The following is a 72,089-nucleotide window of genomic DNA, read 5'->3' on the forward strand; positions in this document are numbered from 1 at the left end:
GAGCATGATCGGGGTCGGTTTTACCGACCCCTGTTTTGCGATCGCCGGTAATTAACTGTTTACCGGCGACCGCAAAAAAAAAAAAAAAAAGTAAAGTGTAATTCTCTGTCCTCTGATGTGATCGCACATCAGAGGACAGAGAAATAGGGGGATTCGGGGACCCTACAATACTCACCTGTGTCCCTGGATCCTCTTGCTGCTCCTCCTGGCCGCCGGCAGAAGAAAATGGCGGGCGCATGCGCAGTGCACCCGCCATCTGTCTCCATCTGCCGGCCGGCAGGAGAACAGCAGTTGGGGCTAAAATTAGGGTTAGGGGTAGGGTTAGGGTTAGGGGTAGGGTTAGGGGTAGGGTTAGGGTTAGGGGTAGGGTTAGGGGTAGGGTTAGGGGTAGGGTTAGGGGTAGGGTTAGGGGTAGGGTTAGGTTAGGGGTAGGGTTAGGGGTAGGGTTAGGGTTAGGGGTAGGGTTAGGGTTAGGGCTAGGGTTAGGGCTAGGGTTAGGGCTAGGGTTGGGGCTAAATTTAGGGTTAGGGTTGGGGCTAAATTTAGGGTTAGGGTTGGGGCTAAATTTAGGGTTAGGCTTCTTTCACACTTACGTCGGTACGGGGCCGTCGCAATGCATCGGCCCGACATACCGACGCACGTTGTGAAAATTGTGCACAACGTGGGCAGCAGCTGTAGTTTTTCAACGCATCCGCTGCCCAATCTATGTCCTGGGGAGGAGGGGGCGGAGTTACGGCCACGCATGCGCGGTCAGAAATGGCGGATGCGACGTACAAAAAAACGTTTCATTGAATGTTTTTTTGTGCTGACGATCCGCCAAAACACAACTGATCCAGTGCACGACGGACGCGACGTGTGGCCATCCGTCACGATCCGTCGGCAATACAAGTCTATGGGCAAAAAACGCATCCTGCGGGCACATTTGCAGGATCCGTTTCTTGTCCAAAACGATGGATTGCGACGGAATGCCAAACGACGCAAGTGTGAAAGTAGCCTTAGGGATAGGGTTAGGGTTGGGGCTAAAGTTAGGGCTAGGGTTGGGGCTAAAGTTAGGGTTAGAGCTGGGATTAGGGTTAGGGTTTGGATTAGGGTTGGTATTAGGGTTAGGGTTGGCATTAGGGTTACGCTTGGGATTAGGGTTAGGTTTGGGATTAGGGTTAAGGTTAGGGTTGTGATTAGGGGTGTATTGGGATTAGGGTTAGGTTTGAGGTTAGGGTTGAGATTAGGATTAGGGGTGTGTTGGATTTAGGGTTTTGATTAGGGTTATGGTTAGGGTTGACATTAGGGTTGTTTTGGGGTAAGGGTTGTGATTATGGTTAGGGTTAGTGATTAGGATTATGGATCAGGTTGGGATTAGGGTTAGGGGTGTGTTGGGGTTAGGGTTGGAGCTAGAATTGGGGGGTTTCCACTGTTTAGGTACATCAGGGGGTCGCCAAACACGACAGCCAATTTTGCGCTCAAAAAGTCAAATGGTGCTCCCTCCCTTCTGAGCTCTGCCGTGCGCCCAAACAGTGGGTTACCCCCACATATGGGGCATCAGCGTACTCGGGATAAATTGGACAACAACTTCTGGGGTCCAATTTCTCTTGTTACTCTTGTGAAAATAAAAACTTGGGGGCTACAAAATCTTTTTTGTGAAAAAAAAAATATTTTTTATTTTCACGACTCTGCATTCTAAACTTCTGTGAAGCACTTGGGCATTCAAAGTTCTCACCACACATCTAGATAAGTTCCTTGGGGGGTGTAGTTTCCAAAATGGGGTCACTTGTGGGGGGTTACTACAGTTTAGGTACATCAGGGGCTCTGCAATCGCAACATAATGCCCACAGACCATTCTATCAAAGTCTGCATTCCAAAAAGGCGCTCCTTCCCTTCCGAGCTCTGCCGTGCGCCCAAACAGTGGTTTACCCCCACATATTGTGCATCAGCATACTCGGAATACATTGAACAACAACTATTGCAGTCCAATTTCTCCTGTTACCCTTGTGAAAATAAAAACTTGGGGGCTAAAATATCTTTTTTGTGGAAAAAAAAATATTTATTATTTTCACGACTCTGCATTCTAAACTTCTGTGAAGCACTTGGGCATTCAAAGTTCTCACCACAGATCTAGATAAGTTCCTTGGGGGGTCTAGTTTCCAAAATGGGGTCACTTGTGGAGGGTTTCTACTGGTTAGGTACATCAGGGGCTCTGCAAACGCAACATAATACCCGCAGACCATTCTATCAAAGTCTGCATTCCAAAACGGCGCTCCTTCCTTCCGAGCTCTGCCGTGCGCCCAAACAGTGGTTTACCCCCACATATGGGGTACCAGCATACTCAGGACAAATTGGACAACAACTTTTGGGGTCCAATTTCTCTTGTTACCCTTGTGAAAATAAAAACTTGGGGGCTAAAAAATCTTTTTTGTGGAAAAAAAATATTTTTTATTTTCACGGCTCTGCATTATAAACTTCTGTGAAGCACTTGGGCATTCAAGGTTCTCACCACACATCTAGATACGTTCCATGGGGGGTCTAGTTTCCAAAATGGGGTCACTTGTGGGGGATTTCTACTGTTTAGGCACATCAGGGGCTCTCCAAACGCGACATGGCGTCCGATGTCAATTCCAGCCAATTCTACATTGAAAAAGTAAAACGGCACTCTTTCTCTTCCAAGCTCTGCGGTGCGCCCAAACAGTGGTTTACACCCACATATTGGGTATCGACGTACTCAGGAGAAATTGCACAACAACTTTAGTGGTCTAATTTCTCCTGTTACCCTTGTGAAAATAAAAATTTCTGGGCAAAAATATCATTTTTGTAGAAAAAATGCAATTTTTTTTTTCACGGCTCTACGTTATAAACTTCTGTGAAGCACTTGGGGGTTCAAAGTGCTCGCCACACATCTAGATAAGTTCCTTAAGGGGTCTAGTTTCCAAAATGGTGTCACTTGTGGGGGGTTTCCACTGTTTAGGCACATCAGGGGCTCTCCAAACGCGACATGGCATCCAATCTCAATTCCAGCCAATTCTACATTGAAAAAGTAAAACGGCACTCCTTCTCTTCCAAGCTCTGCGGTGCGCCCTAACAGTGGTTTACCCCAACATATTGGGTATCAGCATACTCAGGAGAAATTGCACAACAACTTTTGTGGTCTAATTTCTCCTGTTACCCTTGTGAAAATAAAAATTTGTGGGCAAAAAGATCATTTTTGTAGAAAAAATGCGATTTTTTTTTTTCACGGCTCTACGTTATAAACTTCTGTGAAGCACATGGGGGTTCAAAGTGCTCGCCACACATCTAGATAAGTTCCTTAAGGGGTCTAGTTTCCAAAATGGGGTCACTTGTGGGGGGTTTCCACTGTTTAGGCACATCAGAGGCTCTCCAAACGCGACATGGCGTCCAATCTCAATTCCAGCCAATTCTACATTGAAAAAGTAAAACGGCGCTCCTTCACTTCCAAGCTCTGCGGTGCGCCCAAACAGTGGTTTACCCTCACATATGGGGTATCGACGTATTCAGGAGAAATCGCACAACAACTTTTGTGGTCTAATTTCTCCTGTTACCCTTGTGAAAGTAAGAATTTGTGGGCGAAAAGATCATTTTTGTGTAAACAAAAGCGATTTTTTATTTTCACGGCTCTACGTTATAAACTTCTGTGAAGCACTTGGGGGTTCAAAGTGCTCACCACACATCTAGATAAGTTCCTTAAGGGGTCTAGTTTCCAAAATGGTGTCACTTGTGGGGAGTTTCCACTGTTTAGGCACATCAGGGGCTCTCTAAACGTGACATGGCTTCCGATCTCAATTCCAGCTAATTCTGCATTGAAAAAGTCAAACGGCGCTCCTTCACTTCTAAGTTCTGCGGTGCGCCCAAAAAGTGGTTTACCCCCACATATGGGATATTGGCATATTCAGGAGAAATTGCATAACAAAATTTATGGTTACATTTCTGTTTTTACACTTGTGAAAATAAAAAAAATGGTTCTGAATTAAGATGTTTGCAAAAAAAAGTTAAATGTTCATTTTTTCCTTCCACATTGTTTCAGTTCCTGTGAAGCACGTAAAGGGTTAATAAACTTCTTGAATGTGGTTTCGAGAACCTTGAGGGGTGTAGTTTTTAGAATGGTGTTACACTTCATTATTTTCTATCATATAGACCCCTCAAAATGACTTCAAATGTGATGTGGTCCCTAAAAAAAAATGGTGTTGTAAAAATGAGAAATTGCTGGTCAACTTTTAACCCTTATAACTCCCTAACAAAAAAAAATTTTGTTTCCAAAATTGTGCTGATGTAAAGTAGACATGTGGGAAATGTTATTTATTAACTATTTTTCGTGACATATCTCTCTGATTTAAGGGCATAAAAATACAAAGTTTGAAAATTGCAAAATTTTAACATTTTTCGCCGTATGTCCGTTTTTTTCATAAATAATCGCAAGTAATATCGAAGAAATGTTACCACTAACATGAAGTACAATATGTCACGAAAAAACAATCTCAGAATCAGCGGGATCCGTTGAAGCGTTCCAGAGTTATAACCTCATAAAGTGACAGTGGTCAGAATTGCAAAGATTGGCCTGGTCATTAAGTACCAAATTGGCTCTGTCACTAAGGGGTTAAAGACCTTTACCTTTTATTTGGGCGCACAGGGCCAGCGACTGGGTCGCAGCCAACGTGATATCCCCTTTAAGTACCGGACCCAGTACCGAGTACCCCACGGCCCTGGTGGGCGATCCAGTAGCATAGTATAAAACACCTTCTAGCATAGTATGCAGCCTCCTTTTATTTCATGACTGGCTTGTACTCTGCATCTCAGGATCAGATTGTTTAGTGAATCTTCCCCTCTTTCCATTATCTTCTCTCCAACAGATCAAAAAATAAATAAAGTTTAAAGCGAAACCACCTCCCTGTGTGGTCCGCTCACAAACACATAAACAGTACGTTTCCATTGCGCAAACTCTGCTCCTTGTTTAGTTTCTCAGGACGTGATTACAAAATACTGTGTCACGCGCGTGGGCAGCCATGCAAATGCATATATACTTATACGCTTTAACCTGTTCATTGACAGAAAGTCTAGAAATACACAAGTGATTGAAAAATCTATTAAAAAAATGGTTAACAGTGATTAAGAAAAACTAAAAGTATATGTGAATTAGAAAATGTTTATTTTTTTATTTGGGCATATTTTTATTTTGGAGGGGGGGGTGAAGGTAGGATTATCTAGAAAAACTTAAAATAATTTCCATAATATTAGTACTGTAGTTATAGCGGCCCGGGCAGACCGGTTGTACTTGGCCTTGGTTAGATCCACACACTTTCCCATGATTCTTTTGGATCATTTAAAAATATACCTTAAAACCGGTTTTAACATTTATATATTACAATGATTAGATATAAGAATTAGTTTTCATTTTAATAACCAACTTCTATATTATTCGTATTGTAGCTATGGAGGTCCGGGCTGGCCAGTGGTGTTCATCCTTGATCAGATCCATACACTCTCCTATGATTCCTATATGCCAATTCCAAAATGTAGCTAAAAAAATGGATTTTTCCAAGTAGATATCACTATGATTAATTATTAGAATTTTTAGAAATTTTAGAAATCAACTTCTGTATTATGTGTATTATAGTTATGGCGGTCCGGGCAGGTAAGTGGTGTATGGCCTAGACTGGATCCACACACTCCTCCATGGTTCATTTTGGTCAGTTCCAAAGTTAGCTTAAAAATTGTATTTTTCCAATCATAACTCACAAAAATTAGAAAGAAGAATTTTTAGAGATTTTCAACGTTCGATTTTATTTTATTTTTTTGTATTTTTGCTTTTTTTAAGCAGCGCTGCCTGCACATGGTAAGCATCCATCACATTTGATACACAGATAATAACATCCCTGCACCCAAGATATTTAATATGCACTAATAGACCCACAATCTTTTGTTCCAGCCCCTCACTGAATACCTAATAGCTGTAGGGGAAAAATAAAATAGTCCGTTCTCAGTCACCGAGTGTGAAACAGTTTTTCTGTTCCATAAGGTGGATTAGTGTCACTTTTTCTATAGAGAAGTGTCACATTAAACCACTGAGAGCTGACGTTCCTTTCATGAAAATCACTGGCTATCATCACACGGGAACAAAGGACGGAGGATCATTTTAGCCAGGAGGCGTAGGAGGAGGGGCAGGAAAATGACCGTGTAGCCTCTCGACATCTCACATCATGACATCAGTTTGCTCCAAGGTGAAAACAGAAACCTTGGAATTTATTCTAATGGATACAATTCCCAGTGCCTGGCCTACTAAGAGACGATCGGGATTTTAACAAAGAAATTTAAAAAAAAATTGCAAAAAAAAATTAATTTAATTGTACAACGCAATTTTAAAAGTTTCCAAAACTTACATCCAAGAAATGGTTTCGCTTCCCAATGAAATGAGATAAAAGCTGCACCGTGGACGTGTAAATGGGAATTAATTCAACTGGAGTGAATAATAAAAAAAAATTATTAAAAAAAAAATCAAAAATTGCATTATTCTTCTTTTGGATTCCACACCTAGTATAACCTAGTATGTCCAAGGAGGCAATTTTCACATGCCATGTGTATGCCCGCAGGTGTAAAATACCCCAAATAAATGCCAATCTTGAGTTCCTCCAGCTCACATAGAAACCATCTTCCTTATAGGGTTAAGAATCCTGGTACGATTTTCCATTCAATCTCATCACAGATAGTTGTCAACCTGAAAAGATGAGAAGATCGGCTCCCAGTTAGATCACGATCTTATCAGTCACAGTGCACCCTAGTGGCAGAGCATATATTAACATGCAATACAATTCATCCGAATTTAACAACTGTTCACCAACACCCTGATGTGACAATAACTTCTCCAATATTAATAGTAATACCAAGAAAAAAGGAGTTGACTTACTGAAAAATATCATTTAAGGGTCTGGTATTGGTAAGAAAATAGCTACTAAAGGGTGAGTGGTACTCAGTTTAGCACTTTGGACAGATATTAAGGAGATACAGGTTTGCCCATTCTAATAACTAACCTAAATGTAATCTATTCCAGTGAAATGTTATTGTTAAGGGCCCTTTTTATGTGGTTAAATGGGTTATCCAGGAGTATATTAATTTTTTTTTACTGAGGGCCTAAGAACTAACAGCAAGGTACTTGCTAACTACCTGTCGGCTCTGCCCAGCGTGGATCTCCACCAGTACAGACCGGTCACTGACCGCTCCTGCCGGTGATTCTTAGGCTTCCGCTGATATTACATCAACAGAGCAGTGTCTTCTTTTCCACTCTACTTTGCTGATAAGGTGTGACTGCCGATGACATGCGGGGAGGCAGCTGTCACTCGGCATGATGTCGGCAGTCACACCCAATCGACAGAGCAGCAGGGAAGAATAACAACTGCTCTGTTGATGTGGAGCAGCTGACTCGCTGGCAGGAGAAGTCAGTGACCACTCTGAGCCCATAATGTCCAAACTCTTGCCACCTCCTGTCGCCTCCAACTCAAAAATATTGCCAGAATCCGCCCCTTCCTCAGCCCTCTATCTACTAAAACTCTTGTGCATGTCCTCATCATCTCCCGCCTCAACTACTGCAACACCCTCCTCTGTGGCCTCCCCGCTAACTCTCTTGCACCTCTCCAGTCTGTCCTCAACTCTGCTACCCGACTAATTAATCTCTCTCCTCGCTACACTACTGCTTCCCCTCTTTGCAAATCTCTTCACTGGCTCCCATTCCCTCAGCGTACCCAGTTTAAAATACTTACACTGACCTACAAAGCCATCCACAACCTTTCTCCTCCGTATATTTCCGAACTAATCTCTCAATATCTTCCCTCACGTAATCTCCGGTCCTCCCAAGGCCTCCTTCTCTCCTCCACACTTATTCGCTCCTCACCCAATCCAAGATTTCTCCCCAATATCCCCCATCCTCTGGAATTCCACGCCTCAACACGTCCGATTATCCACCACCCTCAGATCCATCATACGGAACCTGAAAACCCATCTCTTCAGGAAAGCCTACAGCCTGCAATAACCATTCTGCTGCCTCACCACCACCCAAGCTGCCACCTTACAACCATCAGAGCTGCTGCACCCCCCAACCTTCTGTCTCTTCCCCACTATCCCATAGAATGTAAGCCCGCAAGGACAGGGTCCTCTCCCCTCTGTACCAGTCTGTCATTGTAAATTTGCTTACTGTAAATTATATCTATAACCCTGTATGTAACTACTTTCTCATGGACAGCACCATGGAATTAATGGTGCTATATAAATAAATAATAATAAAATAATAATAATGGGTAGAACAGGCAAATAGCTGCTATCTAGTTTTTTGGCTCAGAGTAAAAAAAAAAAGTACTGGATAACCACTTTAAAGTTGAACCAACTCTCACATAATCTTGCAGTGTATTAATATAGAAAAAATGGGATCTTCAATGTTATGCCCAGTGGCATAACAGCTAACCCTATGGCACCACAGCATAATTTGGATTGCCTTACACAAAGAGTTCTGAACATGAAAAGTTTACAAAATTGTGGTTTTTACAATATGATGTCACAGGACACAGATAATGCACACAGTGATGTCCCGGTATTTGCATAACACACAGAGTGATGTCAAAATAAAAGGATACAGCTAACCATGATGTCACAGTACAAGCAAATTATGGACAGTGACGTCACTGTTCATATATAATACACAAAGTGATATCACTGTACAATTTTAATGCACACAGTGATGTTAGAATTCATATATAAAACACAAAGGGATGTCACAGTACTTGACTAACGCTCACTGTGATGTCACAGTACATACATAATGCTCACAGTAATAGTCCAAGTACATGTGCAGACAGTGATGTCACAGTACATATAATGCTCACAGTGATGTCACAGTACATATAATGCTCACAGTGATGTCACAGTAAATATACAATGCTCACAGTGATGTCACAGTACATATATAATGCTCATAGTGATGTCACAGTAAATATACAATGCTCACAGTGATGTCACAGTACACATATAATACTCAGAGATGTCACAGTACAAGGACTTTGCACAACGTTGGAGATCAACAATTAACTAAAAAGCTTTATTATCATAGCACAGTGCTATGGCTTTTTGTTGTTATAATTTCCAACATAGGTAGCTTTAGTCATTAGTCTACAACATAGAGCTATTAAATGTATTTTTCCATCCGACACTGCACCTGCCTCTGTGGTTTATCATAACTTATGAAGTTACTCTAAGTTGATTGAAATTTGGGTTCAGATGTTGAATTCTAGCTGGAAGGTGAAAATCTAACATTCATCTTTCTGAATTCTTACTGTATGCGTGAGATTTGAAGATGAAGGTCTGTGTGGTTAATAGTACATTACAAACCGAGGACAAATAGTGACATCATATCTGTCCCGTCACAAGGAATACATCTGTGAATATATTGTATGCTGTACATGAACCAGTCTGCTCGTTGCACCCTGAGGAAAAATAGTATAATTGAGCCAGGTGGACTGCAATCATGCTCTAATATTACTCTAGTAATGCCTACAAAGACAACAAAATAATATAAAACGTATTAATATATAAGAATACAATTACTATAATACTGCATTTTATGCACAAGTACATTTCTACTATAATACTGCCCTTATGTACAAGAATATAACTACTATAATACTGCCTCCTATGTACAAGAATATAACTACTATAATACTACTCCTATGTACAAGAATATAACTATTATAATACTGCCCCCTGTGTACAAGAATATAACTACAATACTGCTCCCTATGTACAAGAATATAACTACTATAATAATGCCCTCTATGTACAAGAATATCACTACTCTAATACTGCTCATATTACCTGAATATAACTATACTATATTACTGCCCCTATGTAAAAGAATATAACTACTATAATACTGTCCCCTATGTACAAGAATATAACTACTATAATACTGCCCATATGTACAAGAATATAACTACTATAATACTGTCCTTATGGACAAGAATATAATAACAATAATAATGCTCCTATCTAGAAGAATATAACTACTATAATACTGTCCCCTATGTACAAGAATATAACTAATACTGCCCCTATGTACAAGAATATAACTACTATAATACTGCCCATATGTACAAGAATATAACTACTATAATACTGCCCCTATGTACAATAATACAACTACTATAATACTGTTCCTATCTACAAGAATATAACTACTCTAATGCTGTCCCTATGTACAAGAATATAACTACTATAATACTGCTCCTATGTACAAGAATATAACTACTATAATACTGCTCCTATGTACAAGAATATAGCTACTATAATACTGCTCCTATCTGCAAGAATATAACTACTATAATACTGTTCCTATGCACAAGAATATAACTACTATAATACTACCCCTATGTACAAGAATATAACTACTATAATAATGCCCCTATGTACAAGAATATAACTATACTATAATACTACCCCTATGTACAAGAATATAACTACTATAATACTGCCCCTATGTACAAGAATATAACTACTATAATACTGCCCCTATGTACAAGAATATAACTACTATAATACTGCTCCTATCTACAAGAATATAACTACTATAATACTGTTCCTATGAACAAGAATATAACTACTATAATACTACCCCTATGTACAAGAATATAACTACTATAATACTGCCCCTATGTACAAGAATACAACTACTATAATACTACCCCTATGTACAAGAATATAACTACTATAATACTGCTCCTATCTAGAAGAATATAACTACTATAATACTGTCCCCTATGTACAAGAATATAACTAATACTGCCCCTATGTACAAGAATATAACTACTATAAAACTGCCCATATGTACAAGAATATAACTACTATAATACTGCCCCTATGTACAATAATACAACTACTATAATACTGTTCCTATCTACAAGAATATAACTACTCTAATACTGTCCCTATGTACAAGAATATAACTACTATAATACTGCTCCTATGTACAAGAATATAGCTACTATAATACTGCTCCTATCTACAAGAATATAACTACTATAATACTGTTCCTATGCACAAGAATATAACTACTATAATACTACCCCTATGTGCAAGAATATAACTACTATAATACTGCCCCTATGTACAAGAATATAACTACTATAATACTACCCCTATGTACAAGAATATAACTACTATAATACTGCCCCTATGTACAAGAATATAACTACTATAATACTGCCCCTATGTACAAGAATATAACTACTATAATACTGCTCCTATCTACAAGAATATAACTACTATAATACTGTTCCTATGAACAAGAATATAACTACTATAATACTACCCCTATGTACAAGAATATAACTACTATAATACTGCCCCTATGTACAAGAATACAACTACTATAATACTACCCCTGTGTACAAGAATATAACTACTATAATACTGCCCCTATGTACAAGAATATAACTACTATAATACTGTCCCTATGTACAAGAATATAACTACTATAATACTGCTCCTATTTAGAAGAATATAACTACTATAATACTGTCCCCTATGTACAAGAATATAACTAATACTGCCCCTATGTACAATAATACAACTACTATAATACTGTTCCGATCTACAAGAATATAACTACTCTAATACTGTCCCCTATGTACAAGAATATAACTACTATAATACTGCTCCTATGTACAAGAATATAACTACTATAATACTGCTCCTATGTACAAGAATATAGCTACTATAATACTGCTCCTATCTACAAGAATATAACTACTATAATACTGTTCCTATGAACAAGAATATAACTACTATAATACTACCCCTATGTACAAGAATATAACTACTATAATACTGCCCCTATGTACAAGAATACAACTACTATAATACTACCCCTGTGTACAAGAATATAACTACTATAATACTGCCCCTATGTACAAGAATATAACTACTATAATACTGCCCCTATGTACAAGAATACAACGACTATAATACTACCCCTGTGTACAAGAATATAACTACTATAATACTGTCCCTATGTACAAGAATATAACTACTATAATACTGCTCCTATGTACAAGAATATAACTACTATAATACTGCTCCTATGTACAAGAATATAGCTACTATAATACTGCTCCTATCTACAAGAATATAACTACTATAATACTGTTCCTATGAACAAGAATATAACTACTATAATACTACCCCTATGTACAAGAATATAACTACTATAATACTGCCCCTATGTACAAGAATACAACTACTATAATACTACCCCTGTGTACAAGAATATAACTACTATAATACTGCCCCTATGTACAAGAATATAACTACTATAATACTGTCCCTATGTACAAGAATATAACTACTATAATACTGCTCCTATCTACAAGAATATAACTACTATAATACTGCTGCTATGTACAAGAATATAACTACTATAATACTGCTCCTGTGTGCAAGAATATAACCACTATAATACTGCTCCCTAGATACAAGAATATAACTATTATAATACTGCCCCCTATGTACATGAATATAACTAATATAATACTGCCCCCTATGCACAAGAATATAACTACTATAATACTGCCCCTATGTACAAGAATATAACTACTATAATACTGCTCCTATGTACAAGAATATAACTACTATAATACTTTCCCCTATGTACAAGAATATAACTTATATAATACTGCCCCCATTACAAGAATATAACTGCTATAATACTGCCCATATGTACAAGAATATACCTACTATAATAATGCCCTCTATGTACAAGAATATCACTACTCTAATACTGCTCATATTACCTGAATATAACTATACTATATTACTGCTCATATTACCTGAATATAACTATACTATATTACTGCCCCTATGTAAAAGAATATAACTACTATAATACTGTCCCCTATGTACAAGAATATAACTACTATAATACTGCCCATATGTACAAGAATATAACTACTATAATACTGTCCTTATGCACAAGAATATAATAACAATAATAATGCTCCTATCTAGAAGAATATAACTACTATAATACTGTCCCCTATGTACAAGAATATAACTAATACTGCCCCTATGTACAAGAATATAACTACTATAATACTGCCCATATGTACAAGAATATAACTACTATAATACTGCCCCTATGTACAATAATACAACTACTATAATACTGTTCCTATCTACAAGAATATAACTACTCTAATACTGTCCCTATGTACAAGAATATAACTACTATAATTCTGTTCCTATGCACAAGAATATAACTACTATAATACTACCCCTATGTACAAGAATATAACTACTATAATACTGCCCCCATGTACAAGAATATAACTACTATAATACTACCCCTATGTACAAGAATATAACTACTATAATACTGCCCCTATGTACAAGAATATAACTACTATAATACTGCCCCTATGTACAAGAATATAACTACTATAATACTGCTCCTATCTACAAGAATATAACTACTATAATACTGTTCCTATGAACAAGAATATAACTACTATAATACTACCCCTATGTACAAGAATATAACTACTACAATACTGCCCCTATGTACAAGAATACAACTACTATAATACTTCCCCTGTGTACAAAAATATAACTACTATAATACTGCCCCTATGTACAAGAATATAACTACTATAATACTACCCCTATGTACAAGAATATAACTACTATAATACTGCCCCTATGTACAAGAATATAACTACTATAATACTGCCCCTATGTACAAGAATATAACTACTATAATACTGCTCCTATCTACAAGAATATAACTACTATAATACTGCTCCTATGAACAAGAATATAACTACTATAATACTACCCCTATGTACAAGAATATAACTACTGTAATACTGCCCCTATGTACAAGAATACAACTACTATAATACTACCCCTGTGTACAAGAATATAACTACTATAATACTGCCCCTATGTACAAGAATATAACTACTATAATACTGTCCCTATGTACAAGAATATAACTACTATAATACTGCTCCTATCTAGAAGAATATAACTACTATAATACTGTCCCCTATGTACAAGAATATAACTAATACTGCCCCTATATACAAGAATATAACTACTATAATACTGCCCATATGAACAAGAATATAACTACTATAATACTGCCCCTATGTACAATATTACAACTACTATAATACTGTTCCTATCTACAAGAATATAACTACTCTAATACTGTCCCTATGTACAAGAATATAACTACTATAATACTGCTCCTATGTACAAGAATATAACTACTATAATACTGCTCCTATGTACAAGAATATAGCTACTATAATACTGCTCCTATCTACAAGAATATAACTACTATAATACTGTTCCTATGCACAAGAATATAACTACTATAAAACTACCCCTATGTACAAGAATATAACTACTATAATACTGCCCCTATGTACAAGAATATAACTACTATAATACTACCCCTATGTACAAGAATATAACTACTATAATACTACCCATATGTACAAGAATATAACTACTATAATACTGTTCCTATGAACAAGAATATAACTACTATAATACTACCCCTATGTACAAGAATATAACTACTATAATACTGCCCCTATGTACAAGAATACAACTACTATAATACTACCCCTGTGTACAAGAATATAACTACTATAATACTGCCCCTATGTACAAGAATATAACTACTATAATACTGTCCCTGTGTACAAGAATATAACTACTATAATACTGCTCCTATCTAGAAGAATATAACTACTATAATACTGTCCCCTATGTACAAGAATATAACTAATACTGCCCCTATGTACAATAATACAACTACTATAATACTGTTCCGATCTACAAGAATATAACTACTCTAATACTGTCCCCTATGTACAAGAATATAACTACTATAATACTGCTGATATGTACAAGAATATAACTACTATAATACGGTCCCTATGTACAAGAATATAACTACTATAATACTGCTCCTATCTACAAGAATATAACTACTATAATACTGCTCCTATGTACAAGAATATAACTACTATAATACTGCTCCTGTGTGCAAGAATATAACCACTATAATACTGCTCCCTAGCTACAAGAATATAACTATTATAATACTGCCCCCTATGTACATGAATATAACTAATATAATACTGCCCCCTATGCACAAGAATATAACTACTATAATACTGCCCCTATGTACAAGAATATAACTACTATAATACTGCTCCTATGTACAAGAATATAACTACTATAATACTTTCCCCTATGTACAAGAATATAACTTATATAATACTGCCCCCATTACAAGAATATAACTGCTATAATACTGCCCATATGTACAAGAATATACCTACTATAATAATGCCCTCTATGTACAAGAATATCACTACTCTAATACTGCTCATATTACCTGAATATAACTATACTATATTACTGCTCATATTACCTGAATATAACTATACTATATTACTGCCCCTATGTAAAAGAATATAACTACTATAATACTGTCCCCTATGTACAAGAATATAACTACTATAATACTGCCCATATGTACAAGAATATAACTACTATAATACTGTCCTTATGTACAAGAATATAATAACAATAATAATGCTCCTATCTAGAAGAATATAACTACTATAATACTGTCCCCTATGTACAAGAATATAACTAATACTGCCCCTATGTACAAGAATATAACTACTATAATACTGCCCATATGTACAAGAATATAACTACTATAATACTGCCCCTATGTACAATAATACAACTACTATAATACTGTTCCTATCTACAAGAATATAACTACTCTAATACTGTCCCTATGTACAAGAATATAACTACTATAATATTGCTCCTATGTACAAGAATATAACTACTATAATACTGCTCCTATGTACAAGAATATAGCTACTATAATACTGCTCCTATCTACAAGAATATAACTACTATAATACTGTTCCTATGCACAAGAATATAACTACTATAATACTACCCCTATGTACAAGAATATAACTACTATAATACTGCCCCTATGTACAAGAATATAACTACTATAATACTACCCCTATGTACAAGAATATAACTACTATAATACTGCCCCTATGTACAAGAATATAACTACTATAATACTGCCCCTATGTACAAGAATATAACTACTATAATACTGCTCCCATCTACAAGAATATAGCTACTATAATACTGTTCCTATGAACAAGAATATAACTACTATAATACTACCCCTATGTACAAGAATATAACTACTACAATACTGCCCCTATGTACAAGAATACAACTACTATAATACTACCCCTGTGTACAAGAATATAACTACTATAATACTGCCCCTATGTACAAGAATATAACTACTATAATACTGTCCCTATGTACAAGAATATAACTACTATAATACTGCTCCTATCTAGAAGAAAATAACTACTATAATACTGTCCCCTATGTACAAGAATATAACTAATACTGCCCCTATGTACAAGAATATAACTACTATAATACTGCCCATATGTACAAGAATATAACTACTATAATACTGCCCCTATGTACAATAATACAACTACTATAATACTGTTCCTATCTACAAGAATATAACTACTCTAATACTGTCCCTATGTACAAGAATATAACTACTATAATACTGCTCCTATGTACAAGAATATAACTACTATAATACTGCTCCTATGTACAAGAATATAGCTACTATAATACTGCTCCTATCTACAAGGATATAACTACTATAATACTGTTCCTATGCACAAGAATATAACTACTATAATACTACCCCTATGTACAAGAATATAACTACTATAATACTGCCCCTATGTACAAGAATATAACTACTATAATACTACCCCTATGTACAAGAATATAACTACTATAATACTGCCCCTATGTACAAGAATATAACTACTATAATACTGCCCCTATGTACAAGAATATAACTACTATAATACTGCTCCTATCTACAAGAATATAACTACTATAATACTGTTCCTATGAACAAGAATATAACTACTATAATACTACCCCTATGTACAAGAATATAACTACTATAATACTGCCCCTATGTACAAGAATACAACTACTATAATACTACCCCTGTGTACAAGAATATAACTACTATAATACTGCCCCTATGTACAAGAATATAACTACTATAATACTGTCCCTATGTACAAGAATATAACTACTATAATACTGCTCCTATCTAGAAGAATATAACTACTATAATACTGTCCCCTATGTACAAGAATATAACTAATACTGCCCCTATGTACAATAATACAACTACTATAATACTGTTCCGATCTACAAGAATATAACTACTCTAATACTGTCCCCTATGTACAAGAATATAACTACTATAATACTGCTGATATGTACAAGAATATAACTACTATAATACTGTCCCTATGTACAAGAATATAACTACTATAATACTGCTCCTATGTACAAGAATATAACTACTATAATACTGCTCCTATGTACAAGAATATAGCTACTATAATAATGCTCCTATCTACAAGAATATAACTACTATAATACTGTTCCTATGAACAAGAATATAACTACTATAATACTACCCCTATGTACAAGAATATAACTACTATAATACTGCCCCTATGTACAAGAATACAACTACTATAATACTACCCCTGTGTACAAGAATATAACTACTATAATACTGCCCCTATGTACAAGAATATAACTACTATAATACTGCCCCTATGTAAAAGAATACAACTACTATAATACTACCCCTGTGTACAAGAATATAACTACTATAATACTGCCCCTATGTACAAGAATATAACTACTATAATACTGTCCCTATGTACAAGAATATAACTACTATAATACTGCTCCTATCTAGAATTATATAACTACTATAATACTGTCCGCTATGTACAAGAATATAACTAATACTGCCCCTATGTACAATAATACAACTACTATAATACTGTTCCTATCTACAAGAATATAACTACTCTAATACTGTCCCCTATGTACAAGAATATAACTACTATAATACTGCTGATATGTACAAGAATATAACTACTATAATACTGTCCCTATGTACAAGAATATAACTACTATATTACTGCTCCTATGTACAAGAATATAACTACTATAATACTGCTCCCATCTACAAGAATATAGCTACTATAATACTGCTCCTATCTACAAGAATATAACTACTATAATACTGTTCCTATGAACAAGAATATAACTACTATAATACCACCCCAATGTACAAGAATATAACTACTATAATACTGCCCCTATGTACAAAAATACAACTACTATAATACTACCCCTGTGTACAAGAATATAACTACTATAATACTGCCCCTATGTACAAGAATATAACTACTATAATACTGTCCCTATGTACAAGAATATAACTACTATAATACTACCCCTGTGTACAAGAATATAACTACTATAATACTGCTCCTATGTACAAGAATATAACTACTATAATACTGCTCCTGTGTGCAAGAATATAACCACTATAATACTGCTCCCTAGCTACAAGAATATAACTATTATAATACTGCCCCCTATGTACATGAATATAACTAATATAATACTGCCCCCTATGCACAAGAATATAACTACTATAATACTGCCCCTATGTACAAGAATATAACTACTATAATACTGCTCCTATGTACAAGAATATAACTACTATAATACTTTCCCCTATGTACAAGAATATAACTTATATAATACTGCCCCCATTACAAGAATATAACTGCTATAATACTGCCCATATGTACAAGAATATACCTACTATAATAATGCCCTCTATGTACAAGAATATCACTACTCTAATACTGCTCATATTACCTGAATATAACTATACTATATTACTGCTCATATTACCTGAATATAACTATACTATATTACTGCCCCTATGTAAAAGAATATAACTACTATAATACTGTCCCCTATGTACAAGAATATAACTACTATAATACTGCCCATATGTACAAGAATATAACTACTATAATACTGTCCTTATGTACAAGAATATAATAACAATAATAATGCTCCTATCTAGAAGAATATAACTACTATAATACTGTCCCCTATGTACAAGAATATAACTAATACTGCCCCTATGTACAAGAATATAACTACTATAATACTGCCCATATGTACAAGAATATAACTACTATAATACTGCCCCTATGTACAATAATACAACTACTATAATACTGTTCCTATCTACAAGAATATAACTACTCTAATACTGTCCCTATGTACAAGAATATAACTACTATAATACTGCTCCTATGTACAAGAATATAACTACTATAATACTGCTCCTATGTACAAGAATATAGCTACTATAATACTGCTCCTATCTACAAGAATATAACTACTATAATACTGCTCCTATGCACAAGAATATAACTACTCTAATACTACCCCTATGTACAATTATATAACTACTATAATACTGCCCCTATGTACAAGAATATAACTACTATAATACTACCCCTATGTACAAGAATATAACTACTATAATACTGCCCCTATGTACAAGAATATAACTACTATAATACTGCCCCTATGTACAAGAATATAACTACTATAATACTGCTCCTATCTACAAGAATATAACTACTATAATACTGTTCCTATGAACAAGAATATAACTACTATAATACTACCCCTATGTACAAGAATATAACTACTACAATACTGCCCCTATGTACAAGAATACAACTACTATAATACTACCCCTGTGTACAAGAATATAACTACTATAATACTGCCCCTATGTACAAGAATATAACTACTATAATACTGTCCCTATGTACAAGAATATAACTACTATAATACTGCTCCTATCTAGAAGAATATAACTACTATAATACTGTCCCCTATGTACAAGAATATAACTAATACTGCCCCTATGTACAAGAATATAACTACTATAATACTGCCCATATGTACAAGAATATAACTACTATAATACTGCCCCTATGTACAATAATACAACTACTATAATACTGTTCCTATCTACAAGAATATAACTACTCGAATACTGTCCCTATGTACAAGAATATAACTACTATAATACTGCTCCTATGTACAAGAATATAACTACTATAATACTGCTCCTATGTACAAGAATATAGCTACTGTAATACTGCTCCTATCTACAAGGATATAACTACTATAATACTGTTCCTATGCACAAGAATATAACTACTATAATACTACCCCTATGTACAAGAATATAACTACTATAATACTGCCCCTATGTACAAGAATATAACTACTATAATACTACCCCTATGTACAAGAATATAACTACTATAATACTGCCCCTATGTACAAGAATATAACTACTATAATACTGCCCCTATGTACAAGAATATAACTACTATAATACTGCTCCTATCTACAAGAATATAACTACTATAATACTGTTCCTATGAACAAGAATATAACTACTATAATACTACCCCTATGTACAAGAATATAACTACTATAATACTGCCCCTATGTACAAGAATACAACTACTATAATACTACCCCTGTGTACAAGAATATAACTACTATAATACTGCCCCTATGTACAAGAATATAACTACTATAATACTGTCCCTATGTACAAGAATATAACTACTATAATACTGCTCCTATCTAGAAGAATATAACTACTATAATACTGTCCCCTATGTACAAGAATATAACTAATACTGCCCCTATGTACAATAATACAACTACTATAATACTGTTCCGATCTACAAGAATATAACTACTCTAATACTGTCCCCTATGTACAAGAATATAACTACTATAATACTGCTGATATGTACAAGAATATAACTACTATAATACTGTCCCTATGTACAAGAATATAACTACTATAATACTGCTCCTATGTACAAGAATATAACTACTATAATACTGCTCCTATGTACAAGAATATAGCTACTATAATACTGCTCCTATCTACAAGAATATAACTACTATAATACTGTTCCTATGAACAAGAATATAACTACTATAATACTACCCCTATGTACAAGAATATAACTACTATGATACTGCCCCTATGTACAAGAATACAACTACTATAATACTACCCCTGTGTACAAGAATATAATCACTATAATACTGCCCCTATGTACAAGAATATAACTACTATAATACTGCCCCTATGTACAAGAATACAACTACTATAATACTACCCCTGTGTACAAGAATATAACTACTATAATACTGCCCCTATGTACAAGAATATAACTACTATAATACTGTCCCTATGTACAAGAATATAACTACTATAATACTGCTCCTATCTAGAATTATATAACTACTATAATACTGTCCCCTATGTACAAGAATATAACTAATACTGCCCCTATGTACAATAATACAACTACTATAATACTGTTCCTATCTACAAGAATATAACTACTCTAATACTGTCCCCTATGTACAAGAATATAACTACTATAATACTGCTGATATGTACAAGAATATAACTACTATAATACTGTCCCTATGTACAAGAATATAACTACTATAATACTGCTCCTATGTACAAGAATATAACTACTATAATACTGCTCCTATGTACAAGAATATAGCTACTATAATACTGCTCCTATCTACAAGAATATAACTACTATAATACTGTTCCTATGAACAAGAATATAACTACTATAATACCACCCCTATGTACAAGAATATAACTAATATAATACTGCCCCTATGTACAAGAATACAACTACTATAATACTACCCCTGTGTACAAGAATATAACTACTATAATACTGCCCCTATGTACAAGAATATAACTACTATAATACTGTCCCTATGTACAAGAATATAACTACTATAATACTACCCCTGTGTACAAGAATATAACTACTATAATACTGCTCCTATGTACAAGAATATAACTACTATAATACTGCTCCTGTGTGCAAGAATATAACCACTATAATACTGCTCCCTAGCTACAAGAATATAACTATTATAATACTGCCCCCTATGTACATGAATATAACTAATATAATACTGCCCCCTATGCACAAGAATATAACTACTGTAATACTGCCCCTATGTACAAGAATATAACTACTATAATACTGCTCCTATGTACAAGAATATAACTACTATAATACTGCTGATATGTACAAGAATATAACTACTATAATACTGTCCCTATGTACAAGAATATAACTACTATAATACTGCTCCTATGTACAAGAATATAACTACTATAATACTGCTCCTATGTACAAGAATATAGCTACTATAATACTGCTCCTATCTACAAGAATATAACTACTATAATACTGTTCCTATGAACAAGAATATAACTACTATAATACTACCCCTATGTACAAGAATATAACTACTATAATACTGCCCCTATGTACAAGAATACAACTACTATAATACTACCCCTGTGTACAAGAATATAACTACTATAATACTGCCCCTATGTACAAGAATATAACTACTATAATACTGCCCCTATGTACAAGAATACAACTACTATAATACTACCCCTGTGTACAAGAATATAACTACTATAATACTGCCCCTATGTACAAGAATATAACTACTATAATACTGCTGATATGTACAAGAATATAACTACTATAATACTGTCCCTATGTACAAGAATATAACTACTATAATACTGCTCCTATGTACAAGAATATAACTACTATAATACTGCTCCTATGTACAAGAATATAGCTACTATAATACTGCTCCTATCTACAAGAATATAACTACTATAATACTGTTCCTATGAACAAGAATATAACTACTATAATACTACCCCTATGTACAAGAATATAACTACTATAATACTGCCCCTATGTACAAGAATACAACTACTATAATACTACCCCTGTGTACAAGAATATAACTACTATAATACTGCCCCTATGTACAAGAATATAACTACTATAATACTGCCCCTATGTACAAGAATACAACTACTATAATACTACCCCTGTGTACAAGAATATAACTACTATAATACTGCCCCTATGTACAAGAATATAACTACTATAATACTGTCCCTATGTACAAGAATATAACTACTATAATACTGCTCCTATCTAGAATTATATAACTACTATAATACTGTCCCCTATGTACAAGAATATAACTAATTCTGCCCCTATGTACAATAATACAACTACTATAATACTGTTCCTATCTACAAGAATATAACTACTCTAATACTGTCCCCTATGTACAAGAATATAACTACTATAATACTGCTGATATGTACAAGAATATAACTACTATAATACTGTCCCTATGTACAAGAATATAACTACTATAATACTGCTCCTATGTACAAGAATATAACTACTATAATACTGCTCCTATGTACAAGAATATAGCTACTATAATACTGCTCCTATCTACAAGAATATAACTACTATAATACTGTTCCTATGAACAAGAATATAACTACTATAATACCACCCCTATGTACAAGAATATAACTACTATAATACTGCCCCTATGTACAAGAATACAACTACTATAATACTACCCCTGTGTACAAGAATATAACTACTATAATACTGCCCCTATGTACAAGAATATAACTACTATAATACTGTCCCTATGTACAAGAATATAACTACTATAATACTACCCCTGTGTACAAGAATATAACTACTATAATACTGCCCCTATGTACAAGAATATAACTACTATAATACTGTCCCTATGTACAAGAGTATAACTACTATAATACTACCCCTATGTACAAGAATATAACTACTATAATACTGCCCCTATGTACAAGAATACAACTACTATAATACTACCCCTGTGTACAAGAATATAACTACTATAATACTGCCCCTATGTACAAGAATATAACTACTATAATACTGTCCCTATGCACAAGAATATAACTACTATAATACTACCCCTGTGTACAAGAATATAACTACTATAATACTGCCCCTATGTACAAGAATATAACTACTATAATACTGTCCCTATGTACAAGAATATAACTACTATAATACTGTCCCTATGCACAAGAATATAACTACTATAATACTGTCCCTATGTACAAGAATATAACTACTATAATACTGCTCCTATCTAGAAGAATATAACTACTATAATACTGTCCCCTATGTACAAGAATATAACTACTATAATACTGCTGATATGTACAAGAATATAACTACTATAATACTGTCCCTATGTACAAGAATATAACTACTATAATACTGCTCCTATGTACAAGAATATAACTACTATAATACTGCTCCTATGTACAAGAATATAGCTACTATAATACTGCTCCTATCTACAAGAATATAACTACTATAATACTGTTCCTATGAACAAGAATATAACTACTATAATACTACCCCTATGTACAAGAATATAACTACTATAATACTGCCCCTATGTACAAGAATACAACTACTATAATACTACCCCTGTGTACAAGAATATAACTACTATAATACTGCCCCTATGTACAAGAATATAACTACTATAATACTGTCGCTATGTACAAGAATATAACTACTATAATACTGCTCCTATCTACAAGAATATAACTACTATAATACTGCTCCTATGTACAAGAATATAACTACTATAATACTGCTCCTGTGTGCAAGAATATAACCACTATAATACTGCTCCCTAGCTACAAGAATATAACTATTATAATACTGCCCCCTATGTACATGAATATAACTAATATAGTACTGCCCCCTATGCACAAGAATATAACTACTATAATACTGCCCCTATGTACAAGAATATAACTACTATAATACTGCTCCTATGTACAAGAATATAACTACTATAATACTTTCCCCTATGTACAAGAATATAACTTATATAATACTGCCACCATTACAAGAATATAACTGCTATAATACTGCCCATATGTACAAGAATATACCTACTATAATAATGCCCTCTATGTACAAGAATATCACTACTCTAATACTGCTCATATTACCTGAATATAACTATACTATATTACTGCCCCTATGTAAAAGAATATAACTACTATAATACTGTCCCCTATGTACAAGAATATAACTACTATAATACTGCCCATATGTACAAGAATATAACTACTATAATACTGTCCTTATGTACAAGAATATAATAACAATAATAATGCTCCTATCTAGAAGAATATAACTACTCTAATACTGTCCCCTATGTACAAGAATATAACTACTATAATACTGCTGATATGTACAAGAATATAACTACTATAATACTGCCCCTATGTACAAGAATATAACTACTATAATACTGCTCCTATGTACAAGAATATAGCTACTATAATACTGCTCCTATCTACAAGAATATAACTACTATAATACTGTTCCTATGAACAAGAATATAACTACTATAATACCACCCCTATGTACAAGAATATAACTACTATAATACTGCCCCTATGTACAAGAATACAACTACTATAATACTACCCCTGTGTACAAGAATATAACTACTATAATACTGCCCCTATGTACAAGAATATAACTACTATAATACTGTCCCTATGTACAAGAATATAACTACTATAATACTACCCCTGTGTACAAGAATATAACTACTATAATACTGCCCCTATGTACAAGAATATAACTACTATAATACTGTCCCTATGTACAAGAATATAACTACTATAATACTACCCCTATGTACAAGAATATAACTACTATAATACTGCCCCTATGTACAAGAATACAACTACTATAATACTACCCCTGTGTACAAGAATATAACTACTATAATACTGCCCCTATGTACAAGAATATAACTACTATAATACTGTCCCTATGCACAAGAATATAACTACTATAATACTACCCCTGTGTACAAGAATATAACTACTATAATACTGCCCCTATGTACAAGAATATAACTACTATAATACTGTCCCTATGTACAAGAATATAACTACTATAATACTACCCCTATGTACAAGAATATAACTACTATAATACTGCCCCTATGTACAAGAATACAACTACTATAATACTACCCCTGTGTACAAGAATATAACTACTATAATACTGCCCCTATGTACAAGAATATAACTACTATAATACTGTCCCTATGCACAAGAATATAACTACTATAATACTGTCCCTATGTACAAGAATATAACTACTATAATACTGCTCCTATCTAGAAGAATATAACTACTATAATACTGTCCCCTATGTACAAGAATATAACTACTATAATACTGCTGATATGTACAAGAATATAACTACTATAATACTGTCCCTATGTACAAGAATATAACTACTATAATACTGCTCCTATGTACAAGAATATAACTACTATAATACTGCTCCTATGTACAAGAATATAGCTACTATAATACTGCTCCTATCTACAAGAATATAACTACTATAATACTGTTCCTATGAACAAGAATATAACTACTATAATACTACCCCTATGTACAAGAATATAACTACTATAATACTGCCCCTATGTACAAGAATACAACTACTATAATACTACCCCTGTGTACAAGAATATAACTACTATAATACTGCCCCTATGTACAAGAATATAACTACTATAATACTGTCCCTATGTACAAGAATATAACTACTATAATACTGCTCCTATCTACAAGAATATAACTACTATAATACTGCTCCTATGTACAAGAATATAACTACTATAATACTGCTCCTGTGTGCAAGAATATAACCACTATAATACTGCTCCCTAGCTACAAGAATATAACTATTATAATACTGCCCCCTATGTACATGAATATAACTAATATAGTACTGCCCCCTATGCACAAGAATATAACTACTATAATACTGCCCCTATGTACAAGAATATAACTACTATAATACTGCTCCTATGTACAAGAATATAACTACTATAATACTTTCCCCTATGTACAAGAATATAACTTATATAATACTGCCACCATTACAAGAATATAACTGCTATAATACTGCCCATATGTACAAGAATATACCTACTATAATAATGCCCTCTATGTACAAGAATATCACTACTCTAATACTGCTCATATTACCTGAATATAACTATACTATATTACTGCCCCTATGTAAAAGAATATAACTACTATAATACTGTCCCCTATGTACAAGAATATAACTACTATAATACTGCCCATATGTACAAGAATATAACTACTATAATACTGTCCTTATGTACAAGAATATAATAACAATAATAATGCTCCTATCTAGAAGAATATAACTACTATAATACTGTCCCCTATGTACAAGAATATAACTAATACTGCCCCTATGTACAAGAATATAACTACTATAATACTGCCCATATGTACAAGAATATAACTACTATAATACTGCCCCTATGTACAATAATACAACTACTATAATACTGTTCCTATCTACAAGAATATAACTACTCTAATACTGTCCCTATGTACAAGAATATAACTACTATAATACTGCTCCTATGTACAAGAATATAACTACTATAATACTGCTCCTATGTACAAGAATATAGCTACTATAATACTGCTCCTATCTACAAGAATATAACTACTATAATACTGTTCCTATGCACAAGAATATAACTACTATAATACTACCCCTATGTACAAGAATATAACTACTATAATACTGCCCCTATGTACAAGAATATAACTACTATAATACTGCTCCTATCTACAAGAATATAACTACTATAATACTGCTCCTATGTACAAGAATATAACTACTATAATACTGCTCCTGTATGCAAGAATATAACCACTATAATACTGCCCCCTAGCTACAAGAATATAACTATTATAATACTGCCCCCTATGTACATGAATATAACTAATATAATACTGCGCCCTATGTACAAGAATATAACTACTATAATACTGCCTCTATGTACAAGAATATAACTACTATAATACTGTCGCTATGTATAAGAGTATAACTACTATAATACAGCCCCTATGTACAAGAATATAACTACTATAATATTGCTCCCATGTTCAAGAATATAACTACTATAATACTGCTCCTGTATGCAAGAATATAACCACTATAATACTGCCCCCTAGCTACAAGAATATAACTATTATAATACTGCCCCCTATGTACATGAATATAACTAATATAATACTGCCCCCTATGTACAAGAATATAACTACTATAATACTGCCTCTATGTACAAGAATATAACTACTATAATACTGTCCCTATGTATAAGAGTGTAACTACTATAATACAGCCCCTATGTACAAGAATATAACTACTATAATATTGCTCCCATGTTCAAGAATATAACTACTATAATACTGCCTCCTATGTACAAGAATATAACTAGGGTTGAGAGAAACGGGTCGGCCATTTTCAGAAGTCGCCGACCCTGTGTGGGGTCGGTCATGAGGTCGGCGATCTTCTGAATCTGGTATCGGAATTCCGATACCGAGTTCCGATATGTTTGCAATATCGGAAATCGGTATCGGAATCCATATTTAAGTTTATTTAAGGGCGCGTCCGAGGGTGAGTATATTCCTATTAGGTATATACGCGACCAATCACAAGCCGCGACGTCATCTAAGGTCCTTCACGCGCTGATTCTAAGGAAGGAAGGTTCCCGGTTAGTACCAGGGCGTGTCAGAGGGTGAGTATAGCAATATTTTTTATTTTAATTCTTTATTTTACACTTAAATATGGATCCCAGGGCCTGAAGGAGAGTTTCCTCTCCTTCAGGCCCTGGGAACCATAGTATCCCATTGCACTGAATTGGGTTTCGTGTTTCGGCCGACCCCGACCCCGACTTTTCTATAGGATCAGCCGATTTCACTCGACCCGACTTTTGAGAAAGTCGGGTTTCGTGAAACCCGACCCGATCCTATAAAAGTAAAAGTCGCTCAACCCTAAATATAACTACTATAATACTGCTCATATTACATGAATATAACTACTGTAATATTGTTATGGGTTATATACGGCACTCAGTCATTTGAATAGGTCCTCGAGTAGGGTATCCATCCCAAAATCAATATAAGTAAAAAACTCGGCACTCAAAATGCATCATGTTGAAAAAAGGGTTCCAATTTATTTTGATGACCGTATGCAAAATAAATTGGAACCCTTTTTTTCAACACGATACATTTTGAGTGCCGAGTTTTTTACTTATACTGTAACATTGTTATTATTTCTAGCTGATATTGTTTTTTTACATTTAGAATTTTATACATCAGGACTCTCCCACAACCATCATCTTGGCCATCATTTTTGACAGACTGGGCAGTTACTCTGCAGAAATAAAGCCATGAAATCTCATCCAGAAGAAGGATACAAATCAGCACATGAAACTCTATATTGATTGTATCTAATGTTTGTCTGTGAATTCCCTGCTACAGGCTACATCTATCACGGCCGCTCATTACCTAAATACCCACAGCTTAAAGCTAAAACCTTTCAAGAGCTGCAGAAACCTTTGAAGGAGAGGAGAACACAGGATTCGTCCGTCCACCGTGGGAGCAGAGGCATCTACCCGATTGGTAGTATGTTTCAGAAAAATAAGGTCTATTTGATCACAAAGGGTTAATGAGACTTATCACAACCATTTTAAAAAAAAAACTAATGAAAAGATACAAATAAGTGCAATGGTGCACAGAGAAGAGGGGTGACCCATAGTAAAGACCAAATTTGGCCCCTTTCTTCCTGACATGTCTTGCCTTCCTATATAGAAGGGCTTCGTGTTAGTTTTAGGCTATGTTCACATGCAGCATTTTTTTCTGCTGCCAAAACCTGCTCTCTTTGCATTTTCTCGCTGCTTTCTATGGGTGAAAAAATGCTGCAAAATTGGGCATGTACCAGATTTTAAAATCGCTAAAGTCCAGTAAAGGAAGGTGAAAACAAACATGCGCAGGAAATTTTCTGGAAACTCATAGCTTTTGCTGCTACTGTAAAATGCAGCATTTTATTTGTATAAAAAATATGCTACGTGTGAACATAGCCTTACACATAGTGCTCTTCTCAAGAACTAACTACTGCTGCTGGACTTGCTATAAATAAAAACAGAAAGGTAAAAAAAATTATAATTGACAGAAAAATCAAGAAATATGGATTCCTATAAACACAATCTTCATTCATTCAAAGAAATACATGAATAAATAAATAGACGGCGTATGCAGTAAGCTCCTAAGCTCCCCCTAGTGGTGGGTGCTGACAGACAGAATATTATCATGTGGCTGTATTTAATTAGAGAATTGAAGCTCAGTATTAGAAAATTGAATTCTGGCCACGATAAAGATGAATTACAGAACTAATCATTGGAGATTATTTTTGTTTACTTTAAGCCCTTCTTCATGTTTTTGTTTTTGAGCAAATTCACATATTTTTGGAGCTGTTAGAGGGTCTTTGAGGGTCTGTTGGAAACCATAATATAATGGAAAAAATACACTTTTGAATAACTTTTGATTACACACCAGGTTTAATAAGATTCTTCATGTCTATAGTAAACATGGTTCTTTTTCTATATCAAAATTCTTTTTCAAGAAGACTACCAGAAGGGACGACAATGGAAGGAATGTTGCCCATTTATATGCAAAAAAATACATGGGCTGGTTTAACTAGCTGGTGACCTGTGTTATTAGCTGTGTATAGAAGGGTAACCTGGCCTGCCCTTAATGATAATGAACCTGCTGTAAACCCTTCAGAAAAGGACATATTTGTATATGTGTGTATATATATATATATATATATATATATATATATATATATACAAATAAATAAATATGCTTGTATTTATATAGTGATTTTGACATTTTCATTCTGGCCACTTTGCTTGGGCTATTTTAGACTTCCTGTTCTTTTATGAAGGGTTTGCAGCAGGTTCATTATCATCAAGGGCAGAACTACAATGACAGGTTACCCTTCTATACACAGCTAATAACACAGGAACCACCAACCACAATAGGTGTTGTCACTGCAACCCTTGCTACCTCTCACTTCATGATTTCCTTTGCACCCGCTCATTAGATGCTTCAGTGCAATAGCTAGGATCTGAGTCAGCTATTGCTGTTAATGTACGTGTGATTTTCATTAAACAAGAGGACTTTAGATTAAAAAGTGGACAAAATGAAAAGTGACGATTTCAAGAATTTTTATTGTTAATAAAGAATGTGATGCAGAAAAAAACACCAGAAACTTTTAAAAAATACATTTAACACAAAATCCTGACTTAAATAAGAGGAAATTTTCTGATCACAAATTCCCTTTATCATTCAGATACATAGGACTTTATTTCTATGTTGCTTTTATATTCTTATTGTTTCTTTTTTAACTTTACTAGGTAAAATGTGACGAAAAGGAAATATAAGTTTCTTTTTCATATTTTTTTTTAAAGTGGCACTAAAATACATATTAAATTGTCTCTCAGAGAAGTGGCTCCTGCAGCTCCATCATCTCTGTGCAGCTTCAGACACAACAAGGAGAGTCATATCCTGACCAGCCACATATGAAGATAACATAGATTTCGTGTGTACTCTGTAGCCGAGGAGACACATTAGTTTGCATTGGAGCTGTAGGCATAAAATGGTAGAACATTTTTTCTTTGAGACTTTTTACCACATCATTTTATTTGCTAAAGAAATCAAGGAGTATATATATATGCACATACATTAGCGCCCCAAAAAGAAGGATTGTGAGTATGTGAGAAAAGCAGCAAAGCTAAAAACACTCACAACAAATGGCACTTGCTAAAAAAGAAAACAACATATATGACATGTGAAGGTCACCAATATGCATAATATTGGATACAGTAAATAAATATTTTTTGCGTTATTTCTTATCCAACAAACGCTAATATTGATAACAGTGTGACAGGTTTCCGTGTATATTTCTGAAATACATGATTCAAACAGAACCTCTGGCTAAACATTCCCTATAATGAGGCAGATGTGGACGCTGTCTGACCTGTGATCCAGCGGTATCCACCTTTTTAGGATTGCATAAAAGTGCCGTCGGCCACAGTTTTCTGCTCTTCTGAAAAGAAGGACACTACTGAATAGACTCCAGACAGAGTCCAGAGTAACTTTGCTGCCTCATTATAGTTAATCGATTCCTTGGAGGTTTCATCTGAATCACGTCACTCAGAGATTTAGATGGAAACCCCAAAGTAAGTGCTCAGTGTAGAGCACCAGATAAATGTGATCCCAAACGTTATGTAAAATGCTCCCAATAAAAGCTTTAACTCAATCCACAAAAAGCAAGTCCCCACTCAGGTCCGTTAAATGTTAACAGAAATATAGGAGGCTTCCACGTTACTGGTAGCACAAAGGCTCTAGAAAAGCGAAATGCTCCTCACCCCCGAAAGAAATTCAGCAAATTCTCCCCTCCCAAATCCAAATGCCCCTCCTCCCTTCTGAGCCCCAGTGTGCCTAAACAACATTTAGCGCCCACATGTTTGGCATTTCTGTAGTGATGAGAGCCCGCCTAATTTACAGGTGTGTGTCTCCAGAAGCATGAGCTGGGCACAACGTACTGGTGACTACAACATACTGGTCACTACAATGGCAGTTTGCAACTTTCAGTCAGCAACATCCACTGTTGCCTGCTTCTTGAAAGCTTCCATGGAGTCAAAATCATCACTATATGTGTAAATAAATTACCAAAGAGTTATCATTTCCAAAATGGGGTCACTTGAGGGGGGTATCCAGTTTCCTATCACTTATGGGCTCTTTATATGGAAATCGCAAACTATTCTAGGAAAATCTGCGCTCCAGGAGGCAAATAGCACTCCGTCCCACCCAAGTCACTCCGTATGGCTAAGTAGTACTGTACAGCCACATATAGGGTAATGCCATGTTCAGTAGATATTGTGGGAAAAATTCTGGTGCCATTTCTACCTATTTCCCAGTATGAAAATGTAAAATTTGGGGCTAACACACAATCTTGGTGGTAAAAGTGTAAATTATTTTATCTTTACTACCCAATGGTATAAAAGTTTGTGACATACCTGTGGTGTCAATATAATCCCTACACCCCTAGATAAATTCATTGAGAAGTTTAGTTTGTAAAATGGGGTCACTTATGGGGGGTTCTGCTGTGTTGGCACCTCAGGGGCTCTGCCAGTGTAACATGGCACACTCAAACAAGTGCAGCAAAATCTTCACTGTAACATGGCGCTACTTCCCTTCTGAGCTTTGCACTGCGCCTCAAAAGTAGTTTTCGACAACATATTGAGGTATCGGTAAACTCAGAAGTTGCACAATACATTTTGGGGTTCATTTTTTCCTGTTACCCTTGTGAAAATACAAAATTTGGAGTTAAAAAGATTTTTGCAGGAAAAATTTGATTTTTTTTTATTTTCACGGCTTAACGTTATAAACTTCTGTGAAGCACCTGGGGGTTCAAGGTGTTCAATACACATCTAGATAAGTTCCCAAAAGGGACTAGTTTCCACAATGGTGTGTCTTGTGGGGGTTTCCACTGTTTAGGCTCTTCAAACGCAGCATGGCAACCACTAATTATTCCAGCATATTTTACATTCAAATGGCGCTCCTTCCCTTCCGAGCTCTGCCGTGCACCAAAACAGTAGTTTTCCCCCACATGTATGGAGCAATTTCTCCTGTTACCCTTATGAAAATGCTAAATTTTGAGCTAAAATATATTTATCCGGGAAAAATGTAGATTTTCCTCACGTACTCAGCAGAAATTGAACAACAAATTGTATTGTCTATTTTCTCCTGTTACCCTTGCAAAAGTAAAAAAAAAAATAGGTCTAAAGGAAAATTTTTGTGAAAGAAAAGTAAATGTTTATTTTTTCCTTCCACATTCCAATAATTTCTGTGAAGCACCTGCAGGGTTAATAAACTTCTAAAATGTGGTTTTGAGCACCTTGAGGGGTGCAGTTTTTAGAATGGGGTAACTTTTGGGTATTTTCTGTCATATAGGTTCCTCAAAGTCAGTTCAAATATGAGTTGATCCTTACAAAAAATGGTTTTGCAAATTTTGTTGCAAAAATGAGAAATCGCAGGTCAAATTTTAACCCTTCTAGCTTCCTAACAAAAAGAGATTATGTTTAAAAAATTATGCTGATGTAAAGTAGACATATGGGAAATATTATTTATTAACTATTTTGTGAGATATGACTGTCTGATTTAAGGACATAAAAATTAAGTTAGAAAATTGTGAAATTTTCAGAATTTTCGCCAAATTTCTGTATTTTTTCACAATCAATCGCAAGTCATCTCAAAGAAATTTTACCACTATTATGAAGTACAATATGTCATGAGAAAAGAATCTCAGAAACAATAAGATCCATTGAAGCATTTCAGAGTTATGACGCCATAAAGTGACAGTAATCAGTATTGTAAAAATTGGCCTGATCAAGGAGGTGAAAACAGGCTTCAAGGTGAAAGGGTTAAAAGTATGCTCGCATTAATTGTTATAATGCTACCGTCATGCTGCACCAATGAAGGGGAAACTCCTCATTTATATTAATAGTGTTCTGATAATATTTTTAACTTTTCCTTGATAAAGAGTATTATAACAATTTAAAACTGAGAACGATAAAACTGATCATATTTGCTCTAAGGTGTTTTTCACTATACAGCTGTCACACTGTTTTCAATATTAGCATTTGTTGAATAAGAATTAACACAAAAAATATGTATTTACTGTATCCAATATTATGCATATTGTTGACCTTCATATGTCATATAACTTGTTTTGTTTTTTATCAAGTGCCATTCGTTGTGAGTGTTTTTAGGGCAGCAAAAACTTATTTTATTTGATATTTTAGATTCTTTAAAATATTAATATGACAAAGTTGCAAATGTCTGCACACCCTTTAAAGGGCACCTATAACAGATCCTGGAGATGGGTTACAGTATGGTTATCTTTAATGAAACCATCTCGGTCTCATACAAAACCTTATACCAGCCCCCAATCTTTACTCCATCATACAAATAAGTGGCAACGTCCCATCTTCTCCTAGCTCCCACGCCACATAAATGCCACGTAAAGTGGTGACTTCATTCATTATCTGCAGCAAGCTTGATACGAAACTTAGCTGTGGCGTAATTATGTGTAAAATGGCCCTAAACCTGTCACTGGATGTTACACGAGGCGTTAGTGTTTAGGAGTGACATATTGATGAAGTCGCATCAATTTCAGATGCATTAAGTGATGACTTCTTTGTTTTGTTTTGGTGATTACGACTGTCAGTGTCTTTATTTAAGTTGCTGAATTAATGTTACATCAAAGGAGGAGGTAAGAAGGGCTGCAGGCTATCCTCCATATACGCTGCCTCCATTTATATGAGTCATTGTAAAGAGAGAGATTAAGCTGCAAACAGATCAGCCCTAGATGTCAGAGCTCAGCACTAGGAGGACCGTAATGGTGGGGTGAGGTTCTGTACGGAGGGAGAAGGAGACCGTTCTACGGTCTAAATGTGGTATTCACAAAAACACCTAACATCATCTGCAAATATTACTAGAGAACGTCTTCCTCCTTGAACTAGCACAGTTCCTTGACTAAGGAATGACTGACTTCAGCCTGAACTCAACCAAAACCCTTTCCTGTTTTGACATCCCTCCTGTTGACTTCTCACCTTCCCCTAACCAGGGTTGCCACTAGGGATCTCGGGGCCCCATACTGGCAACATTTTTGGGCCCCTTTGAGTCTCTGCCAGGCTCCACCCCAGCTCCGCCTCCACCGTCCCACTGCCCACTCTTGGAAACACTCATCTTCTCCACCACGTCCTCAACAATCAGATATTAACAGTTACCATCAAACACCAGATCACATTCATAACCAGCAGCTTTTGTTCTGGCCAAAAGAATTTTTAAGCTGCCACCATGACACGGTAGACTCTTTTAACCGGGCCCTACTCTACTCTAAACTATTGAAATTAAATATCTATATACAGTGGGGCAAAAAAGTATTTAGTCAGTCAGCAATAGTGCAAGTTCCACCACTTAAAAAGATGAGAGGCGTCTGTAATTTACATCATAGGTAGACCTCAACTATGGGAGACAAACTGAGAAAAAAAAATCCAGAAAATCACATTGTCTGTTTTTTTAACATTTTATTTGCATATTATGGTGGAAAATAAGTATTTGGTCAGAAACAAAATTCCATCTCAATACTTTGTAATATATCCTTTGTTGGCAATGACAGAGGTCAAACGTTTTCTGTAAGTCTTCACAAGGTTGCCACACACTGTTGTTGGTATGTTGGCCCATTCCTCCATGCAGATCTCCTCTAGAGCAGAGGTCCCCAACTCCAGTCCTCAAGGCCCACCAACAGGTCATGTTTTCAGGATTTCCTTTGCATTGCACAGGTGATGCAATTATTACCTGGGCAAGACTAAGGAAATCCTGAAAACATGACATGTTGGTGGGCCTTGAGGACTGGAGTTGGGGACCCCTGCTCTAGAGCAGTGATGCTTTTGGCTTTTCGCTTGGCAACACGGACTTTCAACTCCCTCCAAAGGTTTTCTATAGGGTTGAGATCTGGAGACTGGCTAGGCCACTCCAGGACCTTGAAATGCTTCTTACGAAGCCACTCCTTCGTTGCCCTGGCGGTGTGGTTTGGATCATTGTCATGTTGAAAGACCCAGCCACGTTTCATCTTCAATGCCTTTGCTGATGGAAGGAGGTTTGCACTCAAAATCTCACGATACATGGCCCCATTCATTCTTTCATGTACCCGGATCAGTCGTCCTGGCCCCTTTGCAGAGAAACAGCCCCAAAGCATGATGTTTCCACCACCATGCTTTACAGTAGGTATGGTGTTTGATGGATGCAACTCAGTATTCTTTTTCCTCCAAACACAACAAGTTGTTTTTCTACCAAACAGTTCCAGTTTGGTTTCATCAGACCATAGGACATTCTCCCAAAACTCCTCTGGATCATCCAAATGCTCTCTAGCAAACTTCAGACGGGCCCGGACATGTACTGGCTTAAGCAGTGGGACACGTCTGGCACTGCAGGATCTGAGTCCATGGTGGCGTAGTGTGTTACTTATGGTAGGCCTTGTTACATTGGTCCCAGCTCTCTGCAGTTCATTCACTAGGTCCCCCCGCGTGGTTCTGGGATTTTTGCTCACCGTTCTTGTGATCATTCTGACCCCACGGGGTGGGATTTTGCGTGGAGCTCCAGATCGAGGGAGATTATCATTGGTCTTGTATGTCTTCCATTTTCTAATTATTGCTCCCACTGTTGATTTCTTCACTCCAAGCTGGTTGGCTATTGCAGATTCAGTCTTCCCAGCCTGGTGCAGGGCTACAATTTTGTTTCTGGTGTCCTTTGACAGCTCTTTGGTCTTCACCATAGTGGAGTTTGGAGTCAGACTATTTGAGGGTGTGCACAGGTGTCTTTTTATACTGATAACAAGTTTAAACAGGTGCCATTACTACAGGTAATGAGTGGAGGAAAGAGGAGACTCTTAAAGAAGAAGTTACAGGTCTGTGAGAGCCAGAAATCTTGATTGTTTGTTTCTGACCAAATACTTATTTTCCACCATAATATGCAAAAAAAATGATAAAAAAATAGACAATGTGATTTTCTGGATTTTTTTTTCTCAGTTTGTCTCCCATAGTTGAGATCTACCTATGATGTAAATTACAGACGCCTCTCATCTTTTTAAGTGGTGGAACTTGCACTATTGCTGACTGACTAAATGCTTTTTTGCCCCACTGTATATAATTGTCTAAGGGTTTTTCCGTCTGTCTGTCTGTCTGTCTGTCCCGGATATCCCGCGTCTCTGATTGGTCGAGGCCGACAGGCCTCGACCATTCAGGGACGGGCACAGCATGGCGACGATGATGTCATAAAGGTTGCCTCAACCAATCAGCGACGGGCACAGTCTGCCGCGAATTCGCCTCGATCAATCAGCGACGGGCACAGTATCGACGTAGATGTCATAATGGTTGCCATGGCGACGATGATGTCATAATGGTTGCATCGACCAATCAGCGACGGGCACAGTCTGCCGCGAATTCTGGAATCATCATTGTCCATATACTACGGGGACATGCATATTCTAGAATACCCGATGTGTTAGAATCGGACCACAATCTAGTATTTATATATATATCTATATATATAATTGTCTAAGGGCTTTTCCGTCTGTCTGTCTTTCTGTCTGTCTGTCTTTGTCTTTCTGTCTGTCTGTCTGTCCTGGAAATCCCGCCTCTCTGATTGGTCGGGGCCACCAGGCCTTGACCAATCAGCAACGGGCACAGCGACGATGATGTCATAAAGGATGTAGAAATCCCACGTTTCTGATTCAGCGATGGGCACTGTATCGACGTAGATGTCATAATGGTTGCCATGGCGACGATGATGTCATAAAGGTTGCCTCGACCAATCAGCGACGGGCACAGTCTGCCGCGAATTCTGGAATCATCATTGTCGATATACTACGGAGACATGCATATTCTAGAATACCCGATGCGTTAGAATCGGGCCACAATCTAGTCTATATATATAATTGCCTAAGGGTTTTTCCGTCTGTCTGTCTGTCCTGGAAATCCCGGCTCTCTGATTGGTCGGGGCCACCAGGCCTTGACCAATCAGCAACGGGCACAGCGACGATGATGTCATAAAGGACGTAGACATCTCACGTTTCTGATTCAGCGACGGGCACAGTATCGACGTAGATGTCATATTGGTTGCCATGGCGACGATGATGTCATAAAGGTTGCCTCGACCAATCAGCGACGGGCACAGCATGGCGACGATGATGTCATAAAGGTTGCCTCAACCAATCAGCGACGGGCACAGTCTGCCGCGAATTCACCTCGATCAATCGGCGACAGGCACAGTATCGACGTAGATGTCATAATGGTTGCCATGGCGACGATGATGTCATAATGGTTGCATCGACCAATCAGCGACGGGCACAGTCTGCCGCGAATTCTGGAATCATCATTGTCCATATACTACGGGGACATGCATATTCTAGAATACCCGATGCGTTAGAATCGGACCACAATCTAGTATCTATATATACAATTGTCTAAGGGTTTTTCCGTCTGTCTGTCTGTCTGTCCTGGAAATCCCGGCTCTCTGATTGGTCGAGGCCGCAAGGCCTCGACCAATCAGTGACCGGCACAGCATCGACGTAGAAATCCCGCGTCTGATTGGTCGAGGCCGCCAGGCCTCGACCAATCAGCAACGGGCACAGCAACGATGATGTCATAAAGGACGTAGACATCTCACGTTTCTGATTCAGCAACGAGCACAGCGACGATGATGTCATAAAGGACGTAGACATCTCACGTTTCTGATTCAGCAACGGGCACAGCGACGATGATGTCATAAAGGACGTAGACATCTCACGTTTCTGATTCAGCGACGGGCACAGTATCGACGTAAATGTCATAATGGTTGCCATGGTGACGATGATGTCATAAAGGTTGCCTCGACCAATCAGCAACGGGCACAGCGACGATGATGTCATAAAGGACGTAGAAATCCCACGTTTCTGATTCAGCGATGGGCACAGTATCGACGTAGATGTCATAATGGTTGCCATGGCGACGATGATGTCATAAAGGTTGCCTCGACCAATCAGCGACGGGCACAGTCTGCCGCGAATTCTGGAATCATCATTGTCCATATACTACGGGGACATGCATATTCTAGAATACCCGATGCGTTAGAATCGGACCACAATCTAGTATTTATATATATATCTATATATATAATTGTCTAAGGGTTTTTCCGTCTGTCTGTCTTTCTGTCTGTCTGTCTGTCTTTCTGTCTGTCTGTCTGTCCTGGAAATCCCGCCTCTCTGATTGGTCGAGGCCACCAGGCCTTGACCAATCAGCAACAGGCACAGCGACGATGATGTCATAAAGGACGTAGAAATCCCACGTTTCTGATTCAGCGATGGGCACATTATCGACGTAGATGTCATAATGGTTGCCATGGCGACGATGATGTCATAAAGGTTGCCTCGACCAATCAGCGACGGGCACAGTCTGCCGCGAATTCTGGAATCATCATTGTCGATATACTACGGAGACATGCATATTCTAGAATACCCGATGCGTTAGAATCGGGCCACAATCTAGTCTATCTATATATATAATTGCCTAAGGGTTTTTCCGTCTGTCTGTCTGTCTGTCTGTCCTTGAAATCCCGGCTCTCTGATTGGTCGAGGCCACCAGGCCTCGACCAATCAGAGACCGGCACAGCATTGACGTAGAAATCCCGCGTCTCTGATTGGTCGAGGCCGCCAGGCCTCGACCAATCATCAACGTGCACAGCGACGATGATGTCATAAAGGACGTAGACATCTCACGTTTCTGATTCAGCGACAGGCACAGTATCAACGTAGATGTCATAATGGTTGCGATGGCGACGATGAAGTCATAAAGGTTGCCTCGACCAATCAGCGACGGGCACATCATGGCGACGATGATGTCATAAAGGTTGCCTCAACCAATCAGCGACGGGCACAGTCTGCTGCGAATTCGCCTCGATCAATCGGCGACGGGCACAGTATCGACGTAGATGTCATAATGGTTGCCATGGCGACGATGATGTCATAATGGTTGCATCGACCAATCAGCGACGGGCACAGTCTGCCGCGAATTCTGGAATCATCATTGTCCATATACTACGGGGACATGCATATTCTAGAATACCCGATGCTTTAGAATCGGACCACAATCTAGTATCTATATATATAATTGTCTAAGGGTTTTTCCGTCTGTCTGTCTGTCTGTCTGTCTGTCCTGGAAATCCCGGCTCTCTGATTGGTCGAGGCCGCAAGGCCTCGACCAATCAGAGACCGGCACAGCATCGACGTAGAAATCCCGCGTCTCTGATTGGTCGAGGCCGCCAGGCCTCGACCAATCAGCAACGGGCACAGCGACGATGATGTCATAAAGGACGTAGACATCTCACGTTTCTGATTCAGCAAAAAGCACAGCGACGATGATGTCATAAAGGACGTAGACATCTCACGTTTTTGATTCAGCAACGGGCACAGCGACGATGATGTCATAAAGGACGTAGACATCTCACATTTCTGATTCAGCGACGAGCACAGTATCGACGTAAATGTCATAATGGTTGCCATGGTGACGATGATGTCATAAAGGTTGCCTCGACCAATCAGCGACGGGCACAGTCTGCCGCGAATTCTGGAATCATCATTGTCCATATACTACGGGGACATGCATATTCTAGAATACCCGATGCGTTAGAATCGGGCCACAATCTAGTTTATATATATATCTATATATATAATTGTCTAAGGGTTTTTCCGTCTGTCTTTCTGTCTGTCTGTCTGTCTTTCTGTCTGTCTGTCTGTCCTGGAAATCCCGCCTCTCTGATTGGTCGAGGCCACCAGGCCTCGACCAATCAGCAACGGGCACAGCGACGATGATGTCATAAAGGACGTAGAAATCCCACGTTTCTGATTCAGCGATGGGCACAGTATCGACGTAGATGTCATAATGGTTGCCATGGCGACGATGATGTCATAAAGGTTGCCTCGACCAATCAGCGACGGGCACAGTCTGCTGCGAATTCTGGAATCATCATTGTCGATATACTACGGAGACATGCATATTCTAGAATACCCGATGCGTTAGAATCGGGCCACAATCTAGTCTATATATATAATTGTCTAAGGGTTTTTCTGTCTGTCTGTCTGTCTGTCCTGGAAATCCCGCGTCTCTGATTGGTCGAGGCCTGGCGGCCTCGACCAATCAGAGACGGGCACAGCATGGGGACGATGATGTCATAAAGGTTGCCTCGACCAATCAGCGACGGGCACAGTCTGCCGCAAATTTGCCTCGACCAATCAGCGACAGGCACAGTATCGACGTAGATGTCATAATGGTTGCCATGGCGACGATGATGTCATAAAAGTTGCATCGACCAATCAGCGACGGGCACAGTCTGCCGCGAATTCTGGAATCATCATTGTCCATATACTACGGGGACATATATATATATCTATATATATATATATATCTATATATATAATTGCCTAAGGGTTTTTCCGTCTGTCTGTCTGTCTGTCTGTCTGTCTGTCTGTCCTGGAAATCCCGGCTCTTTGATCGTCGCTGTGCCCATTGCTGATTGGTCGAGGCCTGGCGGCCTCGACCAATTAGAGACCGGCACAGCATCGACGTAGAAATCCCGCGTCTCTGATTGGTCGAGGCCGCCAGGCCTCGACCAATCAGCAATGGGCACAGCGACGATGATGTCATAAAGGACGTAGACATCTCACGTTTCTGATTCAGCGACGGGCACAGTATCGACGTAGATGTCATAATGGTTGCCATGGCGACGATGATGTCATAAAGGTTGCCTCGACCAATCAGCGACGGGCACAGTGTGCCGCGAATTCTGGAATCATCATTGTCCATATACTACGGGGACATGCATATTCTAGAATACCCGATGCGTTAGAATCGGGCCACAATCTAGTATATATATATATATTGTGGCCCGATTCTAACGCATCGGGTATTCTAGAATATGCATGTCCCCATAGTATATGGACAATGATGATTCCAGAATTCGCGGCAGACTGTGCCCGTCACTGATTGGTCGGCGGCCTCGACCAATCAGACGTGGGATGTCTACGTCCTTTATGACATCATCGTCGCTGTGCCCGTCACTGATTGTTCGAGGCCTGGCGGCCTCGACCAATCAGAGACGCGTGATTTCCAGGACAGACAGACAGACAGACAGATGGAAAAACCCTTAGACAATTATATATATAGACTAGATTGTGGCCCGATTCTAACGCATCGGGTATTCTAGAATATGCATTTTCCTTCTTTACTCATTCTTTTTCTTGCTTTTCTTCTCTCTTGTGTATTTTCTCTTCCTTTTATCCACCTTTTTTCTATCTTCCTCAGTTCTTCTTTTCTCTTTCCCATTCTTCTTTTCTTCGATTTTTTTTTTCATTCCCTCTTCCTTTTCTTCACTTTTTCCTTTCCTTTATCTTTCCTTTATTTTTCATTTTTTTCCTTTCTTTCCTTCTTTCTTTCTTTCTTTCTTTCTTTCTTTCTTTCTTTCTTTCTTTCTTTCTTTCTTTCTTTCTTTCTTTCTTTCTTTCTCTCTTTCTTTCTTTCTTGCTTCTTTTCTCTTTGTTCCTCCCTCCATTTTTCCTATGTTCTCAATTTTTCTTTCATTCTTCCTTCATTGCTCATTCATTCACTCCTTTTTCTATTGTCTCTCTTTCTTTTGCATCTCTTACTCCTTATAATACTCCCTTTCCTTTTTTATTTTTTTCATTTCTTTTATTTTTCCTTCTTCATCCTCAGTTTTTTTGTTTTTTCTCCTTTGATTATTCTTCCCTTCTTCCATTTCTTTCCATCCTTAATTTTTTTTCTTGTCCATATAATAGCTTTTTCTCTGAGGATAGACTAATGACATTCCGCCATCATCTGGTATAAAGTCGGCCAATACAAAAACAATTATTCCATGAAAGAACCTTGACCCCTCCTATAATAAACATCACCTAAATTAGCAGTTTGGTCTGATTGAACAATGGGAATGGCCAATATAGCCTAGAATGTGTATGGCTTCATCTAAACCAGAGGTGAGAAATCTTTTTTCTGCCAATGGCCATTTGGATATTTACCAGTATATCATCCTTTGGGAGTCGTACAAATTGTGCGCTAAGTCTGAACACAAAGTATGTCCTGATGCTGGCACTAATGTCAGAATGTAATCTTTCATTGCACGCTCCTCAGCGTTCAGTAGTGGGGGGCTGCATTATACTCTATGAGGGAGCTGCATTATACTCCATGAGGGGGCTGCATTATACTCTGAGGTGTGCTGCATTATACTCTATAAAGGTAGGCTGCATTATTCTCTGAGTGGGGCTGCATTATGGCTGTATTATACTGTATTGAGGACGATAGGGTGCATTATACTGTACTATATTTACTATATGGGGCTGCATTATACTATATGGGGGCTGCATTATACTGTATCAACGACTATGGGGAGTGCATTATACTATATGGACCTGCATTTTACAGTATCGAGGACTATGAGGAATGCATTATACTATGTGAAGGACTATGGATTGCATTATGCTATGAGAAGTGCATTGTACTATATGGAGGACTATGGGGGTGCATTATACAATATGGAGGATTACGGGATGCATTATATTATATTGAGGACTATGGGGAGTGCACTTTACTATAGGGAGCATATTATACTAGATGGAGAACTATGGGGAGTGTATTGGATTCTGGGGAGTGTATTATACTATATGGAGGACTATGGGGAGTGTATTAAAGTATATGGAGGGATAAGAGGCACACTATACTATATGAACAACTATGGGCACATTATACTCTATGGAGGACTATGGGGTGTGCATTACACAACATGGAGGACTATGGGGTGCATTATACTCTGTGGAAGACTATTGGGTATATTGTACTATGTGAAGAACTATGGGGTGTATTATACTAAACAAGCAAAATACTGCCTATTCAGTGAGTGATTAGATTGTTTATACCGAAACAAAAAATCACTGTTCTCAGAAGCAGATCGTCTGGTGAAATCTGCAGGTATGCTGATGATAACATGATACTGTACGTGGACAGATTGTTCTACTAGTGATCATTCTGTCCCCATCATTCTTCCTCAGCCAATGTAAAGAGGCCAGGAAACAAGTATCGAACAACTTCAATATTGTTGATCACGCTAGTTTAAAGGCCTGAACTCAGTGCATGTACAGTGGGAGAAATAAGTATTTGATCCCTTGCTGATGTTGTAAGTTTACCCACTGACAAAGACATGAACAGTCTATAATTGTAAGGGTAGGTTAATTTAAACTTTGACAGATAGAATATCAAAAATAAAATCCAGAAAATCACATTGTGTAAATTATATATATGTATTTGCAATTTGCAGTGAGAAATAAGTATTTGATCCCCTACCAAACATTAAGAATTCTGGCTCCTACAGACCAGTTAGATGCTCCCAATCAACTCGTTACCTGCATTACAAACAGCTGTCTTACCTAGCTACCTTTATAAAAGACTCCTGTCCACAGACTCAATTAATTAGTCATACTCTATCCTTTACAACATGGGCAAGACCAAAAAGAGCTTTCTAAGGATGTCAGGGACAAGATTATAGACCTTCACAAAGCTGGAATAGTCTACAAAACCATATGTAAAATGCTGGGTGAGAAGGAGACAACTGTTGGTGCAATAGTAAGAAAATGGAAGAAATACAAAATGACTGTCAATCGACATCGATCTGGGGCACCATGCAAAATCTCATATCGTGGGATATCCTTGATCATGAAGAAGGTGAGAGATCAGCCTTAAACTACACGGGGGAACTTGTTAATGATCGCACGGCAGCTGGGACACAGTCACCAAGACAACCATTGGTAACACATTACACAGTAAAGGTTTAAAATCCTGCAGTACCCACAAGGTCTCCCTGCTCAAGAAGGCACATGTGCAGGCCCGTCTGAAGTTTGCCAGAGAATGCCTGGATGATTCTGTGAGTGATTGGGAGAAGGTGCTATGGTCAGATGAGACAAAAATTGAGGTCTTTGGCATTAACTCAAATTGCAGTGTTTGGAGGAAGAGAAATGCTGCCAATGACCAAAAGAACACCATCCCCAGTGTCAAGCATGGAGGTGGAAACATTATGTTTGGGGGTGTTTCTCTGCTAAGGGAAGAGGACTACTTCACCGCATCAATGGGAGAATGGATGGAGCCATGTACTGTAAAATCCTGAATGACAACCACCTTCCCTCCACCAGGACATTAAAAATGGGTAGTGGCTGGGCCTTCCAGCAAGACAATGACCCAAAACATACAGCCAAGGCAACAAAGGAGTGGATCAAAAAGAAGCACATTATGGTGGTGGAGTGGCCTAGCCAGTCTCCAGACCTTAATCCCATAGAAAACCTATAGAGGGAGCTGAAGCTCCGAGTTGCCAAGTGGACAGCCTCAAAATCCTAATGATTTAGAGATGATCTGCAAAGAGGAGTGGACCAAAATTCCTCCTGACATGTGCACTAACCTCATCATCAACTACAAAAAGGCTGACTGCTGTGCTTGCCAACAAGGGTTTTGCCACCAAGTATTAAATCTTTTTTGCCAGAGGAATCAAATACTTATTTCTCACTGCAAGATGCAAATAAATGTATATAATTTATGCAATGTGATTTTCTGAACTTTACTTTTGATATTCTATCTCTCAATGTTAAAATGAACCTTGAATTAAAATTATAGACTGTTCATGTCTTTGTAAGTGGGCAAACTTACAAAATCAACTAGGGATCAAATATTATTTCCCCCACTGAACATACAACCAAAATGTTTCTGTGTGATGGAGCAATATGTAAGCACTTGGGGCCCCACTTTAAACTTTTGGCCAGGGCCCCAATTTGTCTAAAATCGGCCCTGCCCAGCAGAAGACTGTTCAGTAATGGGTTGTTCTGTTCAAGCATCAGCCTCCTTCTATCCAATGTCTTTGGCCAGCTGTACTCTCCCGTGATCCTGTCATGGCCGTCAGCTATTTTATAAGGTAGGGAATCAGTTTTATAGCAGTTTGCAACCTGTAAGATATAATCTCTTAAAAGAAAGTTCTCGCATTTAATAGAAGGAAGGATAATGTCGGTAATCTGCCCGCTCCTCCTCCGTACAGCAGAAGCCGCCATTAACATGTATGAAGCTGGTTTAATCCATCATAACAATTTCATCCTCATTAACAGGAAAAAAATGTGTTTTATTTCCCTTCACTTTTATGTGGAAGAAGACGTGTGTCAGCGATGCAATCCGTGTAAATACCCCAGTTTCGATGGATCTTACTGAGGGTTGTAGTAGAAGCTTCGGATTATTATAAAGTCTCCCAAATCTCCAGAAGAGTCCCAGGATTTATCATAGGATCTTCAATAACATTATATGAAGGGGAATGTGGTGCAGAGCAATTCTCTATATCACCGCCTTCCATAAACTATCTAAGCAGACAGTATCACGTTGCTTAGATACATGTGGCTTAGATTCACAGCTCAGAAGATGGTATCGCAAATGATCAACTTAGATACATAGCTTGTCAGATGGTAACTTTACTTATAAGGTTAGATACATCTCAGTAGATAGCTTTACATATTGTAAGCTTAGGTACACAGCTCAGAAGATGTATCACACATGAAAATCTTCAATGCAAAGCTCAGCAGACCGTATGCTTAGATATGTAAGTGTGATGCCCCAGAGTCCAGGTTGTCACAGTGGCATTGCTTTCCTCACAGGGAGAGTGACGTCACGCTTGGAAGCAAGGGAAGATCTCTTCTATCAGGTAATCACAATGCACACAACATATTCACACTCCAGGCCAGAAGGGGGAGCTATGAACAGGGTTTTCAGGGGAATTTCCCTATTTATACATTCTGGCTTGGAGGGAAAGCAGTCAGTCGGTCAAGGGAGACCAGCAGAGAATGAAGTCTGTCAGAGAGACAGAGCAGAGTGAGTGAGGAGAAGGGGAAAGGCCTGATAGTAGACTGGAGCAGTCTGAGGCCGGAAGGAGAGTTGGAGAAAGCCAGAGAGAAGCTTGTCACAGAACTTCATCTGAGGCCGAGCTGGTACGATAGGAGAATAGCTGAGCAGACATGGGGGCCTGCAGCTCCTGGCAGAAAGAGGAAAGAAGAGAGATGTGTGAGGGGCCATGTAGCAGGAGGTGCTGCAGCTCCTGGACAGGGAAATAGAGAAGGAAGAACAGTGTAAAGTGAGAGTGCAGGAGAGCGAAGCACAGGCGAGTAACACCAGGGGAGGTCAGCAGCGTATGGTCTATCTCCCTGTGGAGTGCAGATTCCCGGTAGCTGCAAGACCGAGGTTGTGTCAGACTCTAGGAGGCACAGCAGAAACCAGAAAGACAGCTGGATTATTAGAAGTAACCTGTCTGCCCTAATACCCAGGAGACACAGTGACACAGAGCTCGGGTTGTGATAGAGACCCTGTGAAAAGGCTCGAGCCACCTGTCATACGGGTTTGTGTCCTAACCTTCATGGATGACAGAGAAAAATGTGAGGACTTTGCCAGAAGCCATATTCAGTAAGGGACTACAACACCTAAGTGCTGGTAGGAAGGCTTCTAACTGCATCTGGTAAAAGGGACTCTGAACTTGCTTCCAAGCCAGCTGGACCCTGCCTGTACCTGTGATCTGGTACCCTGGACTGCGGTTGCCTGAAGCCTTCAGTAAACCAGGTAAAGAGACTGCAAACCTGTGTCCTCCGTTTCTTTGTACACTACTCACAATCACCAGCTACATGCCGGGAGCCCTGGGGACCCAACTTCACCTGTGGGAAGTTATACCATCTAGCTGCCATAACATCACCGCAGAGGACCCCTTTAACAGCATTGGTCCCTACTGACCGAATACCACAGGTGGCGTCACGAACACAAACTTTATTCAATTCCCTTTTACATGGGCCCCCAGGGCCACGGCCCGTGTCGCCGCCATCGTGACCAATCCCCTTAAGTAGCGGACCTGGTACCGAATACCCCTAGGCCCTGGCGGGCATTCCATAAGGTTCTAGCAGGAACGCGGGAAGCAGGGACGGACGGGAGGCAGAGCAAGGGTTAACAGGTTTATTTACAGGGAAAATGCTCCATGCAGGGAGGTAAAGAGTTAAACAGTGCAAGTGGCAAAACTGAAGTACGATGGTACAAATGATGACAAAATGGTAACAAGGGTTACAGGAAGTCCAAACACTGCAGCTCCTGCTGTGTACTCTATAGCGCTGGCAATGGCGGGTGCGGTGTCCTTACTAATGGGGTTCAGCACACAGCAATACCCCATCTTCTGGTGACAGTGGTCGGTCTCTGGTACCTTCCACTGCCCCTAGTCCCTATACTGTAGTGGCCAACTAACGGTGAGGGCCCCAGTCCTGTACGAACCCAGTGTGGCTCTACTAGCATACGCTGGCAAGGTTAGGTCACAAGTGTCTGGACCGATATTAACTAGCACAGTCAGGGGTAGCTGACAGTCACGTTCCGGCCTCTGTCAAGCAGCATGCAGGCTGTACTCACTATCCTGGAGCGGCTGGCACCTGACTTTATGGCGGTCACTGGGCACACACTGCCCGCTCTCTCTCGCTCTCTGGTCCCCACTGTCTACAGTGGGCGTCAGCGATCGCTGGTCTGTGTGGCGCTGGTGCTCCCTGGACGGAGCACTCCTCTCTTTGGCTGCTGCAGCATCCGGCTTGGCTCTGCTCTGCGGACACGGCTCTGCAGGACTCTTCTCCCCACGGCTCTGCTCTGCACATCTCTCTCCACAGGCAACCGGGGCTCCTTCTATACGGCCTGTCGCCAAGTCAGTCCTCTCAGGTCGGGGAAGCAGAGCGCGCCGCTCACCATTCTGCTCGCTGCTCTCTGCGCTGCTCTCTGCCGGCGCCAGACTGCTCTGCTTCGTGCACTTTCCTCCTCTCTTACTCATACGCTGCGTGCACTTCTATAGCTCTTCCCCCCGGGAACAGAGCATGCAGCTCTTTCAGTTCCGGACCCGGCATGCTGGTACCCGCGGTCCTGTCTATCCCCTTACAGATACATCACCTCAGTAGGCAGTATAAAACACAATGGGATTAGATGCACAGCTTGGCAGAGAATAACTTACAAGATAAGGTTAAATACACCAGCTCAGTAGACAGTATTACTCATGGTAGACTTAGATCCACCAACTCAGCTAACAGTATCACACATGATAGGCTTAGATACACCAGTTCAGCAGTCAATATAACGTATGATTGGATTAGATACACCCACTCAAAAAAACATTATTACACATGATAGGTTTAGATGCACACACTCCACAGACAGTGTCATACATGATAGGCTTAGATGCACACTCTACAAACAGTATCACACATGATAGGCTTAGATGCACACACTCTACAGACAGTGTCACACATGATAGGCTTAGATGCACACACTCTACAGACAGTGTCACACATGATAGGCTTAGATGCAGGAAAGATATATATCTTGGTACCATGTTAGCCAGTAGATAGAAAAATATTTAGAATTGAGAGTCCTCAGTGGTTGATACCTTTTAATGGCTAACTGAAAAGATGGTAACAAATTGCAAGCTTTCAAGACTACACAGGTCTCTTCATCAGGCAAAGACTAAAAGAAATTCTGAAGAATCACATATTTATGCACAACATAGTATAGAAAAAAAAGCATGGATAAGACAGGTGACATGAAGGCTTAGATGCACACACTCCACAGACAGTATCACACATGACAGGCTTAGATGCACACACTCCACAGGCAGTATCACACATGACAGTCTTAGCTATATCCTTTTTCAAGAATTTACAGTAGGCTCTAGTTCAGTTGCCTCCTGGATCAGTGAGTAAGCACCCTGTGATGTGCAGATCTCCATCAGACCTGTTTTTTCAGATGATTGTATGTTTTGTTATGGCTGGCAATCAGGCAACACAGCGTGCAGTAATCAGCGCACATACAGAGATCTGGCAATAACCAAAAACAATAGGACGAGCTCTGAGACGTGGAATCTCTGTAGACTGCAGTACCTGATCTATCCTCACACAACTATAAGCAGCAGTGGATTGCGCCTATCACTACCTATGCAACTCGGCACTGCCTGAGGAGCTGACTAGCCTGAAGATAGAAATACAAGCCTGACTTACCTCAGAGAAATACCCCAAAGGAATAGGCAGCCCCCCACATATAATGACTGTTAGCAAGATGAAAAGACAAACGTAGGAATGAAATAGATTCAGCAAAGTGAGGCCCGATATTCTAGACAGAGCGAGGATAGCAAAGAGAACTATGCAGTCTACAAAAAACCCTAAAACGAAAACCACGCAAAGGGGCAAAAAGACCCACCGTGCCGAACTAACAGCACGGCGGTGCACCCCTTTGCTTCTCAGAGCTTCCAGCAAAAGTTAATAGCAAGCTGGACAGAAAAAACAGAAAACAAACTAGAAGCACTTATCTAGCAGAGCAGCAGGCCAAAGGAAAGATGCAGTAGCTCAGATCCAACACTGGAACATTGACAAGGAGCAAGGAAGACAGACTCAGGTGGAGCTAAATAGCAAGGCAGCCAACGAGCTCACCAAAACACCTGAGGGAGGAAGCCCAGAGACTGCAATACCACTTTGACCACAGAAGTGAACTCAGCCACAGAATTCACAACAGTACCCCCCCCTTGAGGAGGGGTCACCGAACCCTCACCAGAACCCCCAGGCCGACCAGGATGAGCCACATGAAAGGCACGAACAAGATCTGGGGCATGGACATCAGAGGCAAAAACCCAGGAATTATCTTCCTGAGCATAACCCTTCCATTTGACCAGATACTGGAGTTTCCGTCTAGAGACACGAGAATCCAAAATCTTCTCCACAATATACTCCAATTCCCCCTCCACCAAAACAGGGGCAGGAGGCTCCACAGATGGAACCATAGGTGCCACGTATCTCCTCAACAACGACCTATGGAATACATTATGTATGGAAAAGGAGTCTGGGAGGGTCAGACGAAAAGACACCGGATTGAGAATCTCAGAAATCCTATACGGACCAATAAAACGAGGTTTAAATTTAGGAGAGGAAACCTTCATAGGAATATGACGAGAAGATAACCAAACCAGATCCCCAACACGAAGTCGGGGTCCCACACGGCGTCTGCGATTAGCGAAAAGCTGAGCCTTCTCCTGGGACAAGGTCAAATTGTCCACTACCTGAGTCCAGATCTGCTGCAACCTGTCCACCACAGAATCTACACCAGGACAGTCCGAAGACTCAACCTGTTCTGAAGAGAAACGAGGATGGAACCCAGAATTGCAGAAAAAAGGAGAGACCAAGGTAGCCGAGCTGGCCCGATTATTAAGGGCGAACTCAGCCAACGGCAAAAATGACACCCAATCATCCTGGTCAGCGGAAACAAAACATCTCAGATATGTTTCCAAGGTCTGATTGGTTCGTTCGGTCTGGCCATTAGTCTGAGGATGGAAGGCCGAGGAGAAAGATAGGTCAATGCCCATCCTACCACAAAAGGCTCGCCAGAACCTCGAGACAAACTGGGAACCTCTGTCAGAAACAATATTCTCAGGAATGCCATGTAAACGAACCACATGCTGGAAGAACAAAGGCACCAAATCAGAGGAGGAAGGCAATTTAACCAAGGGCACCAGATGGACCATTTTAGAAAAGCGATCACAGACCACCCAAATGACCGACATTTTTTGAGAAACGGGAAGGTCAGAAATGAAATCCATCGAAATATGTGTCCAAGGCCTCTTCGGGACCGGCAAGGGCAAAAGCAACCCACTGGCACGAGAACAGCAGGGCTTAGCCCTAGCACAAATCCCACAGGACTGCACAAAAGTACGTACATCCCGTGACAGAGACGGCCACCAGAAGGATCTAGCAACCAACTCCCTGGTACCAAAGATTCCTGGATGACCGGCCAGCACCGAACAATGAAGTTCAGAGATAACTTTACTAGTCCACCTATCAGGGACGAACAGTTTCTCGGCCGGACAACGATCAGGTTTATTAGCCTGAAATTTCTGCAACACTCTCCGCAAATCAGGGGAGATGGCAGACACAATGACTCCTTCCTTGAGGATACTCGCCGGCTCAGATAACCCCGGAGAGTCGGGCACAAAACTCCTAGACAGAGCATCCGCCTTCACATTTTTAGAGCCCGGAAGGTATGAAATCACAAAATCAAAACGAGCAAAAAATAACGACCAACGGGCCTGTCTAGGATTCAAGCGCTTGGCAGACTCAAGATAAGTAAGGTTCTTATGATCAGTCAAAACCACCACGCGATGCTTAGCACCCTCAAGCCAATGACGCCACTCCTCGAATGCCCACTTCATGGCCAGCAACTCTCGGTTGCCCACATCATAATTACGCTCAGCAGCAGAAAATTTCCTGGAAAAGAAAGCACATGGTTTGAACACTGAGCAACCAGAACCTCTCTGTGACAAAACCGCCCCTGCACCAATCTCAGAAGCATCAACCTCGACCTGGAACGGAAGAGAAACATCAGGTTGACACAACACAGGGGCACAGCAAAAACGACGCTTCAACTCCTGAAAAGCTTCCACGGCAGCAGAAGACCAATTAACCAAATCAGCACCCTTCTTGGTCAAATCGGTCAATGGTCTGGCAATGCTAGAAAAATTACAGATGAAGCGACGATAAAAATTAGCAAAGCCCAGGAATTTCTGCAGACTTTTTAGAGATGTCGGCTGAGTCCAATCCTGGATGGCCTGAACCTTAACCGGATCCATCTCGATAGTAGAAGGGGAAAAGATGAACCCCAAAAATGAAACTTTCTGCACACCGAAGAGACACTTTGATCCCTTCACGAACAAGGAATTAGCACGCAGTACCTGGAAAACCATTCTGACTTGCTTCACATGAGACTCCCAATCATCTGAGAAGATCAAAATGTCATCCAAGTAAACAATCAAGAATTTATCCAGATACTCACGGAAAATGTCATGCATAAAAGACTGAAAAACAGATGGAGCATTGGCAAGTCCGAACGGCATCACCAGATACTCAAAATGACCCTCGGGCGTATTAAATGCCGTTTTCCATTCATCTCCCTGCCTGATTCTCACCAGATTATACGCACCACGAAGATCAATCTTAGTAAACCAACTAGCCCCCTTAATCCGAGCAAACAAGTCAGAAATCAATGGCAAGGGATACTGAAACTTAACAGTGATCTTATTAAGAAGGCGGTAATCAATACACGGTCTTAGCGAACCATCCTTCTTGGCTACAAAAAAGAACCCTGCTCCCAATGGTGACGACGATGGGCGAATATGTCCCTTCTCCAGGGACTCCTTCACATAACTGCGCATAGCGGTGTGTTCAGGTACGGACAAATTAAATAAACGACCCTTAGGGAATTTACTACCAGGAATCAAATCGATAGCACAATCACAATTCCTATGCGGAGGTAGGGCATCAGACTTGGACTCTTCAAATACATCCTGAAAGTCCGACAAGAACTCTGGGATGTCAGAAGGAATGGATGACGAAATAGACAAAAATGGAACATCACCATGTACTCCCTGACAACCCCAGCTGGTTACCGACAGAGTTCCAATCCAATACTGGATTATGGGTTTGTAGCCATGGCAACCCCAACACGACCACATCATGCAAATTATGCAGTACCAGAAAGCGAATAACTTCCTGATGTGCAGGAGCCATGCACATGGTCAGCTGGGCCCAGTACTGAGGCTTATTCTTGGCCAAAGGTGTAGCATCAATTCCTCTCAACGGAATAGGACACCGCAAAGGCTCCAAGAAAAATCCACAACGTTTAGCATAATCCAAATCCATCAGATTCAGGGCAGCGCCTGAATCCACAAACGCCATGACAGAATACGATGAAAAAGAGCACATTAAGGTAATGGACAAAAGGAATTTGGACTGTACAGTACCAATAACGGCAGAGCTATCGAACCGCCTAGTGCGTTTAGGACAATTAGAAATAGCATGAGTAGAATCACCACAATAGAAACACAGTCTGTTCAGACGTCTGTGTTCTTGCCGTTCTACTTTAGTCATAGTCCTGTCGCACTGCATAGGCTCATCGTAAAGCAATCCCAGCGCCTGGAAAAATGCATCAACATTACTCAATGCAGAATCTCCTGGTGCAAGAGAAAACGCCCAGTCCTGTGGGTCGCCGCGCAAAAAAGAAATAATAATCAAAACCTGTTGAATAGGATTACCAGAAGAATGAGGTTTCAAGGCCAAAAATAGCTTACAATTATTTCTGAAGCTCAGGAACTTAGTTCTGTCACCAAAAAACAAATCAGGAATCGGAATTCTTGGTTCTAGCATCGATTTCTGATCAATAGTATCTTGAATCTTTTGTACATTTACAACGAGATTATCCATTGAGGAGCACAGAGCCTGAATATCCATGTCCACAGCTGTGTCCTGAAGCACTCTAATGTCTAGGGGAAAAAAAAGACTGAAGACAGAGCTAAGAAAAAAAAATGATGTCAGGATTTCTTTTTTCCCTCTATTGGGAATCATTGGTGTGGCTCCTTGTACTGTTATGGCTGGCAATCAGGCAACACAGCGTGCAGTAATCAGCGCACATACAGAGATCTGGCAATAACCAAAAACAATAGGACGAGCTCTGAGACGTGGAATCTCTGTAGACTGCAGTACCTGATCTATCCTCACACAACTATAAGCAGCAGTGGATTGCGCCTATCACTACCTATGCAACTCGGCACTGCCTGAGGAGCTGACTAGCCTGAAGATAGAAATACAAGCCTGACTTACCTCAGAGAAATACCCCAAAGGAATAGGCAGCCCCCCACATATAATGACTGTTAGCAAGATGAAAAGACAAACGTAGGAATGAAATAGATTCAGCAAAGTGAGGCCCGATATTCTAGACAGAGCGAGGATAGCAAAGAGAACTATGCAGTCTACAAAAAACCCTAAAACGAAAACCACGCAAAGGGGCAAAAAGACCCACCGTGCCGAACTAACAGCACGGCGGTGCACCCCTTTGCTTCTCAGAGCTTCCAGCAAAAGTTAATAGCAAGCTGGACAGAAAAAACAGAAAACAAACTAGAAGCACTTATCTAGCAGAGCAGCAGGCCAAAGGAAAGATGCAGTAGCTCAGATCCAACACTGGAACATTGACAAGGAGCAAGGAAGACAGACTCAGGTGGAGCTAAATAGCAAGGCAGCCAATGAGCTCACCAAAACACCTGAGGGAGGAAGCCCAGAGACTGCAATACCACTTGTGACCACAGAAGTGAACTCAGCCACAGAATTCACAACAATGTTTATTCGGATACGCACGTGTTCAGTATCACACACAATTAGGAAGATGACATTAATTGCACTCCTTCGGGGAATTCTACATGTCCTAATCCATAAAACACAGAAGATGATAAGGATGATGATGATGACTGCCCGTTATATGAAACAAGGTAAAACCCACAAATCTAACTCTCAGACAGTCAAAAGTCACTTCATGATAGACAGGTCTGTAGTCAGTGTCTGCTGCTGTTGCTGCTGCCGCTACTGTGCCGTCCTAAGGACTCAGTGCTGATATCAAGCGGCAAGCGGACAAGAAATACAGTAACATGCAACTGCATATTTAAAGGGGTTGTCCACAAACAAAGTTCATTTTAAGCAACATTTTAATGAATAGATCTTGGAATAATAATAATTTCCACAATTGTATGTGTGTAAATAAAATGTTCCTGTGCTGAGATAATCTTATAAATGTGTCCCTGCTGTGTACTGTGTAATGGCCGTGTCTGACCGTACAGGGACATGGTCTGATCATACCACAGCTCCTGGGCAGGGGAGGAAGAAAAAGATAGTACACAGGCATTACAGCACGGGGTCTCAAATGATTATTTTTGTGAGGCAAAACATGTCCGGGCCTGTTTTTAAGAAATGGTTTACCAGAAAGAAAGAATTTTTTTAAACACATCCAGTTGTGGAAGTTATTATTATTCAATGAGCTATTGATTAAAATGTTGATTAGAATTAACTACTGAGCCTTATATAAGGCCGGGATGATGCCCACATGGGATCTTGCCAGGCCATCTGCTAAAGCCCACACATGGAGCACCTTAGAGTTTAGTGGACTGGGGTGAGGGAAGCAAAGCACAAATCCTGGACAGATGCATAACAGGTAATAAACTGAGCTTCTGAATCAGTAAAGGCTTGAAAGTTTGTTTTTTAAAGTAAAGTTTCCAATTGACACAGATTTTCTGCGAATTTCTCAACTTTTGAGCTATGAGCAGATCCATTGCCAATTGGTAAATCTCTGAAAATCTCAGCAAAGAACATCTGTTTGATTAGCAGTAAATCTTGATATCGATGGCTGTCATGATCCCAGCTGTCAGTAAACAGGTAAGTCAACAAAAGTTTAAAAAAAATAAAAGTAAAAATATTTAAAAAAAAAACACCTTAATTTTAAAGGAATTAGTCAGATGCTGAGCTTCATAAATTACCCTGATTTCACCTCCCAAACTATTTCAAAGCAATGTCCTTATGTTCTATGCAAATACTAAGAAATATTTTACAGAGATAACTTTACGCCTTGGGGTATATGAGATGTTTCTGACGATAATAAGTCAACTTTTTTTTTCTGTTCTTTGCAAAACGTTCTCAGTTTCTGACATTGAAAAGTCTAATTAAATATTTTCTTCTACGCTTAAACACCTCTCCCTGTATTATTTTCATCTAAGACCTTGTCACAATGACACAAATAAAAAAAATTAAAAAAAGGAAAAATAAAACCTTCAAAATAGCAACTACTTCACATAGCCCCAGGGAAAAGGTATTCTCAATTCCCACTTGTGTTTGCACCACTCTTCCCTATTATATATCTCCCATCCTGTGAGAGATGTCAAAACACTTTTTTCTAGAAATCACCAGAGACTTGTATTATCTAAATAAATGTCAAATTTTATTAAATAATCCAGAAAGGAAATTTCGCTACTTGGCAGTAATTTACTTTGGATATTTTGTAGCAAAAAATGACAATATTTAGTGCAAATATTCTGTTCTCTTGATCAGGTAATTACCCAGGAGGTTAACACGTTCTAGGAGGAGTGAACTGAGTGGAATACAGTGCGAGTACTTGGTAAAGGTCAAAAATCACCATTTGAAGAGAGAAAAACTTAATTTTGTTAATAATTACAGTTACATTAATATCAGTTGATGCCAGGATCTTCCTCTGTAGGATTAAATCTCTACCTTTTTTAGAAGAATAGAGATCCTCCTCCTTTTTCCTTTTTCTGGAAGTTTGAAAAAGACAGAAGGTGGGAAAAGTTTGTGAAATTATTGTAGGAAAAGAAAAATATTTAAAAACATGGTTTAAAAATAAGACTAAAAGAATAAAATATAGTATAAAAATGAGACTAATAGAAAATAATGACTATGAAAATAAGACTGAAAGAATAAAAAAGATTTTTAAAATAAGACTAATAGTATAAAATAAAGACAATAAAAATAAGACGAAAGGTGTAAAATACAGTATGAAAATAAAACTAAAGGTATAAAACAGAACATAAAAAATAAGACTAATAGTAAAAAAACACTATAAAATATGGAAGCTGTGAAATTTCTGGTAATGTTAGAGTTAATTCTTTGAAGTAAAGGAGTAGTCCAAAACTAAGACTGGTTTAATCATAAATCTCTATTTAATGCAACATTCAAATCTCTTTTCTAATATACTGTAATTTAAAATTCCCTACCTTTCTCTTTCTACTTTCTTCTTTTTTACCAATTTCCTGTTCAATGTTGCTTTGATTGAGAATCCCCAGTGAATACTCAAACAAGATGTTTCCCCCTAAAAGGAAGTGTCATCAGTGGTGTCCAATTCAGGGGTTTAGCTAGTCTCTGCTCTACTTGCTCGTCAATTCTGGCAGATGCTCAGTAGGATCTTGTCACTGTGCAATATTGTGCAATATTCTTTTTAATGCACAGTGACAGTACACTCCCTCACTGTGTCTCATGAGAAGTGATGAACCACAAGACAGTGCGCTGTCATTGTATATTATAAGGAGATAACCCTGCGAGAAGGAAATGGAGAGACCAACACTGCCCCCAAAACGGACATCACTTTCAGGAGCAAGGATGGTCTCTGTTCTCCCTGCTAGCCAAGATATCAGCTTACAATTCACACTGACGGTGCGTTCTCTTGATGACTCGTCACCAGGGCCGGCGTCAGCACCCGGCGTACCCGGGCAAGTGCCGGGGCCCTGGCGAGACGGGGGGGCCAATTTACGGTGCGCAGCTGCAGCCGGAATACTCACCTCCGGGAGTCAGGACCGTCCGTCACCATGGATACGCAGCCAGAGTCACTTCCGGGCCAGGCCTGCTGCTGGGACTGAGTTTAACACAGCTGCAATACTCACCAGTCACCGCCGGCGCCGCCAACACCATGGATACGAGACACTTCCGGGCCGGCGGTCGCTCTGTCCTGTCACTTCCGGTCATGAGAGCTCGTCATCCTAAGAGCTCAGAGAAGAGATCCGGCTGCTGCCATCCACGCGTCCAGTGTCCAGGAGTCCAGCGGCAGCGCAAGTGCAGTGGCAGCGCCAAGAAGAAAAACAAGCGGAGCAGGAGGCAGGAGCAGCAGTCAGGTGCACAGATGGTGCACCTGGTCCCAGGCTGTGTCCACAATGGAAGCAACAGCGAGTGAGTGAGTGTTCCTCCAAGTTCCTGGACCTGGTGCCAATGCATTGCGGGGGCGGGAGGTGGGGTCGGAATTGCAGCCTGCTGTGAGCCAGGCCTGGTTGACTATTCCTAGCCTAGACTGTCTATACTAAATGGCTGGCAGTCTGTGCTATATACTGCATAGACTGTGCTATATACTGCGTCTGCATGGGCTGTGCTATATACTACGTGAGCTGTGCTATATACTACGTAGCTGTGCAATATATTACGTGGCTGGGCAATATACTACGTAGCCTTGTTATATACTGCGTGAGCTGTGCTATATACTACGTTAGCTGTGCTATATATCTACGTGGGCTGTGCTATATACTACGTAGCTGTGCAATATACTATGTGGCTGTGCTATACATTACATGGCTGTGCTATATACTACATGGCTTGACAATATACTACGTGGCTGTGTTATATACTATGTGGGCTGTGTTATATACTACGTGGCCTGTGTTATATAATACGTGGGATGTGTTATATACTACGTGGGCTGGGCTATATACTGCGTGGACTGTGTTATACACTGCGTGGGCTGTGTTATACACTTTGTAGGCTGTGCTATACACTACGTGGGCTGTTATACACTGCGTGGGCTGTGCTATATACTACGTGGGCTGTGTTATACACTGCGTGGGCTGTGCTATATACTACGTGGGCTGTGCTATATAGTACGTGGCTGTGCTATATGCTATGTGGCTGTTATATGCTACATGGCTGTGCTATATGCTACGTGGGCTGTGTTATATGCTACGTGGGCTGTGTTACATGCTACTTGGCTGTGGTATATTTCTCTGCTGTATCTGTGCATCATGAATCGTGGTATGTGTTAAAGAGGGGGGCCCACTGAGGCTCTTTCGCCCGGGGCCCAAAAAAACCTGGAGCCGGCCCTGCTCGTCACTTCTCATCAGAGCCAACGAGGGAGTGCACTGTCACTGTGCATTAAAAAGAATATTGCACAGTGACAGGGATCCTACTGAGCATCTGTCGGGATTGATAACCTATGCATGCTCTGTAGAGTAGGGACTAACATAGCCCCTGAAATGGACGTCACTGATGACACTTCATTTTAGGGTGGGGAGAGACTCAGTGGCAGTGACCGCAGCCTCTGCCCCATGATGATGACTCATTTGAGTGCATTATTACATTAAATAGATGGAAATTTAGGATTAAATAAGTGTTTGTTTCTGACCATCCTTTTAAATGTTTTCTATTTTCTGAAGGAGAAAACAAAAGGATCCGATATTTTGTTATGTTAATCATTGATTTATTAACTCTTATAATCTTATGGATTCTGTATTTTATTAATTATTTATGAATCCCTTGGTGCTAACTGCAATAAATTTGCCGCTGAAGGTGCCAGAAAATATATAGCGTTGCTTTAGGATCTGAGCAACCTAGTTGCGCTTGCTCTATATATGTCAGCTTACATACACAGGTTGAGAAATGCCTGCGTTTTGTAATGTTCCCATTATATTAATTTATGCTCCATGGGTCTCAGAAAATGGATAAAAAATGTTTACATTTTCTAAATGTAGACATCTATAACAAGAGCTATATACGGCCGGTTTCACACGTCCAGATAATTCCGGTACTGGAGAAATCGGTAACGGAGTTATCCGTGTCCGGTTTTTTTTTTTGTTTGTGTTAAAAATAAAGTTTGGAGTCACCTCCCGCCTCCCATCCCCTGTGCACCCACCCACTTGCCGAGAAATACTCTCCCAGCTCCTGCGATGTATGCTCTCAGTGCCAGCAGCCTGTCCTGTGTGAGCGGTCTCATGGTACTGCTCATTACAGTAATGAATATGCGCATATTCATCACTGTAATGAGTGGTACCATGTGACCGCTCACACAGGACCTGCTGCCAGCGCTGAGAGATGACATCACGGGAGCTGGGTGAGTATTTCTCAGCAAGCAGGCGGGCGCACAGGGGATGGGAGGGGGGAGGTGACCCCCAAACTTTATTTTTAACACAAACAAAAAAACACTTGATTTTTCATCTCTTGCCTCCTGCAGGGGACAAAAGATGAATGCTGCCTTCAGCACCACATGCAGTGGGGACAGCGCTTACTGTAGTGCTGTCTCTCCTGTGGGCGGTACGTGCACACGGAGGAGAGTGCACACTGTTCTCCGTGTGCACGTGTGCGGGACGTATTGCGGTGCGTGCTGCCGGAGAAAAGTGGACATGTCTCCGTGTTTTGCACATGGACACACGGTCCGTGAAAACACGGAGACATGTACATAGACCCATTCATTTGAATGGGTCTACTGTTGTGAATTCTGTTGTCGGGCTCCTTCCTGTGGTCATGAATGGTACTTCGGCTGGTTCTGTCCATGGACTTCCTCTGGTGGGTGTTTCTGAGTTTCACAGGTGACTAGGTTAATTCGTTAGCTGCTGCTCTATTTAACTCCACTTAGATCTTTGTTCTATGCCACCTGTCAATGTTCCAGTATTGGTCTAGTTCACTCCTGGATCGTTCTTGTGACCTGTCTTCCATCAAAAGCTAAGTTCCAGCTTGTATTTCTTTGGTTTTCTATTTTTCTGTCCAGCTTGCTATTTAATTTGTTGTCTTGCTTGCTGGAAGCTCTGGGACGCAGAGGGAGCGCCTCCGCACCGTGAGTCGGTGCGGAGGGTCTTTTTGCGCCCTCTGCGTGGTCTTTTTGTAGGTTTTTGTGCTGACCGCAAAGTAACCTTTCCTATCCTCGGTCTGTTCAGTAAGTCGGGCCTCACTTTGCTAAATCTATTTCATCTCTGTGTTTGTATTTTCATCTTTACTCACAGTCATTATATGTGGGGGGCTGCCTTTTCCTTTGGGGAATTTCTCTGAGGCAAGGTAGGCTTTATTTTTCTATCTTCAGGGCTAGCTAGTTTCTTAGGCTGTGCCGAGTTGCATAGGGAGCGTTAGGCGCAATCCACGGCTATTTCTAGTGTGTTTGATAGGTTTAGGGATTGCGGTCAGCAGAGTTCCCACGTCCCAGAGCTCGTCCTTATTATCAGTAACTATCAGGTCATTCCGTGTGCTCTTAACCACCAGGTCCATTATTGTCCTGACCACCAGGTCATAACAGTACAGGTGGCCCAAAGTACTAATGCATCTCAATATAGGGATAAGAGAAGTTCTGAGACCATTTTTTTTTTCTTTGCAGTGTGTTTTGTCTCTATTTTCCCCTTTACCTCTGGGTGGTTCAGGACACTGGTGTAAACATGGACATTCAAGGTCTGTCCTCTTGGATGGATAATCTCACTACAAGGATTCAAAACATTCAAGATTTTGTGGTTCAGAATCCGATGTCAGAGCCTAGGATTCCAATTCCTGATTTGTTTTTTGGTGATAGATCTAAGTTCTTGAATTTCAAAAATAATTGTAAATTGTTTCTTGCCTTGAAACCTCGCTCCTCAGGTGACCCTGTTCAACAAGTAAAGATCATTATTTATTTGTTACATGGTGACCCTCAAGACTGGGCATTTTCCCTTGCGCCAGGAGATCCGGCATTGCGTGATGTTGATGCGTTTTTCCTGGCGCTTGGATTGCTTTATGACGAACCTAATTCAGTGGATCAGGCAGAGAAAATCTTGCTGGCTCTGTGTCAGGGTCAGGATGAAGCGGAGATATATTGTCAGAAGTTTAGAAAGTGGTCTGTGCTCACTCAGTGGAATGAATGTGCCCTGGCAGCAATCTTCAGAAAGGGTCTCTCTGAAGCCCTTAAGGATGTTATGGTGGGGTTTCCCATGCCTGCTGGTCTGAATGAGTCTATGTCCTTGGCCATTCAGATCGATCGACGCTTGTGTGAGCGTAAAGCTGTGCACCATTTGGCGTAACTATCTGAGCATCGGCCTGAGCCTATGCAATGTGATAGGACTTTGACCAGAGCTGAACGGCAAGAACACAGACGTCGGAATGGGCTATGTTTTTACTGTGGTGATTCCACTCATGCTATCTCCGATTGTCCTAAGCGCACTAAGCGGTTCGCTAGGTCTGCCACCATTGGTACGGTACAGTCTAAATTTCTATTGTCTGTTACTCTGATTTGCTCTTTGTCATCCTATTCTGTTATGGCATTTGTGGATTCAGGCGCTGCCCTGAATTTGATGGACTTGGAGTATGCTAGGCGCTGTGGTTTTTTCTTGGAGCCCTTGCAGTATCCTATTCCATTGAGAGGAATTGATGCTACGCCTTTGGCCAAGAATAAGCCTCAGTATTGGACCCAATTGACCATGTGCATGGCTCCTGCACATCAGGAGTATATCCGCTTTCTGGTGTTGCATAATCTGCATGATGTGGTCGTTTTGGGGTTGCCATGGCTACAGGTTCATAATCCAGTATTGGACTGGAAATCTATGTCTGTGTCCAGCTGGGGTTGCCAGGGGGTACATGGTGATGTTCCATTTTTGTCTATTTCGTCTTCCACTCCTTCTGAAGTTCCAGAGTTTTTGTCGGATTATCGGGATGTATTTGATGAGCCCAAAGCCAGTGCCCTACCTCCTCATAGGGATTGCGATTGTGCAATTAATTTGATTCCTGGTAGTAAGTTTCCTAAGGGCCGATTGTTCAATTTATCTGTGCCAGAACACGCCGCTATGCGGAGTTATATAAAGGAATCCTTGGAGAAAGGCCATATTCACCCGTCGTCATCACCGTTAGGAGCAGGGTTCTTTTTTTGTGGCCAAGAAGGATGGTTCTTTGAGACCTTGTATTGATTACCGCCTTCTTAATAAAATTACAGTCAAATTTCAGTATCCTTTGCCGCTGCTGTCTGATTTGTTTGCTCGGATTAAGGGGGCTAGTTGGTTCACCAAGATAGATCTTCGAGGGGCGTATAATCTTGTGCGTATTAAACAAGGCGATGAATGGAAAACTGCATTTAATACGCCCGAGGGCCATTTTGAGTACCTGGTTATGCCATTCGGGCTTTCCAATGCTCCATCAGTATTTCAGTCCTTTATGCATGACATCTTCCGAGAGTACCTGGATAAATTCCTGATTGTGTATTTGGATGATATTTTGGTCTTTTCGGATGATTGGGAGTCTCATGTGAAGCAGGTCAGAATGGTGTTCCAGGTCCTTCGTGCGAATTCCTAGTTTGTGAAGGGGTCAAAGTGTCTCTTTGGAGTTCAGAAGGTTTCATTTTTGGGGTTCATTTTTTCCCCTTCTACTATCGAGATGGACCCTGTTAAAGTCCAGGCCATTTACGATTGGACTCAGCCGACATCTGTGAAGAGCCTGCAAAAGTTCCTGGGCTTTGCTAATTTTTATCGGCGCTTCATCGCTAATTTTTCTACTGTTGCTAAACTGTTGACTGATTTGACCAAGAAGGGTGCTGATGTGGTCAATTGATCTTCTGCGTCTGTAGAGGCTTTTCAGGAGTTGAAGCGTCGTTTTTCTTCTGCCCCTGTGTTGTGCCAGCCAGATGTTTCGCTTCCGTTTCAGGTTGAGGTTGATGCTTCTGAGATTGGAGCAGGGGCTGTTTTGTCACAAAGAAGTTCTGATGGCTCGGTGATGAAGCCATGTGCTTTCTTTTCTAGAAAGTTTTTGCCTGCTGAGCGTAACTATGATGTTGGTAATTGTGAATTGTTGGCCATGAAGTGGGCATTCGAGGAGTGGCGTCATTGGCTGGAAGGAGCCAAGCATTGCGTGGTGGTCTTGACAGATCACAAGAATTTGACTTATCTTGAGTCTGCCAAATGGTTGAATCCGAGACAGGCTTGATGGTCGTTATTTTTCTCCCGTTTTGATTTTGTGGTTTCGTACCTTCCGGGCTCTAAGAATGTGAAGGCTGATGCCCTGTCAAGGAGTTTTGTGCCTGACTCTCCGGGTGTTCCTGAGCCGGCGGGTATTCTCAAAGAGGGGGTAATTTTGTCTGCCATCTCCCCTGATTTGCGGCGGGTGCTGCAAAAATTTCAGGCTGATAGACCTGACCGTTGCCCAGCGGAGAAACTGTTTGTCCCTGATAGATGGACTAGTAGAGTTATCTCTGAGATTCATTGTTCAGTGTTGGCTGGGCATCCTGGAATCTTTGGTACCAGAGATTTGGTGGCTAGATCCTTCTGGTGGCCATCATTGTCGCGGGATGTGCGTTCTTTTGTGCAGTCCTGTGGGACTTGTGCTCGGGCTAAGCCCTGCTGTTTTCATGCCAGTGGGTTGCTTTTGCCGTTGCCGGTCCCGAAGAGGCCCTGGACGCATATTTCTATGGATTTTATTTCGGATCTCCCTGTCTCTCAAAAGATGTCGGTCATTTGGGTGGTTTGTGATCGCTTTTCTAAGATGGTCCATTTGGTACCTTTGTCTAAATTGCCTTCCTCCTCTGATTTGGTGCCATTATTTTTCCAGCATGTGGTTCGTTTACATGGTATCCTGGAGAACATCGTTTCTGACAGAGGTTCCCAGTTTGTTTCAAGGTTTTGGCGATCCTTTTGTGCTAGGATGGGCATTGATTTGTCTTTTTCCTCGGCTTTCCATCCTCAGACAAATGGCCAAACCGAACGAACTAATCAAACTTTGGAAACATATCTGAGATGCTTTGCTTCTGCTGATCAGGATGATTGGGTGTCCTTTTTGCCATTGGCTGAGTTCGCCCTTAATAATCGGGCCAGCTCGGCTACTTTGGTTTCGCCGTTTTTCTGCAATTCTGGTTTCCATCCTCGTTTCTCTTCAGGGCAGGTTGAGTCTTCAGACTGTCCTGGTGTAGATACTGTGGTGGATAGGTTGCAGCAGATTTGGACTCATGTGGTGGACAATTTGACATTGTCCCAGGAGAAGGCTCAACGTTTCGCTAACCGCCGGCGCTGTGTGGGTCCCCGACTTCGTGTTGGGGATTTGGTTTGGTTGTCATCTCGTTATGTTCCTATGAAGGTTTCCTCTCCTAAGTTTAAGCCTCGTTTCATTGGTCCGTATAAGATTTCTGAGGTTATCAATCCTGTGTCATTTCGTTTGGCCCTTCCTGCTTCTTTTGCCATCCATAATGTGTTCCATAGGTCGTTATTGCGGAGATATGTGGCGCCTGTGGTTCCATCCGCTGATCCTCCTGCCCCGGTGTTAGTTGAGGGGGAGTTGGAGTATGTGGTGGAGAAGATTTTGGATTCTCGTGTTTCGAGACGGAAACTCCAGTACCTGGTCAAGTGGAAGGGTTATGGTCAGGAAGATAATTCCTGGGTTTTTGCCTCTGATGTTCATGCTGCCGATCTGGTTCGTGCCTTTCATTTGGCTCATCCTGGTCGGCCTGGGGGCTCTGGTGAGGGTTTGGTGACCCCTCCTCAAGGGGGGGGTACTGTTGTGAATTCTGTTGTCAGGCTCCCTCCTGTGGTCATGAATGGTACTTCGGCTGGTTCTGTCCATGGACTTCCTCTGGTGGGTGTTTCTGAGTTTCACAGGTGACTAGGTTAATTCGTTAGCTGCTGCTCTATTTAACTCCACTTAGATGTTTGTTCTATGCCACCTGTCAATGTTCCAGTATTGGTCTAGTTCACTCCTGGATCGTTCTTGTGACCTGTCTTCCATCAGAAGCTAAGTTCCAGCTTGTATTTCTTTGGTTTTCTATTTTTCTGTCCAGCTTGCTATTTAATTTGTTGTCTTGCTTGCTGGAAGCTCTGGGACGCAGAGGGAGCGCCTCCGCACCGTGAGTCGGTGCGGAGGGTCTTTTTGCGCCCTCTGCGTGGTCTTTTTGTAGGTTTTTGTGCTGACCGCAAAGTAACCTTTCCTATCCTCGGTCTGTTCAGTAAGTCGGGCCTCACTTTGCTAAATCTATTTCATCTCTGTGTTTGTATTTTCATCTTTACTCACAGTCATTATATGTGGGGGGCTGCCTTTTCCTTTGGGGAATTTCTCTGAGGCAAGGTAGGCTTTATTTTTCTATCTTCAGGGCTAGCTAGTTTCTTAGGCTGTGCCGAGTTGCATAGGGAGCGTTAGGCGCAATCCACGGCTATTTCTAGTGTGTTTGATAGGTTTAGGGATTGCGGTCAGCAGAGTTCCCACGTCCCAGAGCTCGTCCTTATTATCAGTAACTATCAGGTCATTCCGTGTGCTCTTAACCACCAGGTCCATTATTGTCCTGACCACCAGGTCATAACAGTCTACGTGTGTCAGTGTCTCCGGTACGTGAGAAAACTGTCAGTACACGTACCGAAGACACTGACGTGTGAAAGAGGCATAAGTCTGCAATCTCATTGTAGGACCTGAGTGCAAAATAATGTTAAAAGTCATGTATACCCTACAACAAGCCTGAACCCCAAAAAGTAATCCTAAATCCTTATTTTTTCCATAACTCAATAATATATGTGAAACTAAGAAACTTTGTAATATATCTTATTTGAAAAATATGTTCCGCCTGGACTAATCATTCGATCTCTAATTTCATGGTTATAATCTGTCTTCAGTGAATACTGAGAAGAGGACAGTTGGTGCTCGCAAAGTTCTATGGAAAACTGAAACTGTCATGTCAGGAGAACTTGCTGCAGAATGTCTGTCTCTATGTCTGACTCCTACCTCCTCTCCATACAGTGTGTATGTGTGTGCGTGTGCATGTGTGTGTGGTGCGAAGGTGTTCCGCTGGTGGTACCGCGCAAGAGGCTGGTTCCACCAGTAGTTTCCATATTGAGACACCCATCACTTGGGTGACCCAATATGGCGGTCAGTGAACTTCCACTGCTTGGAATTCTGGGAGCCGGACACATCTGGACGGATCAGGATGTGAAGACATTACAAGGTAAGTATGTATTAAGATACCCCTTTTTACATGTAAAGCACCATGAAATGGATGGCACTAAAATAATGAATAATAATAATAAAGGCTTCCCTTTCCATCATATGAATACGATATGCAGAACACAGTGGCAGTGGTGTGGAGTAAGGGTCAACTTCAAAAGAAACCACCCTATCATCCACTTTAGACCTACAAGTTCTCAGCTGGGTGACATGATCTGTACTCCTTGGTGATCCCTTCCCATCTGCTTGGATTCTTGATTTCTTTTGGTTCCCACAAGTTCTAAAAACAAAGCCACATGTAACACAGAAAAGAGTGCCAGCAGAGGTGGGAAGTGTCCTCCATATCTGTCCTGGCCTGAGAATGTTTAGTTGCATGAATCCGGACATTGGTCTGCTCATTGTCAAGAGAATATGCTACATTCCCAATGGATGAGACTGTACGAGACTGCTGAGAATGATCATCTAAACCCCTACACTGAACTGGAGAATATCCACATTGGATAGTATTATAGGAGTTATATATCCTGGTAATAAAGGGCAGCAGTATAGTAGTTATATTATTGTACATAGGGAGTAGTATTATACAACCCCTGGCAAAAATTATGTAATCAACGGCCTTGGAGGATGTTCATTCAGTTGTTTAATTTTGTAGAAAAAAAGCAGATCACAGACATGGCACAAAACTAAAGTCATTTCAAATGGCAACTTTCTGGCTTTAAGAAACAGTAAAAGAAATCAAGAACAAAAAATGCGGTAGTCAGTAATGGTTACTTTTTGTAACCAAGCATAGGGTAAAAATTATGGAGTCACTCAATTATGAGGGGAAAAATTATGGAATCACCCTGTAAATTTTCATTCCCAAAACTAACAGCTGCATCAAATTAGTTTGCATCTAAAAAGGAGTGATCACACCTTGGAGAGCTGTTACACCAAGTGGACTGACAGGAATCATGGTTCCAACAAGAGAGATTTCAATTGAAACAAAGGAGAGGATTATCAAACTCTTAAAAGAGGGTAAATCATCACGCAATGTTGCAAAAGATGTTGGTTGTTCACAGTCAGCTGTGTCTAAAATCTGGACCAAATACAAACTACATGGGAATTCTGTTAAAGGCAAACATACTGGTAGACCAAGAAAGACATCAAAGCATCAAGACCGTAAACCTAAAGCAATATGTCTCCAAAACAGGAAATGCACAACAAGACAAATGAGGAACAAATGGGTGGAAACTGGAGTCAACATCTGTGACCAAACTATAAGAAACCGCCGAAAGGAAATGGGATTTACAGAAAAGCTAAACGAAAGCCATCATTAACACCTAAACAGAAAAAACAAGGTTACGGTTACAATGGGCTAAGGAAAAGCAATTGTGGACTGTGGATGACTGGATGAAAGTCATATTCAGTGATGAATCGCGAATCTGCATTGGGCAAGGTGATGATGCTGGAACTTTTGTTTGGTGCCATTCCAATGAGATTTATAAAGATGACTGCCTGAAGAGAACATGCAAATTTCCACAGTTATTGATGATATGGGGCTGCATGTCAGGTAAAGGCACTAGGGAAAGGGCTGTCATTACATCTTCAATAAATGCACAAGTTTATGTTGATATTTTGGACCCTTTTCTTATCCCATCAATTGAAAGGATGTTTGGGGATAATTAAATCATTTTTCAAGATGATAATGCATCCTGCCATAAAGCAAAAACTGTGAAAACATTCCTTGGAAAAATACACATAAGGTTAATGTCATGGCCTGCAAATAGTCTGGATCTCAATCCAATTGAAAATCTTTGGTGGAAGTTGAAGAAAATGATCCATGACAAGGCTCCAACCTGCAAAGCTGATCTGGCAACAGCAATCAGAGAAAGTTGGAGCCAGATTGATGAAGAATGTAAGTGATATCTGTAATTTGTATGTAACCCCTTCTCATGTACAGCACCATGGAATCAATGGTGCTAAATAAATAAAAAATAATAATAATAGTTATATTCTTGTACATAAGAAGCAGTATTATAGTAGTTATATTCTTGTACATAGGGAGCAGTATTATAGTTGTTATTATTATTATTTATTTACATAGCACCATTGATTCCATGGTGCTGTACTTGAGAAGGGGTTACATACAAATTACAAATATCACTTACAGTAAGCAAACTAACAATTACAGACTGATACAGAGGGGTGAGGACCCTGCCCTTGCGGGCTTACATTCTACAGGATGCTGGGGAAGAAGACAATAGGCTGAGGGTTGCAGGAGCTCCGGTGTTGGTGAGGCGGTAGCTTCGGTAGTGGCGAGGAGGCAGAGGGGTCAGAGCAGGCTGTAGGCTTTCCTGAAGAGGTGAGTTTTCACATTCCGTCTGAAGGATCCAAATGTAGTTAATAGTCGGACATGTTGGGGCAAAGGATTCTAGAGGATAGGGGATATTCGGGAGATGTCTTGGGTGAGGAGCGAATAAGTGTGGAGGAGAGAAGGAGGTCTTGGGTGGACCGGAGATTACGCGAGGGAAGATGTCAGGAGATTAGTTCAGATATATATGGAGGAGACAGGTTATGGATGGCTTTGTAGGTTAGTATTAGTAATTTGAACTGGATACGCTGAGGGAATTGGAGCCAGTGAAGAGATTTGCAGGGGGGAAGCAGAGTACCGAGGAGAGAGATGAATTAGTCGGGCAGCGGAGTTAAGGATGGACTGGAGAGATGTAAGGGTGTTAGCATGGAGGCCACAGAAAAGGATGTTGCAGTAGTCAAGGCAAGAGATGATGAGGACATGCACAAGCATTTTAGTAGATTGATGGTTGAGGAAAGGACAGATTCTGGAGATATTTTTGAGCTAGAGGCGACAGGAGGTGGAAGTAGCTTGGATGTGCTGTTTGAAGGACTGAGCAGAGTCAAGGGTTACTGCGAGGCAGCGGACTTCCGGTACGGGGGAAAGCGTGATGTCATTAATTGCGATAAATAGGTCAGGTAAGGAAGATCTATGAGATGGAGGAAAGATGATGAGTTCAGATTTGTCCACATTGAGTTTGAGGAAGCGAGAGGAGAAGAAGGAGAATATGGCTGATAGACACTCCGGGATTCTGGACAGCAGAGAGGTGACGTATGGGCCAGAAAGGTAGATCTAAGTGTCATCAGCATAAAGGTGGTACTGGAATTTATGGGACTTTATGAGTCGTCCCAGGCCAAATGTACAGATTGAGAAGAGTAGGGGTCCTAGAACAGAGCCTTGGGGGACTCCAACAGAGAGAGGGTGGGATGAGGAGGTAGTGTGGGAGTGGGAGACGCTTAATGTGCGGTTGGAAAGGTATGAGGGGATCCAGGATAGGGCGAGGTCTTTGATGGCAAAGGAGGAGAGAATCTGTAATAAGAGGCAGTGGTCAACTGTGTCGAAAGCAGAGGACAGGTCTAGAAGGAGGAGTACAGAGTATTGTCCGTTAGCTTTGGCTGTAAGTGGGTCATTAGTAATTTTGGTCAGGGCTGTCTCAGTTGAGTGATGGGGGCGGAAACCAGATTGTAGATTGCCAAAGAGCAAGTTAGATGAGAGGTGGAAGGAAAGTTCAGCCCGGATGTGTTGCTCTAGGAGTTTGGAAGCGAATGGGAGCAGCGATATCGGGCGATAGCTGGACATACAGTAGCTGTTGGAATGAGGGTTGGCTTTTTAAGGATAGGCGTGAATGTGGCATGTTTGAAAGCAGAAGGGAAGGATCCAGAAGTTAGTGAAAGGTTGAAGAGGTGGGTTACAGATGGGATAAGAGTGGTGGTGAGGTTGGGGAGGAGGTGGGATGGGATGGGGTCGAGCGCACAGGGGGGTGAGGTGCGATTTGGAGAGGAGACAGTTAAGACACCCTTCAGTGATGTTGGATAGGGAGGTTATGGGGTTTGGGTATTGGTCTGGTGTACAAAGGGGTTGTGGTGGTTGAACAATGAAGACTTGCCTTGTTTGGTCGATCTTATTTTTAAAGTGTGTGGCAAAGTCCTCAGCTATATTATATTAGTTATATTCTTGTACAAAGGGGCAGTATTATTGCAATTATATTCTTGTTCATAGGGGACAGTATTATAGTATTTATATTCTTGTACATATGGGCAGAATTATAGTAGTTA

The 72,089-nt window shown here is 39.8% G+C and overlaps 1 long non-coding RNA gene across 1 annotated transcript; it reads right to left on the bottom strand.

The window, feature by feature from the left end:
* Positions 1-5,764: 5,764 nt before the first annotated feature.
* LOC138667469 (uncharacterized) lies at positions 5,765-58,561 on the bottom strand. Its single transcript, XR_011318773.1, has 3 exons — positions 58,313-58,561; positions 57,813-57,853; positions 5,765-6,715 (listed from the first exon to the last, which is right to left on the bottom strand). It is a non-coding gene; the product is annotated as an uncharacterized lncRNA (long non-coding RNA).
* Positions 58,562-72,089: the final 13,528 nt, after the last annotated feature.

This window comes from Ranitomeya imitator, chromosome 2 (genome assembly GCF_032444005.1).
Source record: "Ranitomeya imitator isolate aRanImi1 chromosome 2, aRanImi1.pri, whole genome shotgun sequence".
Taxonomy (NCBI): domain Eukaryota; kingdom Metazoa; phylum Chordata; class Amphibia; order Anura; family Dendrobatidae; genus Ranitomeya; species Ranitomeya imitator.